This window comes from Felis catus, chromosome B1 (assembly GCF_018350175.1).
Source record: "Felis catus isolate Fca126 chromosome B1, F.catus_Fca126_mat1.0, whole genome shotgun sequence".
NCBI lineage: Eukaryota > Metazoa > Chordata > Mammalia > Carnivora > Felidae > Felis > Felis catus.
The window spans coordinates 124,798,252-124,870,340 of NC_058371.1; positions in this window are offsets into that span (position 1 = coordinate 124,798,252).

A 72,089-nucleotide genomic window follows, 5' to 3' on the forward strand; every position below is an offset into this window, starting at 1 on the left:
TTATGAGGAAAAAAATTAATATCTTCTGTATTATATCAGTAACTTTTTCTTCTGTCCCTTATACTTCAAATCACAAATACAGAAACCATTATTTTTGTTAGTTTTCATCTAAATACTTTTTCAAACTTCACTAAAGTGTATTGATATTTGTATTTTTAACACATCTTCTTAGAGTTTTATCTCAAGAGCTTTGCTGTCTACCAGAAAGCATGATAATTTGTAATTCTCCTGTTCTCAACATTTGAGTTTAAGGATCCCTGTACCTTGCATTAATTACTCAAATGGATACAAACACGTTCCTGAGTTAAATGACTTCTGGACATTTGGAAAGAATTAGTCATCTCTTAAGTAAACATTTTTTAGTTTGTAATGAAAATATCAGTTATTGTTCTTTGAAATACCAGTAAATATCCATTTATTTTATGCACTCAAAATATTACAATGCCTTGTTAATATGGTGAACAGCAAATGTCTCATAAAATAAGACATTTCTATAAAATGCAATCTCCTAACATTCCTAAATATTATTTTCAAAGAATAAAAAGCATAGTATGGTATAACACTATGCATGTATTTTTTCATACACTCAAGCTACATGTGTGTGCATGTGTGTGTGTGTATATTACACTATAAACCACAAACCATAAACTCTGTATGTATACATATATACCATAAATGACAAATTATATATGTATACATATATTAATACATGACTATAAGTGTATACATATATGTTTAGTTTCTCTTTGAATATCAAAAACTATTATGAATTCCTTATATTATGGTAGTTGCACTCTTAAAAACACTCGCTAGACAGAGCTTAAATTGCAGGTATCTAGATTCATAGATGTTGTAATAACTCTAAGTGTACTGTGGCCACCCCCAACTCCAGGATCCAGAGCCCAGGAGCTTCTGGTTTAGTGGAAAGATTTTAGAGCCAGACAATTCAGGCTTGAAAATAATGTCTCTGTTATTTATAAGACATTATATATCTTGACATTATATTTAATTTTCTTAGCCTCCATTTGTTCATATGTAAAAGTGGAATGTGATCTAGGACAGGCACCATGACAATTAAATGGGGAAAGAATAGTCTTTTTTTTTTTTTTGTAAAGTAAATTCTGCCCCTGATGTGGGGCTTGAACTCACAACCCTGAGATTAAGAATCATATGCTCTACAGCCTGAGCTAGCCAAGAAGTCTGAAAGAATAGTCTTTTCAACAAATGGTGCCAAGACAACTGTAAATCCACATGCACGACAACTACATTGGACCTCTAACTCATGACCATACAAAATTTTAATTCAAAATATTCATAGATTTAAGCATAAAAGCTAAAACTATAATACTTTTAAAAGAAACATAGGGGTGAATCTTCTTTGCCTTCGATTAGGCAATGATTTCTTAGCTATGGCAGCAAAAGTATTAGCAACAAAAGAAGAAATAGATAAATTGAACTTTATTAAAATGAAATATTGGAGCTTCAAAGAATACCGTCAATAAATGAAAATACAACCTCCAAATAAAGAAGTTTTCTGCAAACCACATATCTAATAAGGAACTTGTTATATAAATAACACTTATAACTCAACAATAAAAAGACAACCCAATTTAAATAATAGCCAAAGAAGTTGAACAGACTTTTCTCCAAATAAAATATATAAATGGCCAGGAAGCACATGAAAATATGCTAATTTCTGAAATTGTCAAATGACAATGAAGATGCTAACTCATACCTATCAGGATGGCTACAGTCAAGACCATAGACATTAACAAGTGTTGACGAAGTTGTGTAGATATTGGAATACTCTACATTACTGATGGGAATATAAATTGTGCTGCCAACATGGAAAACAGTTCTACTGTCCCTCAAAAAGTTAAATACAGTGTTACAAAATCACCTAGCAATTCCATTCATAGATATATATTTAGAAAATTAGGAAGATGTTGACACAAAAATTTAAACCTAAATGTTCATATCAGCATTATCATATCTGACAGACAAAAAGTGGAAACAGTCTGTCACTGATGAATGTATAAAAAATTGTTATGGCCATGTAATGGTGTATATTATTCATGTAATGGGTATGGAGTTTCTTTTGGGTTTGATGATAATGGTTTAAAATGAGGGGTGATGGTTGCACAATTCTTTCAAAATACTAAAAAATGCTGAATTGCACATTTTGAAAGATAAATATATATATATATATATATATTGCTATGATGTGATATATATATTGCTATGATATATATATATATATAGCTATGATGTGATATATAGCCCTGGGATGTTTTATACACATTATAGAACATACATATGTAAAATAACTATTATATCATTCCCTGATAGTCAGAAAGTACTAAGTACAATATATGGTTATTATTGATATCATTACATAAATAATATTTGAGGGTTTTAAGTGTCTTGACACTAACACATACATCTGCTTTTTAGAAGAAGGTACACTTATTAGTTGAAAGGAAAAGATGGTGCCTGTTTTTATTTTCTTTGTAATTTTCATTATTTGTGACCTGAATAAAATAAAATTAAGCATATGCCTATTGGTATGCTGTACCACCTATGGAAAATTTTGTTTCTCACCAATCACTCTAATTTTAGAGATTCGAGAAAGCATAGTAACTAAAACTTCAAAAATAACTACTTCAGATAGTACTATATAAAAATCCTTGTTCCAATTCTGTTTTAAATTTAGTCTTTTTTGGGGGAAAGTTTTGGGGAAAGTTTCTCCTTGCAACCTATAAAAATATTAAAATGTGGTGTATGCTTGTTCATAATATGGAACATATAAATGGCTTGTATAAGAGCTCATTACCAACTAGGACTAAAGTCTGTATTTTTTAAAGACTTTTGAGATGAGATATGAGTTCGATTCTCTTCCATATTTCTACCTTAATTAAAATTTTTATAAAGCCAATGTGACATTACATTTAATGTTCATTCAAGTCTCAGTTACTGAGCATACTTATCCCAAATGTGCTAATGTTAAGTACATGGATAGAAACTTTGTTCCACCTGGATTTTCTTTTTCTTCTTTTGCTTATCAAAATCTCTTCTTATTGAAAGAGAAAGTAATGCATTACAATGGTAGATATTAGTTTGGTTGACCTTTAACTTTAAATTTTTTTCCCTGGGCACATGGTAGGATTATATATCCATTTATGGAACTTAAAAATGTCCTCACTTCTTGCTTTTATAAGTGAAATATCCTGCAAAGAACATGTGTAACTTCCAGGTAGAGGCCATTAAGAGACAATGTATAGTATATTGCCTTCTTTCTGCCATGGTGACCAAGCATATCCTAGATAGAGGAAGTTCCGTTTACTTGGACCCTATTGTGAGGAAAACCTAGATGAATTTATAGCCTTAGGAATATACCTTTAATTCTTTTCCCATGTGTTTTAAGCCATTGAGATTCATGTTGGGTTGTTACCGAGGGATAGCCTAGACTCTCCTGGCTAACACAATGACTTACGGTGTTTTGAAAAGCCTAAGGTATTACTATAATACTTAACATTTAAACATTAGGTCAAATAAAACATTCAACACTAACAAATGCACACCCCATACGTGTCCTTACAATATAGTCACATGAATTATGCATTTTTCAGAAAGTTTAGAGGTGCTTTTGAGCTAAATCTTTATCTTGAATAAGCATATTGATCAATTTTATGGTGTGAAATGTTCTTAAGTACAATGTGTTTATGGCAAAATGTGCTATCCAATATGCAAACATATGTTCATTACTTGTAATACAGATTTCTTCACACATTTGTTTCATGACACCTAAATGTAGTTTACAAAACTGGAAAAAAAGTGGCTATTTTAAATTAAGTAAAACTCACTATTAATACACATTATTTTTCTCTATCAGATGAAGCAAATGACATCAGTAATTTTTCAATTCAAGTAAGGAGAATGTTGATTTTGTTTCCTTTACACGAGTCATATCTATCTTCTCTCTACCTGTCATCTGCTCAGTTCAGATTCTCAACATCTTCCTCTGGGGCCCTTAAGAGAGTTGCTGAATTGGTCTATGAATATTTCTTATAACCTAATATTCACATTTTTTGGAGTAACTTTTATTAAAAGAAAACTTCCTCTTAAAGAATTTCAGTGGCTTCTTTTTGGCCCTAGAATGGAATCCACAGTCTTATGCACAACTACAGGATCTTGATACTATGACCATAGCAGGTACGTCTCTCTGAGTGTGGCCTTCTTCCTTCCTACACTCCACAACTTAAAGTAAATTCAGTAATTAAATAGTATTTTTCAATATTTTGGTGACATGTTTTCATCCAATTTTTTTTCATTTATTTCCATTCATTTTGCTTGAAATAAAAAGAGCATGTGTTATGTGTTCTAATTGTAATAAGTGAAACAGTACACAAATAGTGTAAAAAGTTAACAGTCTCTTCTAACCTCCATTCCCACCCCTGTGGTGTAATTAATCTTAGCAGATTGCTGTATTTCTTTGCCCATTTATCTCTAGTCATACAGTCCTATGAAACATATGTGCACATCCATAGGAGTGGCAGACATTGTTAGTCACTTATCCGCTATTCATTTTTTCTACTTTGCAAATAGAAGCAACTTTTTTAGTGGGAACAGGGGTTTCCAGTGTGCCCTGTTAGAATACCTACTTCAATAGCCTTTCTTACAGATATGGGCACAATGCAGGACACTTTTTTGGTGGTATAGAGCATGTAGATGTCAACTGGTTGGGCTCTTGGGAAGGCTTTTAAAGGGAGAGTCTCAGATTTCCTTTAAGCTTGTCTTTTAGACTTTATGTTCTCGGTTAGTTTTGACAATTTCTAATCCTTGGAGATGGCTTTGTAAAAATTTCTCAAGTGGGTAGACTATTCAAATATTGAGAAAATATTTGGAAACTTCTCAATAGCTGCAAGACAAGGACATTACTCGTTCTATCTTTATCACAAGATCGATATCTGTCTATTACAGCAAAATAAAACATAACATGATTCGTTTGTTAAATCTATCAGCTGTATCTACAAGCTGTATGTTTTAGAAAAAGGAATCACAGATTGTTAAATAGAATCTGAGATGCTAGTCATTTATGATGTCTTGGATTTAAATTTATAAAGCTTGGCATCTTTAACAACTTCTTATTTCAATGATTTATTTAATGAGAAAAATTATAGCTCTGCTTTGTGAAATTCAAAAAGAGATGTTATTGTGTGGTGGGACATTTAATGTTGAGGTCCTGTCTGATGATGAGTACATTAGTCAAGTGCGTAGTTTTCTTTATTACAATGACAACTTAATAAATAAGTACAGGAATGAATAATCAGTTGTGTTTAATAATTATAATTTATTAAACTAGCTCTATTCATTTCTACTTGCCTCTAACTTCTCAACCCTTTTCCTATGAATAGGTTTATGTTCTTCCATGTAAAAAATAAGGAAAAGTATACATTTTTCATTATGGTAATTATTACGTGTGTATTATTAGCATGAGCATTTCCCATTCTGTGTTCATTTAACTTAAGATGTTTTTCTTGATACTAAGGAGAGTATAATTCAGTCTAAGTGATATATTTCAGTATAAAATAATGTAATTCAGCCTTTGTAATCAAAAACTTTTTTTAATGGAGGTTTTTAAAAATCTAGTGGTGAAGGGTAAATGTGAGCTAACAATAGTCTCAGACCTTGAGGCAAAGAAGGGAGCATTTCCTCACATAATTTATAACTTTAAAATTGTGGCTCCCAGTATTTATAATTCACAGCCAGCAAATTTCAAGTTGATACAATCTTGAAATGAAGTCAGCAATTTTTCTTCTAAATTTAAGTAAAACTTTTTTTCCTTCTCTGTCTTTTCTTGCTGACATTTGTTTCTAGCATAGTTTTCTTACCTATTTAACTTTTACCTCTTGACTTTTGGCTTATGCTCAGCTACTATTTTTTCTTGAAAACCATATATAGTCTTTATTTAATACCTTTCCTCAAATGTCCTTTAAAAAAAAAGTCCTATGCATGAGTGGAAATGTTCACAGTTGTAACAAGTCCAAGTATTATCTTTATTTTGCCTTTTGCACTGGACAGACTGGATCAAAATGAGAAATAACCAAACTGATGACCCAATCCAACAAAAGAACTCATGGAAGCCACTGTCTGGTCATTCTAATTTAAGAAAAGTCTAAAACTCATCATATCCAATCACAAGTCTTCAGTAAAGCTACACTAAATCAGGCAGATGACTGTTTAACTTCTGAGCAAAAGTATCTTTACTTATGAACTGATATAACTAAAACTTTACTGAATTTTTGGATACAGTAAAATAATTATATAAAAATTCTTTAAAAATTACAAAATACTCCATATAGTTTAGACATTATTTTTCTTATTAAGAAAAAAACAAAAACAAAAACAACTAATGATATTTAGAAAGTCAGTCTATGCTGACCAGATCCTTAGTTCTGGTAAGACAGTTGGAGTAGTGTGGTAAGAAAATCAGCTCACGACTCTGGAATGGGGGAGTACTTAACAGTTAGCTTGATAGATCCCAGAGCAGTTAAATGCAGTCATATTATTGTCTAGTGTGGGAGGCACTATGCTGAGGTGAACCTCAGTGAATCATGCACGCTCTTTTATAATCTATTCCCTTTCAAGTCCAATAGAACCAGGCACTCGCTTGAAACCAATAGAATATGACAAAAATGGTGAGAGAGTCACCCCATTATTAGATCATATAAGACCCCCTCTGAATAGACTAGAGTAAAAGCTTCTCCTATTGACAGAAGAGGTAGGTGGGTATGTTGTGAATGGATGGACCTCAGAGTAAGTGAGCCTGTAGGAGCTGAGAGGAATCCCTAGCTGACAGCCAGCAAAAATGTGGGGACCTCCATCAACATAACAGCAAGGGACTGAATTCTGTCAATAGCCACATGAGTTTGAAAAAGGATGAGAAGTTCCAGAAAGGAAAGTGGCCTGGCTGACACCTAGACTGCCACGTTGTGAAGCCATGAAGAGAAGACCTGCACCCCTGATCTGGCAATGTCTTAGGCAACGTGAAGACTAATACATCTAGTAGTGAAAAGACCTTAAAATGTTCACCTCTTATTTTAAGACCAGTGAATCATTTTATCCATGTAAACCTTTAAACATGTTTAAGCATGTTTTTCATTTAAACATGATGACAAGGCTTGGGACTAGCTTGTAAAAAATTAAAATTAAACACACACACACACAGAAATATCAGGATATGTTAACAAAAGGATTACAATTTTTTGACATTTTTTATGTAGTTGAATATTAAGAAATCTACTAAGGAGTTATTTAGTTGCTACTACACCATAGATGGCATGCTTTTCTGTTAAAAAGCCCACTATTTAACACAAGAAATGCTGGAAATAGAAAGCTAAGGAAACCAAGTATGGATAGCCACCCTATCCAAATACTTTTATTAAACCAAGACCATGTATTTTTTTTAAGAAGGTGAAGTTATTATTATTTTTTAATTTAATTTGCTTTGAAAATGTGAAATGAAACTCCACACATTTCTTCCCCCCCCCCCCGCACATTTCTTTAGAATCATTCTAGGATTTTGAGTGTGTGTGTAAAGGGTGGAGAACTGCTAGCTAATTTTCCTTACCAAGGTAACAGAAATGTTTTTACTTCAAAATAATCACTATGATGACAATGCTGTAAATTGAATATGATCAGAGCTTGCTTGTATAATATAATATTTTGGCAGCACATATCCATCAAGTGACATAAACAAACCAAACCCTCTGAACTAATAACTCCACAACTAAGTATCTATCTTAAGAAAACATCTAAAGTTTGCTGAATTTTATTGTAAATACTGTGTATTGCTCTATCATAGCAAAAAAAAGAAAGGTGTTTCAATCAATCTTAACCTTTAAATGTAAGGACATTATTAACTCTACCAGACATTGAGAAAATTTTATAAATAATTTGCAACTAGTGTGTTTCTGATATCTTTAAATGCAATTCTCTCGTATTCTCAGAGGAAGCTCTGGGAATGTCCAAAACCTAGTGACATTCCATTCAGTTCCTCCCATTTCCTCCCATATCCATGAACTGCTTGGTCTTTGTCTGCAGACACCCTCCTCCTTAAAAAAAAAAAAAAGATTTAATAACATTTAATCATCGTAAACACTTCTGAGTAATATAACTTTTTGTTTGTTTTTATTGTGAGTGGATGCATGTCTACATTTATATCATGTAAGATTGCTTGTGATTACCTCAACAAAATATGTGGGCTTTGTGAGTAGGAGACTTGGTTCAAATTAAGGATTTCATTTTCTTACCCCGTAGGCCACAGAAGAGGAATCACAGTTAAAGCTGCAGATGATGGTAGCTGAAAGGGAAGCAGAGGAACAAATCCATGGCATCAGAAAGTAGAAGGAAACCATATGACTTGGGTGGTGGCCCAGGGACCACAAGCATCGTAGATGGTTACATCAGGAAGAATGTCTAAGAGAATCTCATTTCTTCATTCCAAAGTGATCATCTCGACCCCCAAACTCAAATTAATTTCATTTTCTTAGAGTCCCTCTCAACCCCAGCTCCAAACCTTAAAATGTATGAGCAGTGAATTGAAAATAAGAATCCTTTCTCCCCTTTTTAGGGTGAGAAGAAAAGGATAAGAATTTTTCTACCATTTCATGTCTATTTCTCCTATTAGGTTGTTTAAGCAGTTGAGCACACCAAAAAGATACAAACAATGAATAATTAAATCAGGTAGACTTCTACTTGCCGCTTGTTGCCCAAATCATGCTGTGCTTTTCTTCTAAACCATGGATACAGACTCTAACTCTAACTGGTAAAAGGCATCTGAAGCATGATAAAAAAATATATGTACCTATGAAACTTACTATTTCCTTGAAAGTAAAATCATTCATATTTTCATTTGAGTGGCAAGTTAGAAGCATAGCTCTTTAAATTTTTCCATCATTATGAATCTCAAACACTATGATACTTCTTGCTTCATAACATTCTTTGGACTTTTCAAAATAAAAATGTAAACATCATAAATTATTTATTAGAATATTAATTTATACAAAATAATGGGAGAATGCCATTAGTAGTCACATCCAATTTTTATATATCACATATTTTTTATATAGCTTTAATCAAACACATGCAACTTGTGTGCAAATTCAAAGCTGAACAGCGTTGTTATAGGGATAGTTTTCACTTTGTTGGAACAGTATATGCACTCATTGGTATTTACACCTGGGGAAAATTGGATAGAAGTAACATTTCATTGTATATAAGTATATCCTTCAAGTAAAAATACATATCACTTTATCTAAACAAAAATCACAAGCACTTTAAGCTCAAAGTGTTCAAATACTATTCCTTTTAAAAGAATAAAGTCTCTAGTTATTCTATATTTAACTCTCAACCCATTTGTTTAACTTTTTTTTTTTTTTCAATTGACAACTGTGTGGAACACTGAATAGCCATTGATGTATTCTGGATTAAGCATTTAAAGAACATTTATTAATACTCAAGTCTATTTAAGAAAGAAAAAAAGAGAGGGAGGCTTGTTCTTCTAGAACGTAATCTTGAAAGATTCCTATAACCTTCATCAAAAACTCAGCACTTAATCATAATTTGCACTTATCATTTTACTTGTTTATTGTATGTCTTTCCACTAGAGGGCAGGGCCTTCTTAGTTTTGTTAACCGCTATGCCCTCATGGCAATTAGTAGGTGCTCAAAAAAACAAACGACCTGATAAAACAATTAAACAAAAATAAATGAGTTGATTAATTCGTTGGATTTATGCAAGCCAACATTTTGGATCTTGTAGTAAACAATAACGCTATAATTTGGTCCATGTTCCCACTTAACCTGTACACTTTATACCACATCCAACAGAGAGTTCCTCTTTGGCTTCTTGAGTTTTTGCTTTTGAAATGTACAAGTTATCAGGCTTCTGTGAATTGAAACATCAAAAAAATGCAAAGATCTCCACTTAGCCAACGAAACAAAACCTTTGTGAAGGCATTCTGGATAGGATTTCTGGGTTTACAATCAACTAGGTTTTATCAACACTGTGGTGTGAGCACTGAGGTGTATGCCCCAAAGCATCAGTTGTCCAAAAGTGCCCTGGTAAAGATGGCTGGCTAATTACACAAAAAGCTGAAGCACAGATGGGGCTAAAAGCACAGTGAGTCCGTTAACATAATCTCTTCAATTTTCAATATATTCTATTAAAAATACTGTATTTTAAAATATGCCAACGTTTTAAGTGCAAACTACTCCTCCCATTAAAATTTCCCCTAAAAGCACTGAAAGATCCCTAAGGAATTTCATATGTAATAGTGGACTATACATATTCACTTATACAAGTAAGCTTACCAGAAAACAGCTGAGAAAAGAAATACACTCATTTTACAAATTTTGACTTTCCTTACACATGGAGACATGTAATTCTGTGCACCATTCTTTGCATTTTTTTCAATATGATAAGCATTAGATATGAGGCACTAAAAACATCATGGTCCAAAATGAGCAGTGGTCAAACACCCAAAAAACAAAATTAATGGAGAATCTAATCTTTAAATACATACCAAAATTATAAATGGTAGCAAAACCATCAGATAATTGTATTGCTATACAAACTTTTACATCATTACTATAAAGCATTTTTTCCAGATCTTACTCCAAAGGCAGTGGAAACAAAAACAAGAGTAATCCAATGGGACTATATGAAAATAAAAAGCTTCTGCATAATGGAGGAAACTGCTAACAAAGAAAAAAGGAAACTTACTGAATGGGATAAGATATTTGGAAATCATAAATCTGAGAAGAGGTTAATATCCAAAATACATAGAAAAACCTCATCCAGGTCAATGACAACAACAATAAAAGAAAACCATCCAATGAAAAAAATGGGCATAAGATCTCAATAGACATTTCTCCAAAGAAGTCACACAGATGTCCAGCAAGCACATGAAAAATGCTCAATATCATGGATCATCAGGGCAATGTAAATCAAAACCACAAGGGGATACCACCTCACACCTATCAGAATGGCTATTATCAAAAGAACAAGAAATAACAAGTGTTGGAGAAAAGAGAACCTTTGTCCACTCTTGGTGGGAATATAAACTTGTGTAGCCACTATTCAAAATAGTATGGAGGTTCTTTTGTAAGGGTTAAATTGTAGTGTTAGGCTAACACTGTAGCTTGAAAAATAACAGCTTTGTTCTGACACCAAAGGTCAAGAGATAACAGCCTTGCTTTATTCTTGTAAATTATGCTTTATAATCTTGTAAATCAGGCTTCACCACTGAAGGAATCAAAAGCTCAAAGAAAGGAGCATCAGAGGCAAGGTCAAGGAGATCCACTGGTTGCAATTTAGGGGCAGAAAGTCTAAAATAGTCTCCTCATCCATCAACTGTTTCTAATTCATCTGGGAACTGTTTCTAACTCATCTGGGAACTGTTTCTCTGTTCTGTTCCCAGGTGATGATAAAATGATGTGATCGGCCATAAAAACTCTGTACCCCGGCTGTTCGAGACCACACTCTGATCAAGAGTGTTGGTCCCGATCGGTCGGCCTTGCCTCTCATTGCAATAAACTTTGTTGTGACTGTCACTGGTGCCCGTAGCATTCTGTTTCAGGAGTCGTGTGGATGCAACACCTTAAAAAATTAAAAATAAAATTACCATATGATCCAACAATTCCATTCTGGGTAATATTCTGGAGAAAATGAAAATACTAATTTGAAAAGATAGATGAACCCTTATGTTCACTGCAGCATTATTTATAACAGCTAAGATAAAAGAACAACCTCAGTGTCCACTGATGGAGGAAATGGATAAAGAGAGTGCTCTGTATGTATATTGATGATGGAATATTACTCAGACATAAAGAAGAATGAAATCTTGCCATCTGTAACAACATGGATAGACTTTGAGGGTATTATGCTGAGAGAAATAAGTCATAAGAGAAAGACAAATACTATATGACCTCACTCATGTGTGGAATCTGAAAAAATCAAACAAACAAATGAATAAAAATCACAGATGCAGAGAAAAGACTGGCAGTTGTCGGAGAGAGAGGCTATAGGGGCTGAGTAAAATGGGTGAAGGGGATCGAGAAGTACAAACTTACAGTTATAAAATAAAGAAGTAATGGGGATATAATGTAGAGCATGATGACTATAGTCAATAATATTTTATTGCAAATTTAAAAGTTGCTAAGAAATTAAATCTTAAGTGTTCTCAACACAGGAAAATATGTTTTGTACCTTGGTATGGTAGCAGATGGTATTAAGACTTATTGTCATTTGGCAATGTATACAAATATCAAATCATTATGATTTGATACATTTGATACATTTGATTTGATACATTTGATTTGATACATTTGATACATATGATTTGATTGTATACATTGCCAAATGGTGATCATTTGGCAATGTATACAAATATCAAATCATTATGTTGTATACCTGAAACTAATACAGTGCTGTATGTCAATTACACCTCAAAAAAAGCTAAATATTATTTACCTTCATTGATTATATTCTCGCATCTTCAAAGTATCTGTTTTTTTTCAACTTTTTTTTTTTTTTTTTTTTTTGGGAGAGAGAGAGACAGAGCATGAACGGGGGAGGGGCAGAGAGAGAGGGAGACACAGAATCAGAAACAGGCTCCAGGCTCTGAGCCATCAGCCCAGAGCCTGACGCGGGGCTCGAACTCACGGACTGTGAGATCGTGACCCGGCTGAAGTCAGACGCTTAACCGACTGCGCCACCCAGGCACCCCTAAAGTATCTGTTTTGAGGGATGCCTGGGTGGCTCAGTCGGTTGAGCGTCCGACTTTGGCTCAGGTCATGATCTCGCAGTTTGTGGGTTCAAGCCCCGCATCTGGCTCTGTGCTGACAGCGCAGAGCCTAAGGCCTGCTTTGGATTCTGTCTCCCTCTGTCTCTGCCCCTCCTTTGCTTGCACTCTGTCCTTCTCGCTCTCTGAAAAAGCAAATAAACATTAAGAAAATTTTACAAGGTGTCTGCCTTGAAATTAATGTGTCTTGAACTTATATATATTATATATGGAAGTATAAATACACTTGTTTATATATATTTAAATTGTATAACATCCTTTCAGGAAAAATTATATCATCCACTTCTAAATATAAATATCACCATTATTAATTTAGGCTTTTGCTTTCGTTGATTTACTTACCTCTGTATATCAAGGCCACTGAAAAACTAGAGATGTCAGTTTTATATGCAAACATCAAACATATTATAAGTAGTGCTTCAGAAGAAAACTTGGGGAAAATAATGGAAAATAATCTCCAAAGTTAATCAGGCTGCCACATCAATGCCCCTAAAATAGTCTAAAGCAACTTCCTATTTCAAATAAATATCCTACAAAAGACTAAGCTAAAATCAATTTCTTAAATTTATTTTACTTTTTTAATTAATATGCATTGCTGAGTACAACAGCAATTATTTAGGAGGGTTGTTCATTTAGCACACTCAGTAAGAGTGCACAAAAGCTGAAAGAGGCTTGGGTACAGGTGCTTTGAATTTTGTGAGAAGCTATTTCAGACAGACAGAAGAAGCACAAGGGCCCTGATATCGGGCCTAACATGTTCGAGGTACAGCCAGGAAACCAGTGAGCAGGACCTGATTAGCAAGGACAGGATGATGCACAGAAGAAAGAGGCACTGATCATAGATTTCTGCAGGTTGAATTCCCTGAATGAGACAGGATGACAATGGAGACTTCTGAGCAATGGTATCTGCCTCTGTTAAGAATCAGCCAAAGGCCAGTGGGGTGAAAGTAGGGAGGCCAGTTACAAGGTGTGGTTGTAATCCAGGTAAGAAAATTATTTTTCAAATGGCCAGCCAGAGACCCAACAGCTTTTGTTAAAAAAAAATAATATAAATTTATTCCATTGATATTTAATGCTTTCTTTTTTTTCGTGGGGTATAATTACTATAATAATTAAGACCGTTTGACACAGACATAGATATATAGAAACGAGAAAGAGATCTAAGACTTATCAAATCTAAAAAATAAAGCATGTTAAGATTTAAATTGTAATTATATTTAATTAAGAGGTTAGTGAAAATGGGCAGCTTTATAATATCATGCCTTGTGATTCAAGAACAAATGATAATCGTGACTTTCTTTTTGTGAAGAACCACCACAACAATAAAACCAACTTTTGTCTAAAGTTTCCTATGTGCCCCCATCAACTGAATATGCCTTCACTCATTTAACCACCCCCCACAATGTAACATAGCTACTGTTACTATTATTCCCATTTTATAAATGGAAAACTGAGGCCCAGAAAGGTTAAGCGATTTGCCAAGACCATGGGAGGAGAAGACAGGTCAGAGCCATCTGTTCCTCATAGAGCATCTGTTCAGTCTTATTTCTGTCACCTTATCAGATATTTTACTTCCTTATTTTCTTTTCCTTTTTTTCTCTGTCTTTGTGTATCTGTTTGTTGCCTCATAGAAGTGATAAACTGTTTTCATCCCCTCAGAAGTAATTTTTTTCCTAACTTAAGTCATAACTTAAACCTGTCCTTCTTATTTTATTAATTTCAGTGAGGGGAAAAGCATCTACTAATTCCCTGATATGGAAGATGATAAAATTAATAAACTAAGGAATACTTTCTTCCACCCCTCTTCCCTCATTCTTTTTTTTTTAATTTTTTTTTCAAAGTTTATTTATTTTTGGGACAGAGAGAGACAGAGCATGAACGGGGGAGGGGCAGAGAGAGAGGGAGACACAGAATCGGAAACAGGCTCCAGGCTCTGAGCCATCAGCCCAGAGCCCGACGCGGGGCTTGAACTCACGGACCGCGAGATCGTGACCTGGCTAAAGTCGGACGCTTAACCGACTGCGCCACCCAGGCGCCCCATCATTCTTAACGTAACTAAAATATTCAGGCATCTGCAATCACTAAAGAGAGCTAATAGCACTTACTATGTTTTATTTTATAGAACTTGTCTTTTCAGAAAATAAACTGTTTTATCCATTTCTCAGTACTATCATCACAGTTAGTTAAGGCTCTATTATAGTGAATGTCTTTATCTCTATCAATCCTTTCACACCATATGATAGCAGGTAAGAAGATTTTGGAAACAGGATTTTTAAAAATCACTTAAATTGCCTTAAAAATTTAGGAAATATGTCTTCCATAAGTAGAAGCCTACAGATGGCGCAGGATCCAAGAATATTGCAATAAACATCTCAGTCTCAGTAATGTTATCAAAGACCGGTGTTGCCCTTAAACTTAGACTGAGAGCAGGTGGCTGGAGAAATTTCAGATGCCACAGTCACATCCAAGACAATGAGATGAAAAGAGAAAAAAAGTATCTAAGTGAAGAAGAGGGAAGTTTTTCTTCCTTAATTCTCTCCTAGTTATAGCGAAACCTGTCATAGAAGCCATTAGCATCTTTTCTCTCCGGTGTTGTTGGAGGGCCCATTCCTACTTTTGAAATTTTACTGGGAGGAAAACTGGAATAAGCATGTTTACCTTAGATTAATTATCAGCGTTTTTGAAAGTTGGGAATTCTATCAAAACTCCCCTAATACTGTTTCTGCATAGAGGAGCTGTTTCTTTCCAGTCATATTATGAATATCTGTAATATTAATGAAGAACTGTATTTCCTGAATTGTTGCATACCAATTGTATATATATAATATATATTCCTGATGCCTTTACATATGAAGCACAGTTTCCTGGATATGCAATTTGGAATTCACGGTATTTTCCTTCATTATAGACATTGCTCCACTAACGTCTGGCACTAAATAATATCCTTTTGCTCTGGAGGCTATGTTAATTTTCCTACTCACGATATCTCTGTCTGTTGCATCATGTTGTAACTTCTGATTTTTGGTAGCTGTATGTTTTCTATGTAAGTTTTTCTTTTCTTTTATCAAATGTTTGGTCAGTTCATTCTGTTCTCTTTATTTTATTTTATTTTTTAATTTATATCCAAATTAGTTAGCATATAGTGCAACAATGATTTCAGGAGTAGATTCCTTAATGTCTCTTACCCATTTAGCCCATCATCACTCCCACAACCCCTCCAGTAACCCTCTGTTTGTTCTCCATATTTATGAGTCTCTTATGTTTTATCCCCTTCCCTGTTTTTATATTATTTTTGTTTCCCTTCCCATATGCTCATCTGTTTTGTCTCTTAAAGTCCTTCCGTGAGTGATGTCATATGATATTTGTCTTTCTCTGACTGACTAATTTCACTTAGTATAATACCTTCGAGTTCTATCCACATAGGTGCAAATGGCAAGATTTCATACTTTTTGATTGCTGAGTAATATTCCATTGTATATATATACCACTTCTTCTTTATCCATTCATCCATCGATGGACATTTGGGCTCTTTACATACTTTGACTATTGTTGATAGTGCTGCTATAAACATTGTGGTGCATAAATCCCTTTGAAACAGCACACCTGTATCCCTTGGATAAATACCTAGTAGTGCAATTGCTGCGTCATAGGATAGTTCCATTTTTAATTTTTTGAGGAACCTCCATACTGTTTTCCAGAGTGGCTGCACCAGCTTGCATTCCCACCAACAATGCAAAAGAGATCCTCTTTCTCCACAACCTCGCCAACATCTGTTGTTGCCTGAGTTGTTAATGTTAGCCATTCTGACAGGTGTAAGGTGGTATCTCATTGTGGTTTTGATTTGTATTTCTCTGATGATGAGTGATGTGGAGCATTTTCTCATGTGTTGGTTGGCCATCTGGATGTCTTCTTTGGAGAACTGTCTATTTATGTCTTTTGCCCATTTTTTCACTGGGTTATTTGTTTTTTGGGTGCTGAGTTTGATAAGTTCTTTATAGATTTTGGATACTAACCCTTTGTTTGATATGTCATTTGCAAATATCTTCTCTCATTCCGTCAGTTGCCTTTTAGTTTTGTTGATTGTTTCCTTCACTGTGCAAAAGCTTCTTATTTTGATGAGGTCCCAGTAGTTCATTTTTGCTTTTGTTTCCTTTGCCTTGGACACATGTTGAGTAAGAAATTGCTGTGGGCAAGATCAAAGAGGTTTTTGCCTGCTTTCTCCTCAAGGATTTTGATGGTTTCCTGTCTTACGTTGAGGTCTTGCATCCATTTTGAGTTTATTTTTGTGTATGGTGTAAGAAACTGGTCCAGGTTCATTCTTCTGTATGTCGCTGTCCATTTTTTCCAGCACCACTTGCTGAAGAGACTGTCTTTATTCCATTGGATATTCTTTCCTGCTTTGTCAAAGATTAGTTGGCCATACGTTTGAGGGTCCATTTCTGGGTTCTCTATTCTGTTCCACTGATCTGAGTGTCTTTTCTTGTGCCAGTACCATACTGTCTTGATGATTACAGCTTTGTAGTATAGCTTGAAGTCTGGGATTTTGATGCCTCCTGCTTTGGTTTTCTTTTTCAGGATTACTTTGGCTATTTGGGGTATTTTCTGGTTCCATACAAATTTTAGGATTATTTGTTCTAGCTCTGTGAAGAATCCTGGTGTTATTTTGATAGGGATTCATTGAATACGTAGATTGCATTGGGTAGTATCGACATTTTAACAATATTTGTGCTTCCTATCCAGGAGCATGGAATCTTTTCCATTTTTTTGTGTCTTCTTCAATTTCTTTCATAAGCTTTCTATAGTTTTCACTGTATAGATTTTTCACCTCTTTGGTTAGATTTATTCCTAGGTATTTGGTGGCTTTTTGTGCAATTGTAAATGGGATCAATTCCTTGATTTCTCTTTCTATTGCTTCATTGTTGGTGAACAGGAATGCAACCGATTTCTGTGCATTGATTTTATATCCTGCAACTTTGCTGAATTCATGAATCAGTTCTAGCAGTTTTTTGGTGGAATCTTTTGGGTTTCCTTATGGAGTATCATGTCATCTGCAAAGAGTGAAATTTTGACGCCTCCTGGCCGATTTGGATGCCTGTTATTCCTTTGTGTTGTCTGATTGCAGGCTAAGACTTCCAATACTATGTTGAATAACAGTGGCAAGAGTGGACATCCCTGTCTTGTTCCTGACCTTAGGGGGAAAGCTCTCCATTTTTCCCCATTGAGGATGATATTAGCATTGGGTCATTCATATGTAGCTTTTATGATCTCGAGGTATGATCCTTCTATCCCTACTTTCTTGAGGGTTTTTATCAAGAAAAGATGCTGTGTTTTGTAAAATACTTCCTCTGTGTCTATTGAGAAGATCATGTGGTTCTTATTATTTCTTTTTAATGTGACATATGACATTGGTTTATTTGTGGATATTGAACCAGCCCTCCATCCCAGGTATAAATCCCACTTGGTCATGGTGAATAATTTTTTTTAATGTATTGTTGGATCTTGTTGGCTAATATCTTGTTAAGGATTTTGCATCCATGTTCATCAGGGAAATTGGTCTATAGTTTTCCTTTTTAGTAGGGTCTTTGTCTGGTTTTGGAATCAAGGGAATGCTGGCCTCACAGAAACAGTTTGGAAGTTTCCCTTCCATTTCTATTTCTTGGAACAGCTTCAAGAGAATAGGTGGTAACTCTTCTTTAAATGTTTGGTAGAATTCCCCTGGAAAGCCATCTGGCCCTGGACTCTTGTTTTTTTGGCCTATTTTTGACTACTAATTTGATTTCCTTACTGGTTATGGATCTGTTCAAATTTTCTATATCTCCTGTTTCAGTTTTGGTAGTGTATATGTTTCTAGGAATTTGTCCATTTCTTCCAGATTGCCCATTTTATTGGCATATAATTGCGCATAATATTCTCTTATTATTGTTTTTATTTCTGCTGAGTTGGTTGTGATGTCTCCTCTTTCATTCTTGACTTTATTTATTTGGGTCCTTTCCTTTTTCTTTTTGATCAAACTGGCTAGTGGTTTATCAATTGTGTTAATTCTTTCAAAGAACCAGCTTCTGCTTTCATTGATCTGTTCTACCGTGGGGTTTTTTGTTTGTTTGGTTTGGGTTTTTGTTTGTTTGTTTTTTTGTTTTTTGTTTTTTTGTTTTTTTTTTTTTTTTGTTTCGATAGCATCAATTTCTGCTCTAATCTTTATTATTTCCCGTCTTCTGCTGTTTTGGCGGTTTATTTGATGTTCTTTTCCAGATCTTTAAGGAGTAAGGTTAGGTTGTATATCTGACATCTTTCTTCCTTCTTTAGGAAGGTCTGGATTGCTATACACTTTCCTCTATGGCAGACTTTACTGTGTCCCAGAGGTTTTGGGATGTGGTGTTATCATTTCATTGGCTTCCATATACTTTTTAACTTCTTCTTTAACTTCTTGATTGGCTCATTCATTCTTTAGTAGGATGTTCTTCAGTCTCCAAGTATTCGTTACCTTTCCAAATTTTTTCTTGTGGTTGATTTTGAGTTTCATGGAGTTCTGATTTGAAAATATGCATGGTATGATCCTTTTGTACTTGTTGAGGGCTGATTTTTGTCCCAGTATGTGGTCTCTTCTGGAGAACGTTCCCCATGTGCACTGGAGAAGAATGGGTATTCCACTGCTTTAGGATGGAATGTTCTGAACATATCTGTTAATTCCATCTGGTCCAGTGTGTCATTCACATCCATTGTTTCCTTGTTGATTTTTTGATTGGATGATGTGTCCACTGCTGTGAGTGGGGTGTTGAAGTCCTCCATTCTTATGGTATTACCATCAATGTGTTTCTTTATGTTTGTGACAAATTGATTTATGTATTTGGGTACTCTTACATTTGGTGCATAAGTGTTTATAATTGTTAGGTCTTCTTGGTGGATAGACCCCTTAATTATGATATGCCCTTCTTCATCTCTTGATACAGTCTTTATTTTAAAGTCTAGAGTGTCTGATATATGTATGACTACTCTGGCTTTCTTTTGTTAACCATTAGCCTGATAGATGGTTCTCCATCCCCTTATTTTCAATCTGAAGGTTACTTTAGGTCTAAAGTGGGTCTCTTGTAAACAGCATATAGATGGATATTGTTTTCTTATCCATTCTGTTACCTTATGTCTTTTGATTGGAGCAAGTAGTCCATTGATATTTAGAGTGAGTACTGAAAGATGAATTTATTGCCATTATGTTGCTTATAGAGTTGGAGTTTCTGGTGGTGTTCTCCAGGCCCGTCTAATCTTTATTGCGTTTTGTATGTATGTATGTATTGCTTTTTGTATGTATGTATGTATGTATGTATGTATTTTTATTATTTTTTTCATCTTTTCTCCCCTCAGAGAGTCCCCCTTAAAATTTCTTTCAGGGTTCATTTAATGGTCACAAACTCCTTTAATTTTTGCTAGTCTGGGAAACTTTTTATCTCTCCTTCTATTTTGAATGACAGCCTTGCTGGATAAAGAATTCTTGGCTGCATATTTTTCTGATTCTGCACACTGAATACATCCTGCCACTCCTTTCTGGTCTGCCAAATTTCTGTGGATAGGTCTGGTGCAAACCTGATCTGTCTTCCCTTTAGGTTAGGGACTTTTTTTCATTTGCTGCTTTCATGATTCTTTCCTTGCCTGAATATTTTGTGAATTGGACTATGATATGCCTTGTTGATGGTTGGTTTTTGTTGACACTAATGGGGGTCCTCTGTGATTCCTGGATTTTGATGTCTGTGTCTTTCCCCAGGTTAGGAAAGTTTTCCGCTATGATTTGCTCACATAACCCTTCTACTCCTATTTCTCTCTTTTCCTCTTCTGGGACCCCTATGATTCTGATGTTGTTCCTTTTTAATGAGTCACTGATTTCTTTGATTCTTAAATCGTGCTCTTTTGCCTTCATCTCCCTCTTTTTTCCTGTTTCATTGTTCTCTATAAGTTTGTCCTCTATATTGCTGATTCTCTGTTCTGCCTCATCCATCATTGTCGCTGCAGCATCCATCCATTATGGCAGCTCAGTTATAGCATTTTTTTATTTCATACTGACTAGTTTTTACTTCTTTTATCTCCGCAGAAAGGGGTTCTAATCTATTTTCAACTCCAGCTAGTATTTTTATTATCGTGGTTCTAAATTCTGCTTCAGACATCTTGCTTGTATTTGTGTTGGTTAAGTCCCTGGCTGTCGTTTCTTCCTGCTCTTTCTTTTGGGACGAATTCTTTTGTTTCATAGTTTTGAAGGGAGAAAATGAATTAATGAGGTAGAAAAAATTAAAATTAAAAAATATTAAAATTAAAAAATTAAAAACAAACACACAGACAAAAAAACCGAATAAGCGATGCTAGATCCTAGGTGTGTTTTGGTCTGGGTGTTGAAAGGGGATTGATAGATTAGAGAAAAAAGGAAGGGAAAAAAAGGAAATCGGTTCAAAATTTGAAAAAATGTATACACTGAAGTAGACTAAACTGAAATGATGGGAGTAAAATAAAATTTGAAAAAAAATATACAAAAGTAAAAAATATGGTAGAAAAAATTCAAGAAAAATATTTTTAATAAAAATTGAAAATAAAAATGAATTTTTCCTCTTTCTGTATTCAAAAAGAAGAAAAGAAATGAAAAAGAAAAAAAATGAAAGAAATAAAATTGAATATTGGGATCAGCTAACAGACTGAAATATGAATGAAATTACTTTGTTTTCCCTTGAAATCAAACTATGAAGCTCTTTGTAGTCCATAACCTAAGAATGTGGTTAGACTTGTGTTCTTGAAGAGTGAGGTTGGCCCAGTGGGCGGGGCTTAGTGTAACACTCCGTTCTCCACTAGATGGGGCTGCTAGCCTACTGGGATGGATTACTGTGGTGCTTGTAGGTGCCTATGCTCATGCGCAGGAGTGGTGAAAATGGCCTCACCCAGCTACCCAGTCTCTGGTGTTGGAACTCTGTTCTCCCCAATCAGCAATTGCACACCTGTCCTTCATCTTTGGCTTCTGTCCACTCCCCACTTCCACACTGTTTGTGACCAAGCCCCAGGCAGCACCTCTCTCCCAAGTTTTGTCTCAGATGTGGCTGCCTTCCCTAGCCTACCACTTCTGAGGGACTGCGGCTTTGACCTGCTCCGCCCCTCTGCGGAGGGTCTCACTGAGCAATGGCCAGGTGCCAGCTGCACCCAGGAACACTTGCGGGACCATGCTGCTGCCAACGCCCAGAGACTTACGGCCAGGTGCCAACCCGCCCCAGGAAAAGTTTGCAAGACAGTATAGCAGTAGGGCCTCAGGGATTATAGAAAATCACAATACATATTTGGCACCAGGCTTGACCCCCAACAACCTTATTCCAGCACCAGCAAATGTGGCCATTCTCTGGGGACTGCTGGGCCCAGTGGCCTCACAGTCTCTACCAAATATACTTCCAGCAGTAGGATCGCTTCTCACCGTGTGACCTGAGAACCTCCTGGACCCCACTCTGCTCCTGGGGATTCTCCCTTCCCACCAGAGCACTGCCAAGTATTGAGCTGCAGAGTTTCAGACTCTGTTCTCCCCATTTTCAGTCTTAATAGAATTTAAACCCTCTCTGTTCTCCTTTCTCCCTTTTTAGTTCAGTCCCTGTGGCTGTTTCCAATTTTCCACTTTCTCTTCAGCTGCTTTTGGGGAAGGGTGCTTTTCCCTTATTATCCACCCCCCACCCCGCCATCTCTGTCCTCTCTCGGCACGCAAAAGTGGCTCCCTGCCCTCTGCAGCTTCTCGTTCCCCTAGTTCATGTCTCCATGCTGCACGCCTGCTGAATTCTGTGGTTCAGGTTGTGCATATTGTTCTGTTAATCCTCAGATCAGTTTCTAGGTGTGTAGGATGGTTTAGTGTTGGTCTGCCTGTATTTCATGGACACAAGACACACAAAAAACTTCCATGCTGTTCTGCCATCTTGGCTCCTCCTACCATTCTGTGCTCTTAATACTTGGCCTTTTATCACTTATTTTGCCACTTGCACATTATCTTTAATTTCCAAGAGATAATAAATACATTCTAGAAAGTTTCTTTCATCTTTTAAGATATATCTACTCCCAGAATGAAATCTTTTCAATTTTTTGCATACTATGTTTGCATGTTCTACCTTTGTTCCTTTTTTTCTCTGTTTTCTATCACTTCTGTGGCTGTCCACAAGATATTTATCTACTGTTTAATTTTTGTTGAATCTGTATATTTTTTCTCTCTATTTTACAATGGGTACTTATTTCCACCTAGACACCCCCAATGTGTTTTTTTTTCTGTACCAAAAATTTACTGTAAAGTTTCCTTTCGACTCATCTCCCTTTTCCTTGAGGCATTGCCTGAATCATCCCACAAAATCATAGATGTGAGGACTAGAATATGATAGAATTTTGTTGTATTTTTTTCTTTGGTAGCTATTTAAATTACTGATGATATTATGACATTATTCAAGAAATTTGTTGCATTCTATAACTTTGATTTATAAGCTCTAAATCAAAAGGTATTCTAGCAAATTGACAAAACATAGTCTATGCAATGTGGAGGGCTTTGTAGCCTTAATAATTAGGTTTGAAGTGAACACTTTGATGAACAGAGCATACACAAATATGTTGTGCATTGTTGCAGTGGTTTTACTACAAAAACTATTTTCCTCAGACTTCCCTTCTATAAGACATAGCCATTTAAAAAAATTTTTAATGTTTATTTATTTTTGAAAGAGCATGTGAAGCAGGCTCCGTGCTACAGCAGAGGCTCGAACTCACAAACCATGAGAATGTGACCTGAGCCAAAGTGGGATGCTTATGGTTAAGTTAACCACATAGGTGCCCCAAGACATATACATTTTTTTTAATTTAACGTTTATTTATTTTTGAGAAAGAGAGAGAGACAGAGACAGAGCATGAGCAGGGGAGGGACAGAGAGAGAGGGAGAGAGAGAGGGGACACAGAATCCAAAGCAGGGTCCAGGCTTTGAGCTGTCAGCACAGAACCTGATGCAAGGCTCAAACTCATAAGCAGTGAGATTGTGACCTGAGCTAAAGTCATTTGCTCAACCCACTGAGCCACCCAGGCACCCCTATACTTTTTTAATAGACTTTATATTTTACAGCACTTCTGGGTTCACTGCAAAATTGAGCATATACATGTACAACCTCTCCCATTGTCAACATCCCTCACCAGAGTAGGTATATTTGTTATAATTCACGGACCTGCATTGATATACCATTATCACCCAGGTACATAGCTTACATTAGAGTTTCCCCTTAGTGTTTCCATTCTATGTTGACAAATGTATAATGATAAGTGTCTACCATTATAACATAATTCAGAATATTTTTGCTGCTCTAAAAATCCGCAAGTCACCCAGGATTTCTCTTTTGTTATCTTCTAGGAGTTTTATAATTTTGCATTTTACATTTAGGTCTGTGATATATTTTGGGGTAATTTTTGTGAAGGGTATTGGGTCTATGTCTAGATTTATTATTTTTTTGTATGTGAATGTCCAATTATTCCAGTACCGTTTTTTGAAAACTATCTTTACTCCATTGTACTGACTTAGCTCTTATGAAAAAGATCACTTGACTATATCTATGTGGGTCCATTTCTGGGCTCCAGGGCATATTTTTTTTAAAAAAAGCAAATTTTAGAGTGTTTTAATATTCTAGATGAACCTACATTTGCTCTGGTTTAAGGGGGCAGGTAAATCTCCACCTCCTAAATTTTTTCCTTCACACCAGCAGCTCTTCCAATAGATCAGTTGGTATTCTAAGAAAACCATTGTAATAACCTATTTGATTTAAGTTGAAATACAGATACGTACCGCACACACACATACACACACACACACACACACACACACACACACACATACACACACACACAACTACAGAACTTTTATGTCTGTGGATCTCCATTCTTTCTCAATAGCAAAATAAGAATCTAATCAACTGTGTGAAATTCTCAAGTCTTTACAATGTAATTTGCATGGTAGTTCTTCACCCTTAAAAGGTAGCGTTCAGATTAATGTTGCGATTATCTTTGAAAGTATTCTTTTTTTCAAAGCTTGAATACTCTATTCTTAAATGCTATTCATTGTTTCATATAACAATTCAATGATAGGAGGGTATCCTCTCCTTCATCCCTTAGAAAGTATGAGCTCATTTTTCAGTGTACTTTTTCCTTCACTATAACAGTTCACTATAACAGTTGCTCAGTGCAGCAATCTGCAACCGAATGTAAACGTTTGGATTGAGCTACATTTTGGGGATCTGAATTGTGTGAGCTCAGCAATTTGAATTCTAATTAGTAAGGAATTTTATATTTCAAGTTGAAATCATTTGGCTAAAATTAAGTGGTAAATTAAACCCTCAATTTGGCTTGCCCTTGTTATGTTGAGAATTGAAGTAAAGACAGACACTCCTATAACAATCTTGAATACCAAGTCTATAGAGACAGGAGGACCAGAAGTGTAGATTAATCAGTAAAAAAAGAGGACAGCTTACTTTCTAAGTGTTTCAGTCCAGGTAGGGCTAGGAAGGCAATTGTATAAACAATTTGTCTTCTCCATATTTTATTTCGAAAGACACAGTTATGGGTACAATATTTAAAGGAGAGTCCCAAGGGCCTTCTGATTGAAACCATCACTGCATGACTGATCTTACTGTAGGTGACTGAGAGACAGAAAACGGCCTCAGTGGAAATATGTGAATCTTCCACTTTATAGGGATCCTAAGACATGAGACAAAAGATTGTTGGATACAGAGGGAAATGAAACTAAACTCTGTGTCTTCTGGAATTTGCTGAGCTCTGAAGGTAAAACTTTGGTAAAACAGAATTCTATAGTTCAATATCTATGTCTTTTCAAATAAAGTATGGAGAAGATTTTAAAAATTGATTAAAACAATTGCCTTTCCTGTCTTACCTAAATTGAGTCACATAGAAAATAAGCTTCCTTTTTTATTGTATAATCTATACTCTTGGTCATCCTGCCTCTTGTAGATCTGGTATTTAGGAAAACTACAGCACTTGCGTTCCTTATGCTAATTCTAGGAATAACCATTACAAATCATGACAACTGCACTTGATATCTATCACTCGCTCTCATTTAAAAAAACAAATTTTAGAAATTCATATTTTCCTTCTGATTCTGTGATTTTTTTCAGTGACTTCAGATGACTACAATTTTGAAAGCACAATCAATACAAATTTCCTTTTCTTATCCCCTTCCTTATCTAGGGTGACATCAAAATTCTGAGGTTGGTTAGCAGCTGTGGTAAGTCATGGCATCTGAGTATCTGGCCTCTGGCAGCATCTGGTGCTGCTCAGTGCATCTAGTCTAAATGATACAGTCTGAATGTGTGCCCCCCAGATTCATATGTTGAATTTTATCCCTGAAAGGTGATGGTAATAGGAGATAGGTCTTTGGAAGGCTGTACCCCTGTGAGTGGAGTTAGCGCTCTTATGAAAGGGGGTCCACAAAGAGTCTTTACCCCTTCCACCATGGGACAACACAGAGAAAAGGTGTTATCTATGAACCAGGAAGAGGGAGCTCACCAGAACACAACAATGCTGGTAACTTTGTCCTGAACTTGCAGTGTAAAAAACTGTGAGAAATAAGTTTCTGTTGTTTGTAAGCCATCTTAGTCTGTGGTATTTTGTTATAGCAGCCCAAATGGATTAAGACACTGCTCTATATCACCAACCATTGTACACAATTTCATAAAAATCCAAAATAAATATTTCTAAGCAACTGTGCAAGGGGATAACAGTCGTACTACCTATAAGGGTGTTGTAGCTATTAAATGACTTAAATACGAAAAGTACTTAATATAACTGTCATGTACAAAGTCCTCTAATTTACAATAATCAACACTATTATCACCATTATTTTTGTTTCTATTCTTATTAAGTACATGTGATTTTTTCTCCTAATATCTGTGTCTACCACGCTTCTTTAACAGGAACTCAGTGAATCTGTATGTGCTTTCGGCATACAAAAGAGGTAGTAGTTGGTGGAGCAAACAGGAAGGAGCAAGAAAGCAAAAAGTATGATTTAGTTTAGATAGACACAGAAACATAGCACCTAAATTTACTTAAACACACACACACACACACACACACACACACACACACCCCGAGAGGGCTGCCAAGAACTGGGAAGGCTTTAAGATTTTATCCTACTTGTAAGCTAACAAGTTAGCATGTTAAGGTTTCATACATGCCAACAGACTCCCGGGTGAGAGATAAAGAATTGTGTTAGTCATAATACAGCAGGCAGCAGGTGCTTCATGTTCTCATTGGTTCCCCTTGTTCTATAAGCCCCACACAAGTTATAAGGATGTGGGCCCTTTTGGACTGCACATAAGTAGCTTGTTTCCCACCTGTGGAAGTCCAAAATTAGGGTGTCTTTAATATTATAAAGGAACGGCCGACTCTTTGCCTCAGACAAAGACATACGTTTTATTACCCTGGACAGCAAACCAATTTACCCTCAGCCCTAGAGAAGGATGCTAGATCTTCCAAGGCTGTTTACTATGCAAATAGTCTTGAAAAAGTAGTCTATAATAAAGTCTGATACTATACACGCACAACTGCCATTGAGAATGGCCTCCCAGATAGGACATCAATTGGAATGACATCAGGTTAACCTCTTTCCCTTAAGATACATGAGGACTTTAACATTACAAGGACCTTATTAAAGCATACTTTTATTTTACTTTTATTATATTACCTTCATTAAAGTAATGCTGTGATGACAAGTAAACCTCCAAATCCAGTAGTCTATCACGACAATTACATAAAGCATATCTATTGGTATGACAAATGAAGTTTAAAATGAAAGCTCCTTATCAGGAATAATTCTTTATCAAGTAGCCACATAAGAATTCTAGCATATTCCACATTATGGCTCTAATATCTTCAACACAAAGCACCTGAGTTTGCTGTAGGTGTGGTCTTCCAGTCATTACAAAAGGGAAATAATCTCAGTGGCTCATATGAGGGAGGGTTTTATGGGCAGAACAAATAATAATTTTACCCACATTCTCTTGTCTACCATATAGTCACATGGCCATATTTAGCTGCAAAAGAGGCTGGAACATGTAGTCTAGTACTGTGTATAAGAAGAGAAACTGGTTTTAATGGCCAGTTTGATAGTCTCTCACACATTCAACTTAGATAAATGAGTCTTAAATTTAGGCTTTTTAAACAACGAATCTAGAAAAAATATTTAAAATATACATTAAATTTCATTTTGAGTTTTTCTGTGTGCTTTGAGTAGAACTACCTAACTATGGTACAAAATGAATTTCAAATTACTTTTCCACAATCTGAAAGTAATTTCGATGTGACACAAATACATTATTAGTTAATCCTTTATATCAGATGTAGAGATTTAGAAGATTAAAAAGATTGATTTAAAGCCAACTCAGAGGAATGTTTATGCATGCATGACTAAAACATTGCCATAAAGCAGCAAAAATGAAAGCATTGGGAGTGCTGAAATGTGTGTACTGAAAGGAATCAAAATAGTTTCAGGGAGTTGGGTCTGCCTAACATATTGTCTAATATTTAGAGAACGATAGGAGAATTTGATTGGTTTTAGTAGTCTCTGACTCAACCCATTCACCCATGCTGCATGCAGGGAAGAAATGGAAAAGTAAAATAATGCTTGGTGAGGTCAACTTCTTGGATCCCTGGTAACACTGAGGGAAGTAAAGGGGGTAGATCAGCTTCTTGATAAGAAAATGTGAGTTGGTGGATGGCTTAGGTCTCTAAACAATTTTACCAGAAATTCCTCTTACCTTGTGTGGAACTAAAACACCTACTAGTACTGGGGATGGAAGACAGTTGTTTTTCCTGTACTTGTGTCTTTTACATGAAATGTAATGTTTCTTTTAATCACTTCATTTTAGCTTCTTGTGTTTCCAACCTTACTCTGATAGTGGCATGTGTAAGTGCTCTTTATGCATGATCTTTGCTTTCATCTCCCTCTATTTTCCAGCATTGTTCAGTCTTCCTCGTTGCTATGTGCAGTTTCTATGGTATCCTTTGCCATTAATTTTGTTTCTCAAAATAACCTCCCTCTTCCTCTTTGAGAAGAAGTATTACGGAGTGAATAAACATCCCTAATCCAAGATAATATCAGAAGACTTTAGTCTTAAAAAATGAACAGGTGTCATTATTTCTCAGTTATTTTTTAATGTTAATGTTACAGATATACTCCCTCTACATACATAGCTTAAATTAATATATATAATTTGGAAATTTTGAAAAAGATAAGAATTATATGTATTATCTTTATTTTACTTTCCCTGTCAAAACCCTGTTATGGTATGTTTTTCCAACAACAGAAACAGCTACCATTTATTTAGAACTTACTATTTGGGATTCAAAGAAAAAGCACCCCTTCCTCTTTCACACCAAAGTTCTGGTTGAAGGAATATACACATAAAGATTTATAGCCAGAGGCCCCTGGGTGGCTTAGTCAGTTAAGTGTCTGACTCTTGGATGATCTCATGGTTCATAAGTTTGAGCCTGGCATAGGGCTGTGTGCTGACAGCCTGGAACCTGCTTGGGATTCTTTGTCTCCCACTATCTTTCTGCCCTCCACCTCACTTGTGCACATTCTCTCTCTCTCTCTCTCTCTCGCTCTCGCTCTCGCTCTCTCTCTCTCTCTCAAGAGTAAATAAACATTAAAAAGAAACATTCTAGCCAAACATTCTAGCCAAATGAAAATCAAATGGTAATTTTATTAATTTGTGCAAGTAACTTAAAATGTCAAGTGTAAGGCTTTCATTTATGTGCTGTAGTGAAGAACAAGAGAAGAGCTGAGAATAGGGTCTGAAATGGCTCGTCCTCCATCATAAACCAACCTTCCGCTTTGAATCTTCCTTACTCAGGTATGCCTCAGGGAGAGCTGGGTCTGAAGAGACCCGGGTTGCCACTAGGGAGATAATTGCAAGACTGAGCCCTCCTCTGGTTTGCATACAATAGGGGAGAAAGAACTCCAGGATGCTTTTTACGTATCTTTGATATAAGTAATAAAAAATGAAGATGTCTGAGACAGAACAATTCACTTGCATGCAACGTTCAGTCCAAAGAATGTCAAACTCAACCTTATCAGATTAGTACATCTGCTGCCTTGGGATGAACAAATAAATATACTGCAAGAAATTTATGGAAGTAGCTTCCTTCTTTTCTGAAAAAGGCAGAAATAGGGAAAGAGAAGAATAAGCATTTTTCCTAAACTCACAATATGCTAGGTATATTGCTAAGCAATTTACATTTTTGTGATGTCTTTATCAGGTGTTCTTATACATTTTGGCAACTATTACTACAGACGTGAAATACTCAAATGTGCTATAGTAGGTGAACTAATCATTTGCCTGTTTCTTCTCCAATCCTTCTCTGCCCTTCTTCATATCATAGTGAACTAACCCTTACAAATTACACTTTTTAAGCGGACTTGAAACAGGCTGACAAGAAGAGATGGGACAACAAGAGAAGAGAAGATCTTGGGTATTTGTTCTCTTGGTTTTTGGCTTCAAGTGGAGTCTGGTGCAGTATGGTGGTGGCTGCCTCTTCTTCAATGGTTCCATTTCCCTTGGGCGGGCCCTTCTTCTTTGGTCCCAGCTTCTGATGGGAAGCTGCCTGGTTCTCTGCCTGCCTCTCCTACTGAGTGGTCCTTTCTCTAAGATCCAAGAAGGCAACCTAGGATCCTGGAGGTTAATATCAGCTTCTTCCTTTGTCCCATCATGCCCAAGTGTAGAGAGGGCTTTCCTTAGTTCATAATACTGCTGCTTTAACTCTCCTTCTTAATCTGTTTGCTCCTTCCATTCTTCTTTTATTTAGGTGATTAGTTCCCAACTTTGTGGGCTCTAATTTCTGTTGAACTGTTTGATATAGGTTCTAAATTCCTCAAATGAATACCAGGATATTAAGCTTAAATATCCAAACTTTATTGTGAGAAACATTTTTTTCTGACCCTAATTATATATTTTAGGCACTTATCAAATGATCTATTAATTACATCAGGGATTCCTACAGACTGGTGTATATATTACTTTTTTATTTGTTACAAAAAACATGTAAAACATTAATAGGAAATTAGCCTGATGGTGAGGGAAAGTGAAATTATTTATCTATTCCGTCAACAAATATTCTTTACATTTTTTTGAGTACCACCTATATGTCAGGTATCAGTGAAAAGAACAGATATTGTCCCTGTCTTCATGAAGTTTATAATCTATGGATTTAATCTTTGTTTCTGTTTTTTTTTTATTATTTGGATAAGGAGTAGGGGGTTCTGAGTAGGTTTTTTCCACCAACATTAGATTATAAAATTTGAAATATATATAAAAGAGCTTAAATAATTTTACAGTGCATACCTACATACCCATCACCTAGATTCTAACTTCATAAACATTCAGTATTCTTATTTTATGATGTATCTGTCCATGTATTTCTGGCTTTAGTCATGCAAAATAGGATCTTTTTTTGGATGAACTTTAAAATAAATTGTAGACATCTGTACACCTCTTTCTAAATGGTGTAGCCTGAATATCATTGAGTAGTTAAATATTTTTACAGATATTTTCATTGCATATAAAATTTACATACAGTGAAACACACAAATCTCTCTTACTTAATAGCTGAGTTTTGACAAATGTATATACTTCAAATTTTTTATGATAAAGAACATACTGATCACTATAGAAAATTCCTTGATATCACCTCATAGTCAATTTCTATCTGCTCTCCTTTGAGGACATCATTCTTCTGATTTTATCTATTATAGTTCAGATTTGACTCTTCTAAGAACTTCTTATAAATAGAATTATACCATACATGCTTTTTGTGCAAGGCCTCTTTCACTGAACATTATGGTTTTGAGAAGCATTCATGTCATTTTGCGCTTAGTATATCTCTGAAACATGAAGATATTCTCCATGTGTTTCCCTCAACAATTTTGTTAAGATAGGTTTTAAGTTTCATGTATGATGAAAGGTAGAGAATTAAATTCCTTTATTTAGATAGATAGATAGATAGATGATAGATAGTAATTCCAACACAGGTAGTTGAAGAGACATCCCATTTCCCATTAGATTGCTTTAGTGTCTGTAATGAAAATCACATGAGCATATAGCTGGGGCTCAATTTCTGTCCTGTCTATTCTTTTCTGTTATTCTATTTGTAAAACACATAATGTTGATTACCATACCTTTACAGTAAATTAAAAAAAAAGTCATGTAGTGTAAGTTATTCAACTCAGTTCTTGCTATTTAATGTTGCTTTGGAGAGTCTTTTTTCATGCTCATATACATTAAAAAAAATTTAACTTTTATTCATTTTTGAATAAAGAGTGCAAGCAGGGGAGGGGCAGAGAGAGGGAGACACAGAATCTGAAGCAGGCTCCAGGGCTCGAACTCACAAACTGTGAGGACCTTAGTGAAGTTGCCCAGCCACCGACTAAGCCACCCAGGCACCACCATTTTCATATAAATTTTAGAATTAACTTGTCCATTTCTAAAAAAAAAATAAGTAACTCTTGTTAGTATAATTGTGACTGCAATAAAATCATAGATTAATTGATGAGAAATTGCAACAATGTGCCTTACAATTCATGAACCTGGTACATATTTCTTCATTTATTCAGTTCTTTAATAGTGGCAAGCAATAGAATTCCTATTTATTTGTTTAACTTATAAATATTCTTTTGAATTTTTTAAAATGTTTTTATCTATTTTTGAGAGAGAGAGAGAGAGAAACAGAGCATGAGTGGAAGAGGGGAAGAAAGAAAGAGAGGGAGACACAGAATCTGAAGCAGTCTCCAGGCTCTGAGCTGTCAGCACAGAGCTCTACCCAGGCTCCAACTCATGAACCACAAGATTACGACCTGAGTTGAAGATGGATCCTCAAACAGCTGAGCCACCCAGATACCTCATTAACTTATAGTTCAATGTTTAATGTGATGGCAAGTATATCTTTTTAATTTCTTTTGAAAAGTTTGTTGCCAGTTAACATATTACAATTCATTTTTAGATGTTTAACTTTATATCTGATGATATTGTCTTAAACCCAGTTGTTAGTTCTAATTGTTATTTTGTTGAAATTTTGATTTTTTAAATGAATACAATCATGTCATCTTTATGTTTTTAATTATGTCATCTTTAAATAGAGATTGCTTTACTTTTCTTTCCAAACATTATGTGTTAATTTATTTTCTTGCCTTATTGCAATTTTTAGTACTTATAGTTGAGTACTGAAAGGAGGTGGTAAGGCCAAACATCCTTGCCTTCTTTCCAATCTTAGGGTAAATATACTCAATTAAGTATGATGTTAACTCTATATTTTTTTTTGTTGCTGCCTTTTATTGGGTTAAAGTGTTGCCTTCTGTTTTTAGTTTTTCTGAGTGCTTTGTTTATGAGTGGGTATTATATTTTGTCAAAAGTTTATTGTGCTTCTATTGAAATGACTATAGTTTTTCTTCTTTATTCTGTTATGGTGAATTGCAAGCGTTTTTTGATGCTTATATGTTAAAGCAACCTTGCATTCCACAGATAAATCCTACTTGGTCATGGTATATTATTTTTTGTATGTAATATTGGACATAATTTGCTAATGTTTTATACAAATGTTTGTTTCTATGTTCTTAAGTACTATTGTCTATACTTTCCTTTTGTGTGATACAGTTAACAGGTGTTGGTATGAAAGTTATGCTGTTTTTATAAACAAACTGGGAAGTGTTCTTTCCTCTTCTATTTTATGAAAGTTTTTTTTTAAATAAAATTGATTTTTAATATAATTCACAGCATAATCTTCCGGGCATGGGTTTTTCGTGGGATTTTTTTTAATAAAATCAATTTATTTAATAGTCATAGAACCATTTCATCTTTTATTAATTGTGGTAAGTTTTATAATTTCATTTAACATTTTAGTAGTGCAGTATGCTGGTGATTATTTCTCTTAGCTATTTTATCTAAAAAATATCTTCAGCCATTATTTTTGAAGGATAATTTAAATGGATTAGGATTTCTAGGTTAATATATTTTTTTTCCATTTGGCATTTAAAATTGGTACTCAATTCTCTTTTGGCTTCTGTGGTTTCCATTGAGAAGGCAGTTATCATTTAAATCATTTTTTTCTCTGGATGTAATATATGATTTGTCTCTGGATGCTATCAAGATTTTTATTTATTGCTGGTTTTAAGTCATTTTATTATGATGTGTCTAGGCTTGTCACTTTTAAAATGTATCCAGTTTGGGGATTTCTGATCTTCTTATCTTTACAAATGTATAACACTCACTTAATTGGGAAAAAATCATCCATTATTTCATCAAACTGTTTTTCGTGCCTCACTGCATTTCATCTGTCTCATTTTGGTTTCCGATTACATACATGTTAGTGTTTTTTTTTATATTATTCAAACAATCTTAAGCCTATTTTAATTTCTTTCTCTGATTTTTGAATTAATTCTTTTTGTTTAATGTTTATTTTTGAGAGAGACACAGAGCACAAGAGGAGGAGGGACAGAGAGAGGGAGACACAGAATCTGAAGCAGGTTCCAGGCTCTGAGCTGTCAGCACAGAGCCTGATGTGGGTCTTGAACTCATGAACTGCAAGATCCTGACCTGGGCCAAAGTCAGACGCTTAATCGACTGAGCCACCCAGAAGCCCCTTTTCTCTGACCTTTTAATTTGCTATGGTCTTCAAATCAGATAATTTTTTACTGATTTATTTTCAAGCTGACCAATTCTTATTCAACTCTAAATCCATTTGATTGATGTTGTTTCAGATATTGTATTTTCAGCTCTTTCATCTCCTACTTGTTCTTTTTGTAGTTTTATTTCATTGTTGAAGTTTTCATTGTTTATTTCATCAAATTCATATTTTATTTTAGCTCATTTATTATAGCTATATTAGCTGCTTTTAGGTCATTATTGTTATTTCTTATATCTTGAGATTAGTACGTATTGGTTATCTTTTTTTTCCTCTAAAAAAACGGGTCAATTTTCATCATTCATCATATATCATGTAAGTTTTAATTGGGACCAGATATTGTGAATGTTGTGTTAAGGAGACTATGCATTCTGCTATATTCCTCTGGAGAATTTTTATGTTTTTATTTTAGCAGGCAACTAACTTGGGTGGACTAAAATTCTTTTTCTTGTTAAAAGCTCCAAATTCAGTTCAGACCCTTGATTCCCCCTTCTCAGGACTTCTGTCTGTAATAGGCAGGCATGCTTCACTGAGCAGATTGAGATTTGTAAAGAACTTATTCATAGACTATGAGGTTCTCAATTATGTATCTTTGTTTTCTAGGACTCCTCAGCCAATTTTTAGTGTCTGTGGTTGCCATATACTCTGCTCAATGGCTATTCAGGCCCCGAAGCATATACAATTATTTCTACTGGAGTTTTAGTTGCCTTAAGAAATGCCGACCACAGTCTACTCTCAAGCTAAAGGTCATAAATATTGGAAACTTACTTGACACTTTTTCATTCTTCCATATCAAAATTCCTTCCATAGTATGCCTAGTTGTTGTTTTTTTCCACTATGCCAGAGATTATTGTCCAAAGTTTATAGTTTTTATTTGTGAAATGATCAGCCTGTTAGGTGCTTACTTGGCCATTCCAGAAGCAGAACTTTTATTGTGGAAAATTTCCTTTCTTTGGAGTTATGTTCCAGTCTTTTTCTGTATTATCTGGTAATTATGATTTTATGTATTATCTGGTAATTATCTGGTTACTATATTATTATATATATTATATATATAATACACTATATATATAATATATATACTATATATATACTACATATATATACTATATATACTATAGTATGTATAATATACATATTATATAATATATAACTATATATAGTATATATATATATATAATATATGTAATATATAATACTATATTATTATCTGGTTACTATATATATATATATATATACACACATACATATATATATATACACATATATATATACTTTCTCTGCAGAAAGAATATATGACGTTAAGACAGAAAATAGGAAATATTGAGAGAGTGGCAACTCCTGACTCTAGAAGTTAGTTGACTATGCTAATATGGGACTTTTCCACTAATGAATCTAATAAGCAATAATGGAAACTATAGCCAGGATATTAAACTCATGAGCTAATATTTTGGTTGTCCAGAGAAGTAACATGGATATGAAACTTAATTGCAAAGTTTATTGGTAGTGCTAATGTCCAAGAAATGGCAAGCAATGTGGTTATGAGCTCATATGAGGTGGCAAGCTAGAAGAGAAACTTTAGTTTTATACTTTATGTTGGGACTCTACTAAATCAGTCCTTTCTGCAAGAAGGAGAATGCAATCTATCCATTGACTCAAGGAGGTAGCAAGAAAACTTTCCTGTTTGTGGCTCTATGTATAGAAAAACTATTTCCCATGAAAAATTCAGACACAGAACCTAAGCTCTGATTTCAAGTGTAAAGCAAATTTATACTCTATCATATGCTGCATCTGAAGAAGTTAATATAAAGCTTCTCTATAAGATATTTATTTTTTTTAATATATGAAATTTATTGTCAAATTGGTTTCCATACAACACCCAAAAGGTGCTCATCCCAAAAGGTGCCCTCCTCAATACCCATCACCCACCCTCCCCTCCCTCCCACCCCCCATCAACCCTCAGTTTGTTCTCAGTTTTTAAGAGTCTCTTATGCTTTGGCTCTCTCCCACTCTAACCTCTTTTTTTTTCCTTCCCCTCCCCCATGGGTTTCTGTTAAGTTTCTCAGGATCCACATAAGAGTGAAACCATATGGTATCTGTCTTTCTCTGTATGGCTTATTTCACTTAGCATCACACTCTCCAGTTCCATCCACATTGCTACAAAAGGCCATATTTCATTTTTTCTCTTTGCCACGTAATATTCCATTGTGTATATAAACCACAATTTCTTTATCCATTCATCAGTTGATGGACATTTAGGCTCTTTCCATAATTTGGCTATTGTTGAGAGTGCTGCTATAAACATTGGGGTACAAGTGCCCCTATGCATCAGTAGTCCTGTATCCCTTGGATAGGATATTTCTACAGCTAAGAGTACACAATGCTTGTAATAAGCTCACAATCCAAATACTAGAATCAAAGCTTTGAAACAATTTAAAACATGAGTGAGTCAGCAGTTTATATAATACTCTTCATAAATGAATTACAGAATTTGTATAAAATTATTTAGAAAGTTAAAGAAGAACTAAAAATCATGACAGAATAGATTACCACAAACATGGGTACCTGGAAAAAAATAGATATTCTAGAAATTAAAATCATTATTACAATTTTAAAAATTCAGTGGCAGGGCACCTGGGTAGCTCAGTTGGTAAAGTGTCCAACTCTTGGTTTTGGCTCAGGTCATTATCTCACAGTTCATGGGTTCAGGCCCCGCATCAGGCTCTGCACTATCAGTGCAGATTCTCTCTCTCTCCTTCTCTCTACTCCTCCCCCACTGGGGCTCTCTCTCTCTCTTTCTCTCTGTCTCTCACTATCTCTTACAATAAATAAATAAACCATAAAGTTTTTTAAAAAAAATAAAAAATAAATATAAACTCAGTGGAAACATAGAGAACAGTTCAGATACAACTTATTGATAAAGGAACTAAGAAAATTGTCCCAAATTCTCAGAGATATAAAGAAATGGAAAGTATATAAAGAAATGGAAACTATGATATGGATTATAAAGACAAAATTATCTTCTACAGTTTCAGTAGAAAAGAATTAAAGAAAAATATGGAAGATGCAATATTTAAAGATAATATATCTGAGAATGTTCCAAAATTGGTGAAAATAATGTCTACAGTTTGGAGAGTGGGCAGAAGTACAATCAGAGATCTTAATGAATGAAGGAAATCTATCTTAATGGAAGCTAAGGATAGAGCTTTCCAGGGAAAAAGAACGGAAAATGCAAATGTTTGAAGAGGGTTTAATATTTTCCTGGAATAGTCCAAACGGTAGTTTGACTGAAATTTAATGAGTGATGTGAGACTCGTATTTGCTGAGATTGAAAAACATAGGCAGGGAACAAATCAAGCAGATGCTCTGCAGATTTTGTTAAGGGATTGGATTTAATGTAAGTATAATGGGAATCTATTGAAGAATTTTTAGTAGGGAGTGACTCATCTTGAAAAATCTACATCTTCCAGTGTCTAAATCAGCCCTGCTCAAGCCCAAACTTGTTTGAAGTCTCATATATGATGTTTAAAATGCACATAAAATCTACCTGCTACTCCATAGCATATTTTTGCAGGATCAAGTTAGAAATAACTATAAGATGATACTACCAGAGAAATGTTACCTTGTTAATAAAGGTTATTGTATTTAGCTACAAAGAAGAAATTTATTTATTTTTTTTAATTTTTTTTAACGTTTATTTATTTTTGAGACAGAAAGAGACAGAGCATGAACGGGGGAGGGTCAGACAGAGAGGGAAACACAGAATCTGAAACAGGCTCCAGGCTCTGAGCCGTCAGCACAGAGCCCGATGCGGGGCTTGAACTCACATACCGTGAGATCGTGACCTGAGCCGAAGTCGGACGCTTAACCGACTGAGCCACCCAGGCGCCCCCAAAGAAGAAATTTAAAATTTAATTCAGTTAATCTCAAAATCTTAAATATCGGTATATCCCTTTGCTTCATGAAGCCTTTCTCTTCTACCTTGTCCCATAGTAATTATGGTATTTCTGAAATCCAAAAATCTGCGTACATGCATCAGAACTTGCAATTTAGATGTATCAGTCACCATTGTTCATAGGAGATAGTTTTAGCTCTTTTTCACTAGTAAAGATTACTTGGAGATAATATGTTGTTACACAATGTCTTTAAGCACACAATGTATGCACAAGAAATCGTCATGAATTAATTCATCTAAATTGAATAACCAACACATTTTGTAAACTAATACCTTATTTTATAAACCAATACCTTATTCTGATGAATATAATCATACCTATCCCCATTTCTGAGGGATTCTGACTTACTTATCTAGGAAGATTACCCACAATTTTCTTAAAAATCATTTTCATTAGCAAAAATATTGTATGAAGCTTTTTTCCTTTTGTATTTTATATTTACACAAATAATTTTCCTCATTAAAATGTATTATGTGTATCAAATGATAGGTCAGTCACCATGAAGGATATGAGCTTTCACTCTATTTGTAAGCTAACAAGTTAACCTGACTTTACATGCATACATACACGCGCACACACATACACACACGCACACACACACACACTTCAAGAGAGAAATAAGAAGACATAAGATCCATGAATCAGAAACAGAACACATAAGTTTATTACTCATAGTAAAAGCAGGAGCTATAACAGTATTTTATCCCTGCTACTCAAACCTCTATCTTCACAGGTGACAAATTGGGAGTATATATTAATTACCTGCATATACACTGGCCTGGATCATAGGAGAGAAACATAAAAATTAGGAAACTCTGAATTTGTTAGGCCTGTTGATGACATGACTGTCCTACTTCTAGAGAGAGAGTGACCTTATCCTTACACTGGAATGTTAACAAATGTCTCCAGTGAGGAGAGAAAGGATTGTTTTTTTTACCTTGAAATCTCTCTGGAGAGGCAGAGGTTTTTAAGTTTACTACCATGAAATGTTTTCTGATAGAAATATTCTTAACTTTGCTATAAACACTTTTGCTAAGAGATCAGCAATATGTAGAAAAATCATATATTCGTGGAGAATTGTTCTCTAGCCATAATTACCCTGCCTTCATAGCTAAGTGCCATCGCTTGGTCCCTGCCATCCTGGTATTTCATTATCCCTGTGCCTTTTGGGACCCTGTTTGATGGTTGCATTCCCCACTGTAATTTCTGACCTGCATAGAAGAATGACCATCCAACTCTTCAAGGATGCTGGGGCTCCCCTCACATTTATTCATCATATTTGTTGTGAAAGGTATGTCTTATGGACCCTCCTGAGATGACTGAGCATGTCTTAACCTGATAAATATACTCTAACGTTATAATCTCTCTAAGCTTGGGACAATCTTCCTTGATAGTATACTACGACAATTCTGAAACTTCATCTTCATATCAGATAGGCAATTTAGGAACCAGGCTTCAGACCATCCAGCAAAACAAGCGTTAGATCCCTTTCTAATATCTTCAGTCAAACACAGAATATCTGCTTATCAATACATTTGGCCTGATCTAACTTTATGTTCTTCTCACAATTGCCCACATCCTTAAAATCCATTCCTATACATATTCCCCAGATTTCTGTAAGTATATGTTAAAACTAACCATGCAGTTCTTTCTATGGGTCACATTTTGTACCTTGTTCTTTGGGGATTTCTAATAACTGAGTCTAGTTATAGGCTCAGTCTATACTAGTCCAGTCTAGTTGTAGATCTAGAAACAAGGACAAATGGCAGAACCATTCATCTTTGAGGAAATTTTCCTTGTCTTCAAATGGAGCTGACCCTGCCACTCACCATTCATGCTTTTCTAGCCATTATGCAGGCATAATAAATCCTACTTTAGTATCCCTATGATACTATAAGGGAAGAGGGTTCATTCACCTAACAAATATTTGTGACAAAATTGGACCAGAGTTCTTCCAGGGAAGTTGCCTCTTTTCAATGGAATGTCCCCTTCACACTGGCACTGATAAGATATTAGGATGAGAGTCTGATTCTTCTAGCAGGCTCTTCACCAACCACACGGGGAGAAAATTTGAGCATGAGAGAAACATGGTCTTAACATCATTAATTTCATGAATCCAGTAGTGCCCGAAGCAATAGACTATAGATTTCCCAGTTATACAAGCCAATCAATTTTCTGTTACATTTAAATTTAGTCTCCATTACTTGTATCTAAAAGAGCTTTCAGTAATGTATTGAGTATATCTGAAGACGTCTAGAAGCTAAAAAAACAGGGAGGCTAGAGTGAGAATGTGTTTTTGCTAAAAACTATAGGACATAGACTTTATGTAATTTGGGAGAATAGTGCTGGATAAAATTTGAGAAAATATATTCATATTGTAGCATATAAATGTGTTTGTAAAATTATTTTATTCTGTCAGACTTATGTCTGGTAAATTGTTTACAGTCAATAAACTGTCTTAAGATTCTACATGAACACACTGAGGTGACTTACCCAAGGTTACAGAGTGGCAGAACCTGTTCTATGCCTCAATAAATAAATCACATTAGCTCTCAGACAGAAAAGAATACACACTCAACCACTTCTAATGTATAGTAACATCTATCCAGAAAACCATCCATTGAAGCTTCAAATTAGTCTTTTCTTGTTCACCTTAAAAATACTTATCAAATAACATTTTAAGTGAATATTATACTAGGATGCTGTATATATAAATATATATGAGCATTTATTTAAAATTCTTTAAAAATAAGACACCTCAAAATTGCTAATAGTAAAAAAAGTCAAAATCATTTAAGTTTATACTAAAATTAGATGCTTTCACTCATTTTATTTATGATACCTTATTTACCAGTATTATTCAACAGAGGTAGTGTATTTGGAATTTTAAATATCGGCATTGTAAATGATAAGATTTGTTTCTAAAAGGAAGCCAAAGGGCTGATATTTTGTAAAAGTATTTCTTTAAATCTGCAGACCTCCCCTTTTTACATGTCAAAATAGCTATAATTCAGAGGTAAAGTGATAAATAAATATTGATAAAGTATTTATTAATATATAAAACTGTGGTAATTCCAGAAGGCATGCTTTTGTAAGCACTCTAATACATGGACAGTTTCCAAGAAGTGCTCTGAAGTCTAATAATTACCATCCCAGATGCCTGATTGTGTCTGCATGGAACAAGCTGAATGTGCTGTCACATCCGACAGAGTTGCCAATCTTAAACCAACTATGACTACTCTCCGTTACACTTCTCTCTCTGGGGCATTAAAAAACTCTTAATTAGCTTTTGTTTCCAAGCAGGGCTTCATTTTTCATGATGTTACTTCATTTTGCTGGGATTATTAGATTCAAATTGACCTTGACATTTCATCTATTACAATAAATGCATACATCGATGCAATGTTTAAATTCAAGTTGTTACCCTAAAATAAAATCAGAGACTCATTAAAACATAAATGTCCCTTTCATACTGAAACAGGAATTTGTTACATACAATTCAGAATCATGTTGAGATATGACAAAGTTATCAAAAAAATAAATAAATAAACCCATTCTTGGAGACTTTTGATGACTTAAAACTATAAAAATTACATACATATAAAGGATAGATATATTATGAAAGTTTATCAATGGTACGATCTTGCATAAATCCATACTTCCATAATGGCAAAAAAATAAATAAAAGTACTGAAATAAAAAGTATATTCTACTTATCCTAGAGACAATTTAGAACAGTTGTCATATGATGTATTATTCCAGAGTGCTTTGAGTTCCCAAGGGGGAGAATATTACACCAGTACAAAATATTCAGGTATTGTTGTAAGCCTGGTATTTTTGAATAATTTAACCTATGTGTATTTTTATTTTCCATGTTGAATTTCAACTTACTTGAAATTTTTCACACAATGAATTTTGATTTGGGTATGTATCTCCACTTAGAGTTCAGCCTCTATTAAAATATGCAACTGCTTATGAAAGTAAAGACCCAATTGTCATTTACCTTTACACATATTAATAGTGTGTTTAACAAGTAACAATATGCATCCTCCTTTTAAGCTGAGATGCTGCTTACTAATGACATCTCATTGCTTCACACAGCATGGGCTCTCATTCTCTTTGGGCATAATGACTGAGCTAACATCAGTTTTTAAGAATGTATGTTATCATTATTCATTACAGTACTGCACTGAAGCTTCTCTGGGAGGCAATAAAGAACAAAATGTATACTTTAAAGACCCTCATTTTCCCCCTAAATGCTTGAATTAAGCCACAGTCTGTGGTGTTCGGAGAATTGAGTTATGTCCTAAAGCAACGCTTTTCTTGGAGTACATCACGCCTGGAGATTGGGCTCTGATTAGCCTCTGAGTTTTCTAATACAGTCTATTGATTTTCTGCTACTGTAGCTGCCATTGGATTTTGTGTGCTGGCACAGGGGTTCTATCTTTTGCATGAGAGCATGATGAATGGTTGTCTTCGAGGCTCCAAGCACATACTTATTTCCTCTTCAATAAGGACAACCGTCAATATCATTTAAGCAGAGAAAAACACTGAGGAACCCAGCATGCTTATGGAAACATTTAGGTTTTCTTGACATTCATTGTTGATTCTATCAATAAACTCTATACATTCTAAAAAAAAGTTGACAATCTTATTTGGTACTATTAAATTTCCTTACTCTTATAGTAGGAAAAGAACAAACTGCTTTAAAGGTAAAAATGCAACTTTTGTGAAAGTACATTAGGGAAGTACATTGCTTTCAACTGGCAACAACCTTGAGTTTAAATGCAAACAGACGAGGACTAAGAAATAAACCAATACTCTGAACCCAGTTTTTAAAAATTCTCAGTTTAAATGAATGCACGAAATTAGAATCATCTGGAACCTCCTCAAATTACACTTAAAAAGCATCATTTCAATGTCAACTGACACTGATTTGTTTTTCCAGTAAGGATACCAGATTGTCTTATATCAAATTCACTACAAGCATAATCTGAGAAACAGATTCTTGTGTAAGTTCTGCATTGGAGAAATGGTCCTGATGACCCCTGTAGCAAGTGAGGAAAGCAGACTAAGCCAGGGGAGAGCTAGGCGCACATGTCCATGCAGGTGAAGTCTGGCCTCAAGTTCACTTCACAGGGAATTCTGGAGTGGGAATGGTATCATTCAGTTGTCACCCCTTGAAGCAAGGGTTCAGCCTTTTTTTTCACCCTTATGAGTAAGTCATTGGCCACAGGCTGCCTGTGAAGTAGAAGGGGAGTATAATCTCCTAGATATTTCTGTGCCAAGCAGTTCCCATTAGCAGAGGGCAAAAATCAAGGGAAAAGGCAGCTGTGAGCTACTAGTAGCCAGCACTCACAGCAACAGAGGCTGAGTGCATCAGTGCTCAAAGGGGATCCAGGCAGGGCAACAGCAGTACCAGGTCTACAGGTCAATTCAGATTCACCATTCAGATCTGACTACCTCCCATATAGATTTGCAAAGATTAAACATAGCACCATTCCAATTAAAACGGGGATATGTGGAACTGATGTACAGCTGGCTTACCAAAGTTAGGGATGATGTGAATTATGGTTTAGAATGTAAATGGACCAGCAAAAAAGAAAGAAAGAGGGGAGCCTGGATGGCTCAGTTGGTTAAGTGTCCAATTCCTGATTTCGGCTCAGGTCATGATCCCGCGGTTGTGGGGACCAAGCCCCACATCCGGCTCTGCACTGAAAGTGTGGAGCCTGCTTGGGATTCTGTCTCTCCCTCTCTCCCTGCCCCTCCCCTGCTCATGCATGCTTCCTCTCTCTCTCTCTCTCTCTCTCTCTCTCAATAAACAAACATTTTTTAAAAAGAAAGAAAAAGGAAAACATTTGTTTTACAATTTATGGTTAAAAACCAAAGGGCATTTTCTTCTAATTGAATCCGTCTTTTTGCACCTGTTTCAGTTTTTCTTCTTCTAATTTGAATACTCAGTAGACTGAAAACATAAAATGATATGATCATTGTGTACCTGTTATTATTTTTTGCTCTTCCAAGGAACTCTCATAAAATGCATTATAACACTGTTTAATTTTTATACAGGAAAGGAAAATACAAAATGACCTACTTTTTCATTTTTTTCAATTTCATTCAGGAGATGAAAAAATTTTTAAAATAGTCTAATGGCTCTAAAAAAAAGTAGAAAGTATGACAGTAGCTGAAATTTAATTACACTTAAAAGAATCTACCAAATTATTTATGGAACAATGAGTTTTATAGCTTCCAAAAGTTGAAACTATCATTCTCTATCACACTCCTTAAATGGTACATGAATCTGGGTTTACCTGCCTTCAAAATCCTCAGAATAAAATTGAATTATGTTCTAAGGAAAAGGTAGAGAACTCTCTTCAAAGTAATCCATTATTTAGATATATTGTTTCAAATACATATATATTTTCTAAGGAGTATTGTTTTGCTTCATAGAGAATTTTTTGGTTTTGGTTTTTTGGTTTTTTTGTTTTGTTTTGTTTTGTGTGGGGGGGTGGTTTTGGTTTTTTTGTTTTGTTTTGTTTTGTTTTGTACTAGAAAGTTAACCCATATCATTTTTTAAAAATAACTTAAGCTTTTTTTTTTTCTGGCATTGTCTGGCATTTTCTTTGTTCAACTTCTCAAGTTAGTAGAGTAGGGTTTTCACATATCACATTTCACATATCATATCTGAAAATGTTAGTGTGTCAAATACTCTGACTTGATGATACAGGTATATGAAATTACTGGCTTGTGTAAATGATGGCTTCTGGAGTGATTTCAAGTCACAACAGGCTAGTGAATGAGCTTGTGCTTTTAGATATCTCTCCAAGCAGATGACTCATATGTATATATTAATATCAATCCAGTTTTGCCTTGGCACCTTGGTATTTCTTCTACACAGGAATCTCTAATATTGATTACAAGTCATATGAAGTTAGACTGATATGCTTCTTCTCGTCTTCTTTCCAAAAATTCCAAAAACTTATGCCAGAAATTCAAGGTTAATAGAGCAAGCTCATTATAATACAACTCCTTTGGGCATTCACTTCACTTTAGTTAAATGATTGAGGAAATTAAGGGGAAGTACACAATGTGATGCATGCATGCACATCCTCAAGTTAAGTCAATGTGAAATCACAAGAGCAGGCTAAAAGAAAAAGTTTTTGTAGAATGATATGAGCCTACACTATGCTATAGTCTTTACAACCTAGAATGGATCTTTCAGTGACAACAAGAAAGCATTCATCCAAATTTTGACTTAATTTCCTAACTGAAATGGAAACGGCAACAGATTTGCTGATGGACTATTAAGTCTAAAAAACTTTAATGTGGTAGGTTATCAACTAGTCAAATTCATTCCTATTCAGTTGTAGAAACATATTAGCATAATAGCATTAATTCTTAATTAGTCAATGCAAAATATATAGGAAGGTAATGTTCGTCCATTGCTAATTAAGGTCAACTGTCCTGTTGTAACTTAGGAAGAATTTAGTAATATTAACCAACTGAGTCAGGTGTATACATGGTCATTGATGTGCTATAGAGCACAGACTGGGGCCATTTGTAAACTTGATCACGTTACCTAAACTCAATATGTCTTAGTGACCTCATATTTAATATAAAGGTGATAATAGTACACTAAATTTGGAGGTAATAGATATAAAATACTTAGAAGACTACCTGCCACAAATTGGTATTAGCTATTAACATTTAGCATCTCCCTTTTGATTAATAATCCCAAAAAATGATTAAGGACATACACAAACATCCATCTGCAAGAATGATTATTGTAACATTGTTTGATACAGAGGAAAAATATTAATAACCTTCACATCGGAAGATTGGGGTTTTAATGATTAAGCACAATCTTTAAGATGGAACTTTATACAGCCATGTAAAGTGGCATAATAGAAATCCATTTATTTATATAAAATAAATGAATTTTATATCACTGAGATAAATCAGATTAAAGACAATATATGAAGCATGATTTTAATTTTATTGGAATTTAAAGTAAATGCATATAGGTAACCTAAACAATTCTGATAGTACAAGCATAATGTTAAGGTTGGATATCTCAGAATGTAACCATACGGGTAATTTCATCCTTTGCATTTTATCATATTACTCTACATGTTTTAAAAAGAAACAGAATTAAAAAAATAGTTAAAAGTTTAAAAATTCCCACAAATTGTATAGAACATCAATTTCCACCTTTCTAAGTGATTGTAAAGTTAAACTTCTAACTAGGACCATTTTGAAAAATGTTTATTTATGTTTGAATGAGAGAGGCAGGGAGGGGCAGACAAAAGGAAGACAGAATCCAAAGGCTCTGAGCTATCAATACAGAGCCAGCTCTGGGGCTCAAACTCAAAAACTGCAAGATCATGACCTGCTGAAGTAGGACAGTGAACCAACTGAGCCATCTAGGCTCCCCAGAACCTTTTTTTTAAATTTTAGTTTTGAGAGAGAGAGAGAGAGAGAGAGAGTGCGAGTTGGGGGAGGGGCCGAGAGGGAGACACAGAATCCAAAGCCGGCTCCAGACTCTGAGCTGTCAGCACAGAGCCCAACTCGGGCTCAAACTCACAAGTTGTGAGATCAGGACCTGAGCTGAAGTCAGCACTTAAGCACTAACTGACTGAGTCACCCAAGTGCCCCCCAACCCCAGGACCTTTTTTATACGAATGATGTATACCCAGCAAAATTTATGCTACTTCTATATGAAACAAATGCTTTTCACAGAATGACTTCAGTTTTTAAATGTAATAAATGTAGCGAAGACTGGGTGGCTCAGTCAGTTAAGCGTCTGACTTTGGCTCAGGTCATGATCTCTCAGTTGACAGGTTGGGCCCCGCTTAAGCTCTGTGCTGGTAGCTCGGAGCCTGGGACCTGTTTCAGATACTGTGTCTCCCTCTCTCTCTGCCCCTCCCCCACTCATGTTCTGTCTCTCTCTCCCAAAAATAAACTTAAAAAATGTAATAAATGTAAAACTCTATAAGAGATATTTTCCACATTATTTTCCTAAGATGATAATGAAAAATTATTGACTGACTATATATCTTGAAGCAATAAAATGCCACTCTTATATTCAGCAATCTAGAAAAACAGAAACCTGATAAAGTCTTTAGCTAAGACTAATAAATACAGCCCCTCTTATGCAACTTACAATGCTCAATAAGATGATCTTTCTTTGGCAGAATGAGCAATGGTCTTCAAAAATACTTGAACTACTTTGTTTTGACTTATGGACATACATCTCTGATGATTAACTCCTGAATTTTTCATACACTCTTTTCAATACTATAAGAGAATATTATTTTATAAGAAATAGCTTTATTGCCCATGGAAAAATTTTGTGATGTGTCTGGTACTAAGAATCTAAGTACACTTACATAACATTGCTAGAATACATTGAAAAGGCAATTAATACTTCATAGAGTCAAAAGTGCACTTGACGTTAGCTGTTTATAGAGAAGAAAATTGTAGCTTACTTAAAACTTAATGACAGAGAATATTATTAAAAGAAATGATTTTACTCTGAAACACACAAAAAGGAGAAGAAATCCATCTATGAGAACTGTAACAAAATGTCTCAGCATGCACCTCAGAAAGTACCAGTTGGCATGATTAGCCTTTATCTGAAGCAAGGGTTAGAATAATCTCGGCTTCATTTGTTATTTCATTTATTCACTCATTTATCTATTCTCTCATTGATTTACTTATTTGTAGCAAACTATTGTCAAATGGGAAAAAAAATAACAACTCAATTATAGCTAGAATCAAAACCTTAAACATGTCACTAGGAGTTACTACCCAATCTTCAGCATATAGACCTTGGCCATAGATAAAGAGCACCTATGTTTAGTTTTTTTAGAAATGAAACTGTACAGGGCACCTGGGATGGCTCAGTCAGTGGAGCGTCCAACTTTGGCTCAGGTCACGATCTCAGGGTTGGTGAGTTGGAGCCCCGCGTCAGGCTCTGTGCTGACAGCTCAAGGCCTGGAGCCTGCTTTGGATTCTGTGTCTCCCTCTCTCTCTGCTCCTCCCCTGCTCACACTCTGTCTCTCTCTCAAAAGTAAATAAAGATTAAAAAAAAGAAATGAAATGAAACTGTACAAAAAGAAATGAAACTGAACAAAATGAAACTGTGCAGGGGTGCCTGGGTGGCTCAGTCGGTTGAGCGTCCCACTTCTGCTCAGGTCATGATCTCACGGTTTGTTAAGTTCAGGCCCTGCATTGGGCTCTGTGCTGACAGCTCAGAGCCTTCAGCTTGCTTCGAGTTCTGTGTCTCCCTCTCTCTTTGCACCTCCCCTGCTCATACTCTGCCTCTCTTTCTCAAAAATAAATAAATGTTAAAAAAAATTTTTTTAAAAAGAATAAAAGGGATGGGGTGGTGAAACCAAAAGCTAATGTCTACTGATTAATTGAAATTTAATTTTCTAAAGTTTTATTTATTTGTTTATTTGTTTGTTTGTTTATTTGTTTATTTATTTTGAGAGAGAGAGAGATAGAGAACAAGCAAGAGAGGGACAGAGAGAGAGAGAGAGAGAGAGAGAGGGAGACAGAATCCCAAGCAGGCTCCGCACTGCCAGCACAGAGCCCTATGTGGGGCTTGAACTCTTGAACCAGGAGATCATGACTTGAGCTGAAGTCAACAGTCAGACGCTTAACCCACCTAGCTATCCAGGTGCCCCTACTAATTAATTTAAAGAAAAATTAGGGGGCGCCTGGGTGGCACAGTCGGTTAAGCGTCCGACTTCAGCCAGGTCACGATCTCGCGGTCTGTGAGTTCGAGCCCCACGTCGGGCTCTGGGCTGATGGCTCAGAGCCTGGAGCCTGCTTCCGATTCTGTGTCTCCCTCTCTCTCTGCCCCTCCCCCGTTCATGCTCTGTCTCTCTCTGTCCCAAAAATAAATAAACGTTGAAAAAAAATTATTTAAAAAAAAAAGAAAAATTAGATTTTGCTAAAGATGTAAATATCAGGTAATTTATTGAAGTCTAAAACTTTTCCTAATCTTAGTTTCTTCCTTCCACACCCTGAATCCTGAGTGTGACTGGCTAGCTGACCAGTGCACACAATACTTTTAGTTGCCAAATACCTGGAAGCACATGTCAGGCATGATTATCAACAACGTCTGCTCCATGCCAGTTTATCCCACAGGGGCCCTTGGATTATGTCAATGTGGTTAGTCTGTAGTGCCAACAAACCATGTGTAGCCCGCAAATAGATGCGGGTCCCCCCACAGATCCACTTACACATTTCAGTGCATGACTTTGTTTGTTTTTCTTTTAAATACCTTGTATTTCAGAAATAGGTTTATATTTATCTAAGGAAAAGCTGGAAAGATAAAGATTCTGGTCTGATTACATATCGTTCTGAGACTAATACCCAGAAATTGTATACTGAAACTGAAAATCTGTTCCCAAAACAATACTTCCCAGACAGTCAAATGGGCAAATATCAGCTTGTTATTCATTCACATATTTAAAAAAAAAACAGATCAGAAACATCTTTACCCATTTTTTAATGATTATTATCTAATATTTAATTGCCTACTCATTGCCTTACTACCCAAACATAAGTCTTCTTTCACAGAAATGCAATAATCTAGAAAACCCTCATCTGGATTAAGTGTTTCTTTTAATGAATAAATAATTCATGAACTACTACCTTCTTCATAAAATTTTTAAAAATTGGATATTATGAATGTTTTCCTATCACCACTTACTCATAGCTTTGAAAACTCATATTTCACATTTGCTAAATTTGCAAATTATGTAAATACAATGGGTCTCACTTTACGGATTTACATTTGTAACAGTTAAACCTCTCAGTTACCAACACATGTGTAAATTCTCACTTATTAGAATTTCTATTTTAATTTGCAGAGTCTGAAATCAAGGAGGTTGAAATGGAAATAAACGAGTTGATTACCTCAGAAATATTTACAACAGATATTTACTCATTTACTTGAGCATCAAGAAATCTAATAAAGAATTGCTAATCTTAAAAGTATCAGAGAGTAGAACAAATCAAAGCAGAAGCAATCAACCAATCAATCTGCAATCTATCTTTCTCACTTTATTATTATTGCTTTTTTATTATCTCCGTCAATTTAAATTTCTCTGCTCACACTCATGTAACTGACCTTGAGTTATTTACTTAACTTCTATTAGCTGCCAATTCTTCATCTGTTGAGTGGATTATATAATAAGAGTTTTTGGAAGAAGACTAAATTAGACAGGGCATATGAAATAGCAAGCACCCTGCAGACTTTAATAAATGCTTTAATCTTTTTTTTTCTCCTCTTCTTCATATCAACTCTTCTCTCCCCCTTCCTGGAGCATAGAACTCTAGATGCAATGTTATGATGAGTATGATCTTTGTAAGTCTAGGTTTGTTTACTCTTCTGTAGTTTCATTTTCCTTATCAGTAGCCAGTGTGGTTACTAATTAATATACAGCCAAACAATAAATAACTCTAGTGTTAAAAAGTTGTTTGTTACCAGAAAAAAAAAATCAAAGTTACTCTCCTATGTAATTCAGTATTCTGTGTATGTGTGTGTGTGTGTGTGTGTGTGTGTTTCCCCTTGGTATCCCATTTACCTTGTGACTAACTGCAAATATTCAGTCAGGCTTTGTCTGAATATAAACAACTTCAAATGTTTCTCTCTCAATGGCTTGAACATTTCTAGCACGTATGGGAAATGATGCATTGAACAGATAATAAAGTTTTTATTCTTTATCTAAGTGATGTGAAAGGTGCCTGTAGGGGAAATTGAGTTATCAGAGCTATTGTGCAACTGTAAAGGACAATCCATATTCCAAAGGCTAGGGTAGGGTTATGCATTGTTTCCTTAAACAAAAGTGAAGATCATATAAGTCAATTAAAAGAAAAATTCAATAATAATATGTTTCAATCCTTTCTCAAAGTCACATTTTATCCTAAGATAAGTGGAATGGGAGAGCATAAGAATGGGCTCCTAGCTACAGATGTGTGACTTACGAAAATTTACCAAAAATTCCTGATTTTAGTTTCTGAGTCTATAGTCTGGGGTAAGAATAACATATCATGCTTGGTTTTGTGGTTATTAATTAAAATAATATATAAGTACTTGAAATATTATCGGTATGCAATAAATGTTAAAGTCAGCAAGGAGAAAACTACAAAAATAACATGAAGAAAATAATCTAGTATCATGAAATTAAAGAAAATAATGTAGACTTGTAATTATTCTGACACTAAAAAGTGCTTCAGGAAATGGCCTGCCAAAATTTCCATCTGTTCATCCTTTTTTAACATTGAGTTAATACCCCCAAAATTGTAAGAAGCAATTTTGACTAGCTATAGGCTATGTTCAAAGTACATATAGTATTGCTTGATTTTTCACAAAGAGTGTCAAAAATTGACCTGTTGCAACCCCAGGAAAATTGTTGCATTCTTGAGCATGGAATGCATCCTACTTACGTGTATAGGTTTAAGACATGAATGATTATATAGACACATGACAATTCCAAAATGCATTAAAAACCAAATTGCTCAATTATTATGGATCATTTTGGGGTTATTCCAAATAACCCTTTGTGTTCTATGCTAATAATGTTATGTCAAGGGTTGGAACCTATGAGAAAAGGGCAATATCTACAAGAATAACAAATTACTTAATAATGTCCCAAAAAATCTTAGTCTATCACCAGTTGCTTATAAGGTTATATGTTGCTTTATGAAAAATAAAAATAGAAATAGTAATTGGAAAGCAAATTACTTAATAAAACTGGTAAAACTCTGATTATTATAGGAGAAAAGTCCATCTCTCACCCTCCCAGATATTAATTTATCTTCTTTGTTTTTTTTTTTTTAATTTTTTTTCAACGTTTATTTTTTTTGGGGACAGAGAGAGACAGAGCATGAACGGGGGAGGGGCAGAGAGAGAGGGAGACACAGAATCGGAAACAGGCTCCAGGCTCTGAGCCATCAGCCCAGAGCCTGACGCGGGGCTCAAACTCACGGACCGCAAGATCGTGACCTGGCTGAAGTCGGACACTTAACCGACTGTGCCACCCAGGCGCCCCATATCTTCTTTGTTTTAAGTTTGACATTGAACAAGGCAAAAGGGGAAAAATTCAAAAAACAAATTTCAAATGGCATCCAACAGACTTCATATTAATCTTCTTAAAATCATGAAAAGTCACTTCTTACAATTTTGTTGGACTAGAGAGTATTTCTTTTGTCATACAAGTGTGCTGTAAAATTGCCAATGGAACAAATATATATCAATGTTTATACAACTCATTTTGGATTTTTGGAGCATCATGATAATTTAAATATTTTCACATGTGTCTATTTCATCTCTCAAACTATAGTGAAACTATAAAGTCATTTAAGCGAGAAATAATAGGTAATACTCTATGTACTATCAACTCTCGGTAACATCCCAGTTTCTAGCTTACTATTAAATCATCGCTGAGCTGTTTTTCCTATTTGAACTATCAGATGTTACATCACTTGCCTGTACTAATTACTTAGCTGCTCAGCTATGTAGAAATGGGATTTGACCAAACCATATAATACAAATGAGAAGAGACAAATTCAGTAACCTTGGGGGCCCCATTCCTCCACTTTTGGTAATGAGCCAGAAGGCAAGAAACCCTTCTGTAGGTCTAGGGCAGCTCACTGAAGAACTGGCTGATAATAGACGCTGGACTCTGGGTGTGCAGCCTTTTTATCAAGACTTTTTTTTATCAAGAACTTACCAAGAAAGTTCTTATTCCCCCTTTGTTGTGATGTTCTCTGTCTGCTTTTGTTTTTTGTTTTGTTTTGTTTTGTTTTGTTCTAATAGAAGTGCCCTCTCCTGGATATTTTTCTGTGGTGTATCCAGTCCAGCCATGGCTGGTCTCAGTCTCCTCCTCCAACCTGCAAGCTTATGGATATTGTGCTCTGATAGTTCTCTGCTCATAAGTTTTCTATTATTCTACGTTTACACTACATCAAGTTAGTAGGTAGTGATGTGTGCATCTGTGCCTTGTTTACATGACAAAAGATGTAGAGGCATATTACTACAAGTTTAATATGACAGAACAGCTCACGTCTTTTTTTTTTAATATAATTTATTCTCAAATTGGCTAACATAGTGTGCAAAATGAGCTCTTGGTTTTTGAGGTAGATTCCCATGGTTTATCACTTACATACAACACCCAGTTCTCATTCCAACAATTGCACTCCTCAAAGTCTATCACTCATTTTCCCCTCTCTCTAACACCCCCCCCCCATCAACCCTCAGTTTGTTCTCTGTATTTAAGAGTATTTTATGGTTTGCTTCCCTCCCTCTCTGTTTGTAACTTTTTTCCCCTTCCCTTCCCCCATGGTCTTCTGTTAAGTTTCTCAAGATCCACATATGAGTGAAAACATATGGTATCTGTCTTTCTCTGACTAACTTATTTTACTCAGCATAATACCTTCCAGTTCCATCCACATTGCTGAAAATGGCATGATTTCATTCTTTCTTATTGACAAGTAGTATTCCATTGTACATATAAACCACATCTTCTTTATCCATTCATCAGTTAATGGACATTTAGGCTCTTTCCATAATTTGGCTATTGTTGAAAGTACTGCTGTAAACATTGGGATACATATGCTGCTATGAATCAGCACTCCTGTATCCTTTAGATAAATTCCTATTAGTGCTATTGCTGGGTCGTAGGGTAGTTCTATTTTTAATTTTTTGAGGAAACTCCACACTGTCTTCCAGAGCAGCTGCACCAGTTTGCATTCCCACCAACAGTGCAAGGGGGTTCCCATTTCTCCACATCCTCTTTAGCATCTATAGTCTCCTGATTTGTTCATTTTAGCCACTCTGACTGGCATGAGGTAGTATCTCAGTGTGGTTTTGATTTGTATTTCCCTGATGAGGAATGACATTGAGCATCTTTTCATGTGCCGGTTGGCCATCTGGATGTTTTCTTTAGAGAAGTGTCTATTCATGTTTTCTACCCATTTCTTCACTGGATTATTTGTTTTTCGGGTGTGGAGTTTGGTGAGCTCTAGCCCTTTGTCTGACATGTCATTTGCAAATATCTTTTCCCATTCTGTCAGTTGCCTTTTAGTTTTGTTGATTGTTTCCTTTGCAGTGCAGAAGCTTTTTATCTTCATGAGATCCCAATAGTTCATTTTTGCTTTTAATTCCCTTGCCTTTGGAGATGTGTCAAGTAAGAAATTGCTGAGGCTGAGGTCAGAGAGGTTTTTTCCTGCTTTCTCCTCTAGGGTTTTGATGGTTTCCTGTCTCACATTCAGGCCCTTTATCCATTTTGAGTTTATTTTTGTGAATGATATAAGAAAGTGGTCTAGTTTAATTCTTCTGCATATTGCTGTCCAGTTTTCCCAGCACCATTTGCTAAACAGACTGTCTTTTTTCCACTGGATACTTTTTCCTGCTTTGTCAAAGATTAGTGGGCCATACATTTGTGGGTCCAAATCTGGGTTCTCTATTCTATTCCATTGGTCTGTGTGTGTGTGTTTGTGCCAATACCATACTGTCTTGATGATTACAGCTTTGTAGTAGAGGCTAAAGTCTGGGATTGTGATGCTTCCCACTTTGGATTTCTTCTTCAGTATTACTTTGGCTATTTGGGGTCATATGTGGTTCCATACAAATTTTGGATTGTTTGTTCTATCTTTGAGAAGAATGCTAGTGCAATTTTGATTGTGATTACATTGAATGTGTAGATTGCTTTGGGTAGTATTGACTGACATCTTAACAATATTTATTCTTCTAATCCATGAGCATGGTATGTTTTTCCCCTTATGATCTTTTGAAGGGCTGGTTTAGTGGTGATGAATTCCTTCAGCTTTTGTCTGGGAAAATCTTTCTCTCTTCTTCTATTCTGAATGACAGGCTTGCTGGATAAAGAATTCTTGGCTGCATATTTTTCCTATTCAGGACATGGAAAATTTCCTGCCACTCCTTTCTGGCCTGCCAAGTTTGAGTAGATAGGATGTCCAAAGACCTCGAAGATATGGTCCATGGCCAATCTCATTCATGTTCTTCAGAAGAATTACATTTAGATGATAAGAAATAGACTCTGTTTTTTTGTTTTGTTTTGTTTTGTTTCTTTTTTTTTGTTTTTTTACTACTACTGTGCTTTTTCTACACTTGATCTTAGCCAAAAGGCTGAGAAGCAATTACTACTGTGCTTTTTTTTTTTAGGTTTTTGTTTCTTTCTGGAAAGCCCTGTTTCTCTTTCCCATCTACTCCTTTCTCTGTCCAAATGCCACCTGCCTGCCAACCAAGACCAAGTGCTTTTTTTCTTGAAAGCTTCCACTGACCTCTTCTAAACTATTACTACACTTTCCCTTCCTGAATTCTTCATATTCTACCCTCTTGGAAAGATAAGACTTACATTTTACTCCATCTACCTAATTGGGAGTATTTTGATGGCATGTACCATGTATCTCACAACATCAACCTCACCACCTTATATGTAGTGCTGCTCAATAATTGTTGATTTCCTTGAATGTGCATAAGCATTAGGTGGCAGAGTAAGTTGAGTGATCACTATGTTTAGGAAACTTTAAGTGAAATATAAGTGATAAATTGGGTGATTGTATTCAAAACATGGAACTGACTTTACCAACTAATTTTATTCTGGTAGAGATTTTATTAGGAGAAAACTTTACTAACCATTCTTGATTTATTAAAACCAATGACATTATTTTTCTATGGACACTTAGAATAGCACAAGTGAATAAAATCCAAAAGTTATCCCAAAATCTTATTTTAATCTCTCCTTTTGGAACTTCCTTGGATTTTTAAATCTTTTACTCTGTCTTTCCCAGTCTTACCTAATAAAAAAAGTCCAAATAAGCAGTCATTCCCATGAAAGTGGAAATTTCAGGGCCCATAATTTTGAATTGAATTTTAGTCATTTAGTGTGATAGTTAGGTGTAAAAGGTAGAGCAGGACATGTCTGGCTCTGTTCCCTCCATCTATTTATTCTATAATCCTGGCTCAATGTCAGTTTGCTCTTCAATAAAATGTGGGGCTAAGACCCTACCAATAGGGTTGTTATGAGGATGAAAAGAGAATGTAAATGTCCAATAATGCAATCTACTTGCCTTATTCATTCTTTGTTCTTAATAGGCCTTGTTAGATATTGATCTTCTTCCTAAAATGTTAACATTGGCAGAACCAATTCCTGCCTTTCTCTACCTACCGGAAATCATTTAGCCCAGTCATGTTTCAGGCAAATGAGCATATTTTCAACTCACAACACTTTCTTCAATCGAAAATTTATTTACTAAATCACAAAGTTTCCTTCTGAGAGACAAAATGGAACACATCAGAAACACTATTTAATGTATACTTTATGCCAATATCCATTGACACTTTGTTCCAATGGCTGAGAAGTTAATGATTTTCAAATAGTTCAGGAAAGGGTGTTAAAACACAGAAAAACATTTTCTCTCATTCTTACTGAGTAAGAGTTCTTATATAATGCATGCCCAAAATAAAATAATTAGACGTATCCTTGTCTGTAATCTAGGGGATAATGTAAGTATGTTATTTAGCATAGAGGTAATGGAAATCTGATGCTTTTCAATTATATCCAAAATGCTGACATACCAATTCTATTACTTCATTCATATCATTAGATAGATTTGTGCTTGACTGAATTGGATGCAGGCATCTTCATACGTCTTGAGAAATACACCTTCAATTAATGGCACAATACACAGTCTATTGAAGAATTTCCTTGAGAACTAATAATTATTTTTTATGTGTGTGTGTGTTTGGTAAATGATTCTATAAATGAACTCAGACCAAAGCAATTATTAAACTGAATAGAACATGAGTCTGTCCTGTCTTAGGATTATGTTATAAAAAAGTAAATGATGTCTAATCATTTGCTAGCATCAACTGAATTTCATATGATGCCTGTATCTCTGCTGAGGGTATATAATTTAAAGGCTTATATACAAATAAAATGTATTTCCAGGGAGTATTTTATTCTTTAAGTCTTCTTCTTAATATAAAAAATAATTTCTTTCTTCTGTCTTCTGTCCTACAGGGTAGACAAATTTTCTTCTAGTGCTAATTTTCAATCACATTTATGAGAATTTCAATTCACAATTGTTGCTTTAGAGCTAATCAATAAACAATAAAAGTTATTCTTTCTATCTTTGAACCCAAAGGGAAATTGTGAAGGTCAAACATAGTTATACTCTCTCATGCATGCTGTCTTCCTCTATCCCTACCCTTCTCTCACAGTCTCCCTTCTCTCCCCACCATCTCTCTCATTCTTATATAGCTATTATTTTCTCTGTAACTCTAATGCCTCTAAATCATCAATATCCTCTGAGGCAGAGGAAAGAAGGATTCTTCTATGTGAGAGAAAATATGATTGGCAAGAAACGGGGAAGAGAAGATACAGTTGTCTGAACCTACAATCAGATTACAACAGGACCTTCCTCTTATTATAGTGATCTAAGAAACTGCATCACCAAGTTGCAGAAATGAGGCACTAAATCAGACAAAGTGGTGTTTCCATTTAAATCAACATACATTATGTAAGGTCAAAAATCTTTAGGTCTTTTATTTTTTCAATTAATGTATTTTCTAAATGGAAACTTCAATTAGTTGAAATATGTAAGTCAGATTATTGCTACTTTTCAATTTTCCCTTTTTTAAAATTTTTTCATGTTTATTCATTTATTTTGAGAAAGAAGGAGAGAGAGGGAGAGAGAGAGAAGGAGGGACAGAAGGGAGGATGGGAGGGCAGGGAGAGAGGAGAGAGAGAATCTCAAGCAGGCACCACACTGTCAGCATGAGCCCCATGCAAGGCTTGATCCCACAAACCCGTGAGATCATAACCTGAGCCAACATCAAGAGTTAGTCCCACTTGAACCATCAAAACCCTAGAGGAGAAAGCAGGAAAAGACCTCTCTGACCTCAGCCGTAGCAATCTTTTACTTGACACATCCCCAAAGGCAAAGGAATTAAAAGCAAAAATGAACTATTGGGATCTCATGAAGATAAAAAGCTTCTGCACTGCAAAGGAAACAATCAACAAAACTAAAAGGCAACTGACAGAATGGGAAAAGATATTTGCAAATGACATGTCAGACAAAGGGCTAGTATCCAAAATCTATAAAGAGTTCACCAAACTCCACACCCGAAAAACAACCCAGTGAAGAAATGGGCAGAAAACATGAATAGACACTTCTCTAAAGAAGACATCCGGATGGCCAACAGGCACATGAAAAGATGCTCAACGTCGCTCCTCATCAGGGAAATACAAATAAAAACCACACTCAGATATCACCTCACGCCAGTCAGAGTGGCTAAAATGAACAAATCAGGAGACTATAGATGCTGGAGAGGATGTGGAGAAACGGGAACTCTCTTGCACTGTTGGTGGGAATGCAAATTGGTGCAGCCACTCTGGAAAACAGTGTGGAGGTTCCTCAAAAAGTTAAAAATAGACCTACCCTATGACCCAGCAATAGCACTGCTAGGAATTTACCCAAGGGATACAGGGGTACTGATGCACAGGGGCACTTGTACCCCAATGTTTATAGCAGCACTCTCAACAATAGCCAAATTATGGCAAGAGCCTAAATGTCCATCAACTGATGAATGGATAAAGAAATTGTGGTTTATATACACAATGGAGTGCTACGTGGCAATGAGAAAGAATGAAATATGGCCCTTTGTAGCAACATGGATGGAACTGGAGAGTGTTATGCTCAGTGAAATAAGCCATACAGAGAAAGACAGATACCATATGGTTTCACTCTTATGAGGATCCTGAGAAACTTAACAGAAAACCATGGGGGAGGGGAAGGAAAAAAAAAGAGGTTAGAGTGGGAGAGAGCCAAAGCATAAGAGACTCTTAAAAACAGAACAAACTGAGGGTTGATGAGGGGTGGGAGGGAGGGGAGGGTGGGTGATGGGTATTGAGGAGGGCACGTGTTGGGATGAGCACTGGATGTTGTATTGAAACCAATCTGACAATAAATTTCATATATTGAAAAAAAAAGAGTTAGTCTCACTTAACACACTGAGCCATCCAGGTGCCCCTAATTTTTCCCTTTAGAATATGATCATATTTTACTCTGACAAAATGAGCACAAAGATCAGCATTCCATGTGGATATTGTCAGAGTGATAGAAAATGCAACTAAAATCTGCCATTGAAAGTATTTGATCAAGAAAAATAATATACACTTCACTAGAATAAATCTTTAGATTTATTCTAAAGATTTAGATGTAAAGATACATCTTTAGAAGTACAAATCATGAAGTTAGGGTCTCTTAAAATTTTCATACTGTGTTAAAGTAAGATAATTTTCCCTTTCTTTTTTTTCTTTTCCAGCAATGATGAATTCCTTCCTTCAATGGTTTAAAATAAACGAATATCCTCAGTAACATATAAAGTAATGCTCAAATAATTAATAAATTTCATTAGTTGCCAAACTATGATACACATTTATATCAACATGTTCTTATACATTTCTTCATTATGATGCATCTTTTTTAGTGGCCCAAATGTGTAAATGACCTATATTTTCTTTTCTTGTTTTTAATGTTTTTTAATGTTATTTATTTTTGAAGGAGAGAGAGACAGAGTGTGATCAGGGAAGGGGTAGAGAGAGAGGGAGACACAGAATCCAAAGTGGGCTCCACGCTCTGAGCTGTCAGCACAGAGCTCAATGCAGGGCTCAAACTCACAAGCCATGATATCATGACCTAAGCTGAAGCCAGATGCTTAACCGACTGAGCCACCCAGATACCCCTATATTTTCTTTATTAATGTAGACTGTGTTGTTTCTGATACAAGGTAGTTTAGATTAATGTGTGCATGTGTATGTGTGTGTGTGTGTGTGTGTGTGTGTGTATGTTCATGCATGTTCTGTCTCTCCCTGGGAAAATGGAAACACTCCATAAAATAAAGACATTTTGCAAAATAGGAATTTGGATAAAATAATTTTTTCCAAGGGTATATAAAAAAGATAAATATTTATAATTTATTCTAGATAACTTTTTTAGGTAAAATGAATTTTTTATTAAAAATTCAGCACATAGATTTGAAGAGAGTTAAGTGAACAATACAATGTAAAAAATTATCTATTTTCATTGAATTTTACAAGTATTCTAAAAGTATTCTACATCCTAAAGATCAAAATCTTATTGAAATTGTACACTTTTATTTTTTTTTTAATTTTTGTTAACGTTTATTTATTTTTGAGACAGAGAGAGACAGAGCATGAACAGGGGAAGGGCAAAGAGAGAGGGAGACACAGAATCTGAAACAGGCTCCAGGCTCTGAGCTGTCAGCACAGATCCCGACGCGGGGCTCAAACTCACGGACCACGAGATCACGACCTGAGCCGAAGTCGGACGCGTAACCGACCGAGCCATAATTCAGGGCCAGTGTCATAATTCAGAGCCTTGCTTAAGCCAGGCGCCCCAGAAATTGTACACTTTTGATCAGTAAACTGTTTTTATAAACATTGACTAATATTCATGACTCTTTTACCAGTCTATTAAAATAAGACACAAGGAATTCTTGTCCTCTGCAACTTGTGTCCAGGCATTTATGCAGGATACTAACATGTTTCCCCACAGAGTGGAGGAGGAAGTCAGGTAAGATCATTCCCACTGCCTTTTAGAATCTTATCAACACTTCTAGCATCTCCCAACACTGTCACCACCCTTCTGTCTCAGAAATGGCATTTTTCAGTCTATTTTGTAAATCGATCTTTGGCAACTTAACTAATTTCTTTCATCTTAGAAACTTTTCTTTTCTTTTTCTTTTTTGTATTTAAAGGATACATTGTCTTATCAGACTAAAGGCTCTAACAAATTGATTCCCTTTCTTTTTTTCAATGCATATAAAATGATGATGTTTAAGAAATATTTTTGCACTACTAGGTATTTATCCAAGGGATACAGGTGTGCTGTTTCAAAGAGACATACGCACCACAATGTTTATACCAGCGCTATCAACAGTAGCCAAAGTATGGAAAGAACCCAAATGTCCATTGATGAATGGACAAAGAAGATGTGATATATATATATATATATATATATATATATGTAATATATATATATTATATTATATATATATATATAACTCAGCAATCAAAAGAGTGAAATCTTGCCATTTGCAACTACGTGGATGGAACTGGAGGATATTATGCTAAGTGAAATTAGTCACTCAGAGAAAGACAACTATCATATGACTTCACTCATATGTTGAATTTAAGATACAAAACAGATGAACATAAGGGAAGGGAAACGAAAATATAAAAACAGGGAGGGGGACAAAACAAAAGAGACTCATAAATACGGAGAACAAACTGAGGGTTGCTGGAGGGGTTGTGGGAGGGGGGATAGGCTACATGGGTAAGGGGCATTAAAGAATCTACTCCTGATTCATTGTTTCACTATATGATAACTAATTTGGATGTAAATTTAAAAATTAAATTAAATTAAAAGTAAAATATGAAAAAAAAAAGAAATATTTGGCAGGTTCTAAGGGGTTTCCACACTTATTAACCATCCACTTCTCAGGAATAGGTACCATTCCAGAAGATCCTCAAAGCAGAGAATCTGCTTGTAGTAGAAGAATCTTTTCTGAGATCATTAATTTCTAAGCCAGATAAAGGAGGGTAAATAGCATTTCTTAAACCATAATTCAGTGCCTTGCTTAAGCCAGATATGAACACTCAAGGAGACCTTATAATTGTCAAAATATAATTTTCAGAAAGTTAAAAATCTAACTCTCACACTAGTATAGATTGAATAGCCAAGCTCTTACAACTCATTTTATTCGTTTTCTCTTCCTGCTGTAAAAAAATTACCACAAATTTGATGGTTTAAAGCAATGCAAATTAATTATCTTACATTCCTATTGGGACAGAAATCCAGCATGATTCTCACTGGGTGAAATCAAGAACCCAGTAGTGCTGTGTAAAGGCTCTATAGGAGATAGGAGAATCCTTTTCCTGCTCATTTAGGTTGAGCAGTTTCATGTGATTGCAGGAATTCTGTTTCATGTGATTGCATGGACTAAGGTTCCTATTTTGGATCTTTGTTGCTGGCTATCAGGTGGGGGCCAACCTTAACACCAAGAGATTTTTCCTGTTTGCTTGTTTATTGTCCCGCATCTCAGTACCAGCAATAGGGCACTGAGGACTTCCCATGAAATATTTCCCTGCCATATTCTGTTGTCTAATCTGTCTCTCTGACCACAGCCAGGAAGAAATCTCTGCTATTTCAGTAGTCATATGATTGGGCCCACCTAGGTAATCCAGGATAATCTTCCCTTCTGAAATTCCATAATTTTAAAAGCATAAACACATAAATGCATTGCCATGTAAAGTAATATATTCACAAATTACAAGGATCAGAGTGTGAATGTCCCATACCTCTGATAAACAACAATTCTTTGTATTTGTAAGGTTGTTTATTTTTATTTTTATTTATTTTTGGTTTTCTAGATTTCATATATGAGATAATATGGTATTTGTCTTTCTCTCTTTAACTTATTTCACTTAATATCTATATATCTATCCATGTTGTTGAAAATGGCTAGATTTCATTCTTTTTATGGTGGAATAATGATATTATAATAATATATAAGCACATTGTCTTTATCAATTTGTCCATCAGTGGGCACTTAAATTGTTTCCATATCCTGGCTATTGTAAATAATGCTGCAATGAACATAGGGGTGCCTTTATCTTTTTAAGTGTTTTCATTTTCTTCACTTGAATACCCAGAAGAAGAGTTGCCAGAAAAAGTTAAGCACCTTTTCACTCGTTAATAAGCCAAATAGCACAATTCAAAATGAGATAGGGAGACTCCTGTAAAATCTATGGGAAAAGAGAATGCTGGAACACATTTGCACAGACTAATGTATTATAGAGAACAAAACTATGATTGAGATGTATCTCTTCTAGGGGATGAAATTTGTTTGAATGTTTAACAAATGGACATTATTTGCTACATATCACTATTTATAAACTAATATATAACTTTGTAGAATGCAGACACTAGTCAATAGTAAACAGGTCAAACAAAGATATATATATATATATATATATATATATATATATGTATATATATATATATTAAAGGCAAGCTTTATCATACACATAGGGTTTTTTAATTTATTGGATTTTTTTTTCTTTTGACAAAATGAGGCACATTAATGAATGGACTGTTACCAATTTCTTTAGAGTGTGTCTTAAAACTAATATCCCAGATCAAGGATAGGATGCAAACAGGAAAATAATCATTCAAGTTAACTGTAATCTATTTGACAAATTATCTGGAATACAAATAGACATGCATTGTATGCACAACTACATTATATAGTTTATAATGTATTTTAACATCTGCATGTATACACATAATGTAGGAATATTTGTGTATCTACATAGGTAATAAATATATTTAGATCTGCATTTGCTATGTACTAAAGATTCTGCAAGAAAAAAAATAAAATTATTACGTGCAAATAAATGCCTTTGTCAAACTTCTTACCTAAGACATTATCAATGTGATCATTCCATAATTCTTTGCAGTATCACTTTAATTCGGCATATATTTATGGAAGCCTTACTATGAAATGTAAGTTATAGTGGGTACCGTGGATATTAGGAAAGAGTAATATATCGTCTCAGGTCTCAAAGGACATAATATGGTTGAGATGAATAAATAACCAAATAACTCTGCTATAAACTGAAAACTGCTGAAGAGGGGGATATATGAAATGCTATGGGAATGCAAACATATAATTAAATAGTCATTTTGCAGGAGGAGACATCCAGGGGAAACGGAGGAACTAAAGATGTACTAGATTTCAATTTTGAAAGATGGGTAGGGGATAAGACAGATTAGCAGGAAGTATGGGCCATCCAGGAGAGGCAGTAAAATTCCAGTGCAATACCAGTGAGGGCAGCAGGCGTGAGACAGTAAAGGTAGGCCAGAGCCTGGCTCTGCAGTCAGGTAGGTGGAGCTAAACAAACCTCAGCTCTACTCTTATTTATGTTGTGTCCTTGGCAAGGTAGCTTTCCTATTCTTGAATAAATTATATACAAATATTTCCCTCAGAGTGTTGTCTATCATAATACAGAGCCAGTATCAATGTTTTCATCGGTCCTCATACACCACGACTAAAGTATAGGGTTTTTGCTATAAGCAAAGGAGATTCATCAGAAACGTTTTAAGAGATCACCGTTGTAGAAGATAGAATATGGACTGCAATAGCAAGCGGTCAGGTACAGAAGGGCCATACAAATTGTCCATGTACCACATGAAGAATCTGAAAATAAGATAGTGGGGGTGGAGTGGAGGAGGTGGTTGCCAGGCGAGTTTGAAGGTACGGAGATGGCTAGAATGGTAACGTGGTTTCTGAACAATACAGGATATAATGGTAAAGGAGGAATCAAATATAATGACAGGGTTTCTGGTTTAGACAACTTATTACCAGTGATATTATTAAAGAGAATGAGTAAAATGAGAAGCAAGTAGATCAATGGGAATTTTTTTTAAGTTTTTAAATACTTGTTAGTGATACACTTGTGAAAGAAATTACTTCTACAGTTATCAGCTTCATGAATTTTATGTTCTCTTTTCTGATAAAAAAAAGTTTTGCACACTAAGAATAGTGACTTATTCATAGAATATAATCTAACCCAAAGACAGGTATGTGTGTAGGTCCATGACGTTGTGATGTTTTGTTGTGCTTTTATCTTATTATTTTTGCAATTGTTAAAAGCCTTGCCTCATAATGTCAAGTCTGTATCTTCTACCTTTGAAGTGCTCCTTGAAGCCTGTCTGACATGGACCAACATACCTTGAGGAGAGGGAATTCTTCAATTTGCTTTGAAATCTCCCCACGGTGTTTCATTGTTCTGGTCCCAGTGAGTGTTCAACACATATTATGGAACAAAGTCATCCCATAATCTTTAAATGCAGACATTTCTTAAACTCTTGTTGCTAATTAAGTTAAGTAATTTGCAATTTGGTTGACAAGAGCAAATTCAAGAGACTATTGGTGTTCACAAGGGCCCTGAGAAATTCCATTTAAAGATTATAATCCATTCTGTCTCCAACATATCACACAAAACATGGAGCAGGAGCCCTGATCTAACCTTCCAGCTCATTTGAGTCCGTCAACTATAACTAATTAAGGTGTGCTTTCGGGATGCCTGGACCCATGCTGGACGTGGGGCATAACCGTCAGCCACCTGGTCCAAGGCAGCAGAGACAGCGGAAAGTGAAGAAACATTTTCTTCCCTGAGGTCTGACCCATAGATAACAAGCTGTGCTAATCACATTTCGCTGGTGCCTGCCTTACCGGGGCTTTTCCCTATGTCATCATTCTTCCACTCACAGCCTTCTGGTAAGGTTTTCCACTGCATACCCCAACTCTAGACAGTCATTCGCAATGTGTGGCAGGGAGAAAGTAGGTGAATGGTTCTCATTATCAGCAGCAGCCGTTGTGTGGCGTGCTGAAAATACCCACAGCAAATTATTAGGAACACAAGGGAAAAGGAAGGAGAAAGACTGAATGCTAAAAGACCCCGAGGTAATCCATGCAAAAGATAATAAAGAGAGAACAGTTCCCTGCCCTGGGGGCAACTGCCTGAGGAGCTGGTGCCAGGCAGGTCCCCGTGCTGTGGAGTATTACAAATGTTCTGAAACTTCTCATACTAATTCTTACTCATTAGGCTAATTTTCTTTTCAGGAGGATATAAGGCAACTGGAGACCTAATTTCAATTTTGTACAGATCTTTTTTAAAAATAAGCCACTTCAACAGAAATCATTCGGTTATAAAAGACTAACTTTTAAGTCAGGGTTGAGAAGCACCTACGGATGGGGGGAAAAACCAGGACTCCTGGGTGGGTATATAAATAAAGCATTCATAAGGTCACCAAAGGCACTTTAAAAATGGGTAGGATGCATAATATATAATTAAGGGATAACATTGTCTTTTCTGTGAGTAAAATTAGACATTTCCCATCTAAACTTATATAAGAAAAATAATGTTTTATTCCTTAACATTGAAGAAAAGAAACACCAGACAATGCACACAACAGAAACTTTAAGATTATAATTAACTGTATCTTACTATCAATAAAATATTAATTTATAATTAACTACTATGTTTTAATAAATACTTATGTGTCCTGCAATACCTAGCATTTGAAATTGTGTAAACTGACGCTTCATTTAGTTTCCTGAAGAAGGAGGGGGATTTGTGTGAAGGGATCAGCAGCATATGGGGCATACAGGAATCAGGCTGAAATGGTTATTACTCCTACTACTCTTTCCCATTGCAATGTCCCCTTTCAGCTCCCGAGTATTGGAAATTATAGACAGAGAATTATAGATATATAGATACATAACGAAGTTTTAAGGCAGTAACTGTGATATTTCCAAACTTTGCCAAATTTATTTGAACTAAATAATAATATTGGAATGGATGTATTGAAGAAAGAGCTCAAGCATTTTTTCATTCAGTTTAAATTTTCTTACATATTAAATATTTCAAGATTTCTACAAACACACAAATACAAAAAATAATGAGATCTTTTATTTCCAGCAATGTGAGTCAAGAGCAAAAATAAATTTTTTTTAAGTGGGGGGTGTGCTTTCTGAGGCTAGGGGGGGAGCAGAGCCTGAGAAGAGCTTAACTGAATGTTGGTGACGAACACCTACCCTCCTTGGAGGAATTCTTCAACTGGGTATTCAGGTATCCCAGCATTTCAGAGTCCGTGTAGGCAAGTGTAGTGGATTGATGCAGTAATATCCCCAGTTAGTTCATGATTCCCTGTAATCAGACTCTTTAGAGGTGCTTTTTGCACTCTGACTCTGGCCTTAGTCCTGGATTTCCTTGGGTCTGTGGGAATAGTAGTCAAAATGTTGCAAACAGATACAAAGTACTTGTAAATAGGATCTTGTCCTGTTGCTGCTCTTGGAACTCTGTCACTATGTGGCCAAGCTCCAGCTAGCCTGACCTATGACAGACCACCTGGAGAGAAAGCCCAATTGTCCCTGTGGTCCCATCTGAAGCCATTATAACCTACCCAGCCTTTGCAGACCTACCTACCTGCTGACCACAGATAGCGGAATGAATAAAGCTGAGATTAGCCAATTCCAGATCAGGCCAAACCAACACAACAACACGCAAATTTCTGAACTGCAGATTCATGAACTAAATAAGTGTGGGGGGTGTGTGTGTGTGTGTGTGTGTGTGTGTGTGTGTGTTTTAAAGCCTGTAATGTCGTTTGCGATATGGCAACAGCTAACTGATGCAGACAGGACGCCACAATGGAGAATTTCCCGCATAAACCTGGTATTCCAATAAGAACAACAATGTTAATAATGGTAGTAACAAGGATAAAAATAATAATGCCCCACCACCTAAAAGATAAACTCTGATATCTTCAGCATCCCAAGTAAGATTTTTTATGATCTAACCTCCATCTAGTTTCTTTTCCTAATTATTTGACAGTCCCACATTTTCCATCCTGATTTCAAGAATAAAAATTCATATTCATCCATGTAGGAATAAAGTTAGCCCACAAACTATAGCGTCAGACTCCTACTCTGCTTCAGAAGTTCAGAAAGTGAACACTATGGGCATTTTCAAGAATGGAAGTGCTTGATGAAACACCCGATACTCAAATAAGCTGAAACAAATAGATGAAAGCACAAGAATAGCTATCTATCTTTCTTGAAAGTATTCCTCTAAGAAAAACTTTAGCTAACTGAAATATGAGTAAAATTTAAAATATAAGAATGGAAACATTTTAATATTGAATAAATAATGGGGGAAATTAAAATATCATGTGCTGATTAAATATATCGTATAAGAATTTGATGCATAAGCCAAATAAGTTTTACATATGCACACACACATATGTATGTGTATAAGTAATCAAAATAAGGCTATTAACATTTGGAGAGTGGAAAGTAGGATGGGGAAGGTGAACGACTTTCACAGAAGGATAAAAAAAATTGGCTTTGTTCACTTAGATAACTTAGAGAAAATTCAGCTAAGTTATTAATTTAAAAATCAAATATAACTGCAAACAGAAATAAAAGCTGGATAAAACTAAAACTGAGAGAATATAAGATTTTATAAAGCAGTCAAGGAGGAAAGAGTCCCTGCAAATAGGTGAAAGAAGTTTAGACTGACTGTGGGCTCTGCATTAAAACCACAGTAAGCCAGACAGGAGTAGCAAAATATGTTCAAATTGCTGAGACAAGATAAATCGTCATGTAGGAATCAAACACCCATAGATATTTCAAGTACAAGGATTAAATAAGAGATTTTCAGATAAACAAAAGTTGAGATAACTTACTGTGCTTCCTAAAATAATTTCTAAAAGATGTATTCCAAAAAGTAGTAAATGACCCAGCTGGTGTACCAGAGGTTCAGACTGTATGGGGAGGCTGCAGATGGTGGTTTTGTGGGTGGAGGAATGGGGGTGAATAGGGAAGATCATCAGGGAAGAAGGCAGTGTGTTGCTAGGAGATTGGGAAGGGTCTGTTTATCAAGTTCAATGGTTGTATCATAAGTTTTCTGTCGTGGCTCAAAAACTACATATAACTTGCACATCATTTTCATGGAAAATACTATCTAAACTCAAAAAAAAATTTAATGTTTTTATTTATTTTTGAGACAGAGAGAGACAAATCGTGAGCAGGGGAGGGGCATAGAGGAAGGGAGATACAGAATCTGAAGCAGGCTCCAGGCTCTGAGCTGTCAGCACAGAGCCCGACACAGGGCTCGAACTCACAGACTGTGAAATCATGACCTGAGCTGAAGTCGGACACCCAACCGACTGAGCCACCCAGGTGCCCCATCTAAACTTTTAAATAATAAGAAGAGATAATTTGACTTGTCTAAATCTATTTTGTTTTGTAGGCAGCATAACACTGGACAACGGAATGAGGTACGCAATGAATGAAACATTTTAAATCCTGGACATGAAAATTTACAATTAGAAAATACAATTTTCTAAAGGGAACTTATTCATTTTGAAGGAATTTAGTTATCAAAATTATTTGACTCTGTTTCATAACTTTCCTTCATCTTTCAATATAACATTATTCTTCCAAATTTCTTGTACAGAAATCCTCACATTCCCCTTTTCTCTTTAGCTTGATCGCCAGTTCGTCTCCAAACATTATTCAGATTCAACCTTACTACTTCAATTTTATTGCTAATTCCCAAGTCATCATGTCAAGTATAAAGCATTTCAAAACTAGTAAACTTTGTATCTACTTCTGATAAATTTGCAAACAACCAAGAAAAGAAACACTACGATGTTTTCATCAATTTCTCCTACTCATAAAAACTGCTTTCAGTCATGCAGTTAGAAAATATGGCTGAACTTCTATTAGGTGAAACCCTTTGGTTACACATTGAAACTTACTTTCTTTGCTTTTTCTTTAAAGTGAGGGCTGGGGCGCCTGGGTGGCTCAGTTGGTTAAGCGTCTGACTTCCACTCAGGCCATGATCTTGCAGTTCATGGGTTTGAACCCCACGTCGAGATCTATGCTGACAGCTCAGAGCCTGGAGCCTGCTTTGGATTCTGTATCTCCCTCTCTCTCTGCTTCTCTCCCATTGGTGCTTTGTCTCTCTCTGTCTCTCAAAATAAATAAACATTAAAAAAATTAAAGTGAGGGCTGAAAATTCATTGCCTCATGTAACTAAAGAGTCTGGGGCATGACTTACAGTACAGTGTGGCCTACATGCTCAAATCATGTCATCAGGGAACTGTGTCCTTTCACCTCTGGTTTTTCACTTTCTTCTGCTTTAGCTTCTTTGTAAGGAATGATTACACCATGAGACAACAAATATGTTCAGAATTGATTCCTGCCTAACATCCTATGAGTTTAGCAACCCTTATGAGAGGAACTCACTGCTTTTAACAGTTTAAAGACAAGTCTCAAAACTGAGTCTGATTTACATCACTTGGAACATGAAATCATCCTGCAAAAAATTCTGGGCCATGGAATCTTGTCATTGCCAAGTACAGGTAACAGGCCCCGTCCCTGAAGCAGAATGGGGAATATGATCAACCTTACTCTAATCACGTGGTGAGAGTGTGAAAAAGGGGTTATCATTCCCTCTTAACTTAACGTGTGGGTAGCAGAAGAAGGGAAGGATAAATGCTGAGCAGACAAAAGAATATATGCGTGTCTGGTAAAAAACACCTTTTTTTCTAAATTTTGAGAAATTTATGAACAAGTGCAACTTTGCACTAATTAATGAAACCTTGTTTCCTAATATTTATTATCCTGAATCTCCTATCCCAGTGAAGCAATCTCCTTAATGAACTCCACACATTTCACGTTCATCGCCACCTACACCAGGCCGAAAGTAACCGACTTGGCTAGGATGTCCCCTCACCTCCTTAAAACTAGTCCTTTGCTAAGGTAACTTGACCTATAGATTTGATGTTATACATGAAGCGCACGTTATAGTAAATACTCAACCATTACTGGTTTTCTTCCCTCCTTCCTTTCTTCCTTTCTTTGTCTAGTATTTCATCTCCTTTATTCCCTTCCTCCTTTCTTTCCTTTTGTTTCATGTCCATTTACTTTCTTTTTTTTTTCAAGTTCTTTTTCTTTTTTTAATTTACTTTGAACGAGACAGAGAGAGACAGAGAATGGGGGAAGGGGGAAGAAAGTATCCCAAGCAGGCTCCGCACTGTCAGCACAGAGCCTAATGCAGGGCTTAATCTCATGAACCAAGAAGATCATGACCTGAGGCAAAGCCAAGAGTCAAGATGTTTAGCTGACTGAGCCACACAGGCTCCCCAAGTATCACCTCATCTTAATGACTCCACACTTACTAAACAACACACATTTACTGAAAAAATGAACATGTTTAAATTTCTATTTTCTCCAACTCTTTTTGCATGTGCTAAATTCAACAACACTGTAATTTTACACATTTAATTTCTATGGCTTTAGTGTAACTTTGAAACTAGTTAAGGCTTTTAATTTAAGTAAAATACTCTGCTTTTACTTTGTGTGTTGTGTGAAAAGTAGAACAGTTCTGGATGACAATGAACTATAGGGAGAATGCTGGAATAGAAACAGAAAAACTAAGTTCTCGTTTTAATTCCATCACTTACAGTTTGTGTAATCCTGAAGAAATTAGTTATGCTATTTAAAATCGTATTTTCTTATCCCCCAAATGGAGATATAGGGACCTGCCCTGGCTACATCATACATTTTCTTTGTCGATGAGATGGTGCATGAGGAGTTATTATTAATAGTGAAGGACTAGTGACCAATTGTCAGAGCTCTTCCCAAAACCTGCCCGAAGCAGGATAGAAATAGGAAATAGGTATGCAGAGAATGTCATACTGTCACAACAGCCTACATAAAAGAATCACAGTTACATCAAATGTGCTGAAGGGCATTGGCAGGTTGGAAGGCAGAGAAAAAAAACAATGTTTTGTTTGTTTCCCAGGAACAGGAAATGCATGAGTAAATACGTTTGGTCATAATCCTGAGACTATAAGAAATT